This window comes from Ictalurus punctatus, unplaced genomic scaffold, assembly GCF_001660625.3.
Source record: "Ictalurus punctatus breed USDA103 unplaced genomic scaffold, Coco_2.0 Super-Scaffold_100058, whole genome shotgun sequence".
NCBI lineage: Eukaryota > Metazoa > Chordata > Actinopteri > Siluriformes > Ictaluridae > Ictalurus > Ictalurus punctatus.
This window is the reverse complement of record NW_026521089.1, coordinates 107,841-174,816: the sequence shown is the minus strand read 5'-3', so window position 1 is coordinate 174,816 and position 66,976 is coordinate 107,841. Positions and strand designations below refer to the sequence as shown.

Genomic DNA, 66,976 nt, shown 5'->3' with positions numbered 1-66,976 from the left:
CACACACACACACACACACACACACACACACACACACACACACACCAGAATATATATTATTAATTTAGGACTATAGTTTAATTCGGTGCTTTTTGTGCATCTATAAAAAAAAAAATAATGCATAAATACTATATATATATATATATATATATATATATATATATATATATATATATATATATATATATATATATATATATATATATATAGTCCTAAATTAATAATAAAAACTCACTTTCACTGCACCTTGTGGTTTCTGTATCTCGGTGTCTTTAGACATTATTTTACTTTTGATCATAATGTTTGAATTAGACATTACAGATCTTACTCGCGCTACACTCTGTATCAGCGCGTCACACCGCGCGTGACCAGCAACGTGTCCTCGTTACTAACATGTCACTTCCGACAGAATTTACACTGCAAGCGCGCAGGTACAGCATATAATGACAAACTTAAATTAAACTAAACCTTTTGAACAGCTTGCACCAGTTTCCCCTGCCCCTTACACACAGTGGAGCATTTTGGCTATAAACATAAGTTCAATTCAATTCAATTTTATTTGTATAGCGCTTTTTACAATAGACATTGTCTCAAAGCAGCTTTACAGAATATCAACACGGTATACAGATATTAAAGGTGTGAATTTATCCCAACTGAGCAAGACACTGAGTGGCGACGGTGGCAAGGAAAAACTCCCTAAGATGTTTTAAGAGGAAGAAACCTTGAGAGGAACCCGACTCAGAAGGGAACCCATCCTCATCTGGCTAACAACAGATAGTGTGAAAAAGTTCATTATGGATTCATATGAAGTCTGTATGGCCTTAGGAGCAGCCGTAATCACACGAGTTGAAATTCATGTTAGATGCTCTGTTGTCATCGATAGCAAAGTAAGCAGGATAATTGTTAGTGTAAAGAAGATTGTACTGCTATTCCTCCTAAGGCCACATCGACTGGAGGGGAGAAGAGAACATATTTATTCATTCATTTATCTTACACAAAATTTTATTTTCATTAATAGTTTGTTTACGTACACACACACACACGCACACACACACACACACACACACACACACACACACACACACACACACAGTCGGGGCCAAAAGTCTGAGAGCACTAGTGGAAAATGTTTCTATTTTGCATTTTTTTATTATTTAATTTTAGAATTTTCATTCGAAATTGTATTATTGACTACAACTTCAATACAAAATTAATAAATAAAAAAGTACAATCTTTAAAATATTTACAAGAGATTCAGAGTTTCTTAATGTTTACAGTTGCAGAATTTAAAAGAAAAAAAATATATATATATCCAAAATATTAAACATTTACTTTCTTTGTTTAAAATATGAATAAATTCTAAAACCAATTTATTTCAAAATGTAAGAGAAAAAAAAAAACAGATTTTCAATGTGGTCTCAGACATTTGCGTGTGTGTGTGTGTGTGTGTGTGTGTGTGTGTGTGTGTGTATTTCTGTATTCTACTATACTGTATTCTTACCTTGCTGATGGGTCAGAATCGACTGCAATGAGAAAGTGCATATCCCTGCGCAAAAAATATACATTATAGGAACATTTGATAGGTTGTGTTTTTAATCTATAGAAGGTATTGTCTTTTTAAATGATGACAATTTACAAGTGATATTAAATCAATCATAGTGTACTGTAAAACGAGATTTTTAAAAATACTTGAAATCTGTTTGATACTTGAAATCAGAATTTCTTACCTTCTTCGACATAGATCAGAAAGTCATTTCTTTGACCCTTTAAACTCTGAGCTGTCCACTTGGTGTATCACTAAATGGTTATTTAGTTTATTTAAAAGGCAAATGCACTTTGTGTTCTTCAAATGCAAATAAGTTTGACTCAAACGACAGTCTACAGAAAAGTTTAAAAAAAAAAACATGAAGCAAAAAGCTTCCATTTACATTTTATACATACATAAATATATACATATATAATATAGGTATAGGTTTTATCCAGCCAGATAACTGATTTATGAATCAATGTCTGATTCATCAAAACTGTTGTACAAATGTGTGACGCAAAAGCAAAAATGTCAGGCTAAAACTGATGTGACGGATCATCCAGCATTCCCTTTAGTCATCTGATGATGCATTTATTATAGATTCTCCTTCAAACATTGTTTAATTGACTTTCAGAGTTAAGAGGTTTTCATTTTTGGCAATGAGACACAGAATCATTACTGTGACAAAACATTAATAACTTCTCCATCTGAACTGTTAAAATGTGCAGATTCATTGTATTTTAATATGAAACTGTTCTCAAAAAATAATATTAGACACCAGGATAATATTCATTAATAACAGCACATAATATTCATTAGCATTGAATTTATTAAAACACTGTGCTATTCTATCACACACCTTTGAATCATGTTAATTTAAATACTATAGTTATAGTACCTGTCAGTGCCAACATCCCCACAAGATTTCATAATGTAATGGGTTTACATTAATACTACATGAATCGATCACGCTCACTTTATATAATTCAATCTTGTAATTAGAAACTTGTGTAAATTAAGCTTAGCATAAGCAGTGAAATCGTGTTTTGATGAGAAATTTAATATTTCTTTGTAAACTATAAATCATATTTTTTCTCAAATCTAGTCTACCGCATGTTCCATGTTTTGTTGAAACATTGTAATTGTAAAGCGACACTGGTTATGAGTAAGGAGCTATATAAATTACACATATTATTATTATTATTAATATTATTATTATTATTATTATTATTATTATTATTATTAATAATAATAATAATAATAATAATAATAATAATAATAACAATAATAATGATGTATTTATTTATTTATGATATATTTTAACTGTTGAAGCATGTGTAATTAAATGGTGATTTCAGTGGTGGTAACACTGTATACAGTGCCTTGAATCCAATTTCAGGTGTTTTGGAGTTCTTAATGATCTGTTTTAGGAAAAATAATATATTGAATACATTTTGCATTAGGCTACTCAAAGCAGCTGGAGTGCCGATCTTATTTGCTTCTGCAGGATGTGTTTGAAAAAGAACTTAACGAATTCGTGTGGCAGCTGCGCAATGCATAAAATCATGCAGATACAGGTAAGTATTTCAGTAAGCTTCAGTTAACATTCACACCAAACATCAGAATCTCAGTGATCTCAGTGATGATGGTATGAATGTTGGTGCCAGACGAGCTGGTTTGAGAATTTTAGCGGCTGATCTGGGATTTTCACAGACAGCAATCTCTTGAGTTTACACAGAATGGTGGAGAAAAACAAACACCTTGTTGATGACAGAGGACAGAGGAGAATGGACAGACTGGTTCGAGCTGACAGAAAGGCTATGGTAATGATAATTCTTTACAAGTGTGGAGAGCAGAAAACCCTCTTGCAACATACAATATGTCTAACCAAATGAGGTGGATAAGTTACAACCATATTAGGTTCCACTCCTGTCTGTGAGCCAAGAACAGGAACCTGAGGCTAGAGTGGGCGTGGACTCACTGGAACTGGACAGTTGAAGCATGGAAAAACATTGCCTGATTTGATGAATCATGATTTCTGTTGTGACATGTAGATGATAGGGTCAGACATTGGCATCAGCAGCATGAACCTGCATTGTGTCAACAGTCCAGACTGCTGCTGGTGGTATAACGGTGTGTAGAATGTTTTCTTTCTATTATGTGATCCTATGTGAACCTTTGCTTTCAGCATATGGTGTGAACCCCTTGGTCAGAAATAACCGAAACTAAACATTTTCCCTGTTTTTACTGTTGATCAGTCCTGCACATCGGCTTGTAAGAATTTTAGCTCGTTTCTCAGTACAGAGCAGCTTCAGCTCTGGAATGCTGGTGATTTTCCTGACATGAACTGCTTGCTTGAGGTCCTTCCACAACATTTCTATTGGATTAAGGTCAGGACATTGACTTGGCAAATTCTGAAACATGAATTTTATTCTCTTTTAACCAGACTTTGGTGGACCCTTGTGTGCTTGTGTGCTTAGGGTTGTTGGCCTGCTGCATGACCCACTTTCTCTTGAGATTCAGTTCACAGACAGATGTCCTGAAACTTTCCTTTAGAATTCACTGTTATAATTCAGAATTCATTGTTCCATCAATTATTGAAAGGTTCTCATAAGTAAGGTTCTTATGCTGGAATGTAGTGTTTGCTTTCTCCAAACATAACACTTCTTATTTAAACCAAAAGGTTATATTTTTCCACAAAAAAACATTTTTCCACGTAATCATTAGCAAACTGCAGATGGGCTGTAATGTTCTTTTTGGAGAGCAGTGGTTTTCCTCCTTGTAACACTGTAATTCACTCCATTGTTGTTCAGTGTTCTCCCGATGGTGAACTCATGAACATTAACATTAGCCAATGTGAGATAGGCCTTTGTTTGCTTAGAAGTTACCCTGGGTTCCTTTGTAACCTCAGGACTTTTACGTCTCAATTTTGAAATGATTTTGGTTGGTCAAATGTTAACCCCATCCCCCACTCCCATCCATTTAATAGTTATAGTTGAAATGAAGCGATCTGGCAGCCCGATATTCAGGTCTCGCCCTCAGCACTTACTGTAGAACAGCGGTGCTACAGAGACGCAGACCACATGCCAACTCTCTCTCTCTCTCTCTCTCTCTCTCTCTCTCTCTCTCTCTCTCTCTCTCTCTCTCTCTCTCTCTCTCTCTCTCTCTCTCTCTCTCTCTCTCTCTCTCTCTCTCTCTCTCTCTCTCTCTCTCTCTCTCTCTCTCTCTCTCTCTCTCTCTCTCTCTCTCTCTCTCTTCCCTAGTTTATAACTTATAACCTTGGTACCCAAAGTTTCCCCCTTTTTAATGTAACTTAGTTCCATTTAATTTTGTGCCAGATCAACAAAAAATCCTCCAGTATGTTTATCCATGAAAAGAAAATGAAACAGAACACACACGCTGCTTGTATAATAGAAAACAGTTGACCTGTATTAAATGACTCAATGTTTTTAAGTCTGTTTTTACATCTGTTACGCTTCCGCCGGTGGATGGCGCTGCGGCGTCGAAGCACAAAGACTGCTGCAGAGCGCGCGTGCACGAGACTCTGACATATGGACACGCGCGGCTCGTTTGTTTTGATTTACTTCCTGTCCAGGTATTGGCTTATGTTCGAGGGTGTGTCTTTATTTCTCGAGGTGTCTATGCTTTAGTTTAATTATGTTGGTTATTTAAACCCCTCGTGTGGCTGCGCACTTCGCGCAGTATTATAGTTTGTAACGTTAGTAGTGTTTAAGGAGTATAGCTTTAGCACTGTGTTAGAATGCGTGTAGCATGCTAGCGGTCTCACTTCCATGTTCTGTTTTCGAGTAATGCCTAGACTGTAGTTCCATGGTTGATCCAGCTAGTCCTGTTCAGCATAGACCGCGTTTCTTGTGTTTTGTTAGTTTGTTTATCAATAAAGACGGCGCTCCTGCGCTTACTTCCTGCTAACTGTCCTGTGTCGTTACATCATCACATTCCTGTCCAGTGAAGTGATTATTTGGTGATAATAATAATAATAAATTTTATTATTATTATTATTGCAACATAGTACATGCGGTCATACACATTAGGGTTAGTGTGCTACATGGGATACACAGTGGTCATTACTAAAGCCATTAATGTACTTTTATGAGTTCTAAATGAATAGTTCGATTCATATCTTGCAGAAACTTAATTTATCTAATTCTAAAGCATCATTGTTATATTTTTTTTCTGTCAAACAGTGAGATGGCAATATTTTGATGGGTGTGGAAGGCCTCACTGGGACATTTTGTATTAGTAGTGTAAAACATATGCATTGGCTTACATATTGGTAGACATGCAAATTAAAAAATATATATACATGTAGGAAACACTTAAGAGACTTAATCTATATGTAACAAGAAAATGTAGGAATGGGATAAGCTGACTTAAACATCTAGTTATCTAGTTGGTGGCTGTGCTCAGGTGGTAGAGCAGGTTGTCTAATCGTAGGGTTGGAGGTTCGATTCCTGGCCCACATGACTCGAAGTGTCCTTGGGCAAGACACTGAACCCCAAGCTGCTCCTGATGTCAAGTTAGCACCTTGCATGGCAGCTCTGCTACCATTGGTGTGAGAATGGGTGAATGGGAAACACTGCTAAGGTTAAAAAGCACTATATAAGTGCAGACCATTAGTTATGTCAATATTCGTGTAGGAAAGTTCCTCATATTCAGAGTTGGGCTAGGCAGGTGCTCAAGTTGCTATGATTTAATAAAGCAGCATGTCAGTTACATTTATGTGTTTAAATAAGAAATCATTCACAGTGCATATACACTATAAGAAAACAGTCACCCACTATTTATTTGATAGCACATTGTGCTATTCTGTGTGTCACATTTTTATTAAATTAAAGAGACCAGAGTGGGGCGCACGGTGGCTTAGTTCTCAGCACGTTCGTCTCCCACCTCCAGGGTTGGGGGTTTGATTCCCACCACAACCCTGTGTGTGCGTAGTTTGCGTGTTCTCCCTGTGCTGCTCCCCCTGTCCAGGGACATGCATGGTAGGCTGATTGGCATGTCCAAAGTGTCTGTAGTGTATGAATGGGTGTGTGAATGTATATGTGAGTGTGCCTTGCAATGGACTGGTACCCTGTCCAGGGTGTACCCTGTCCTGTGCCCTATGATCTCTGGGATAGGCTCAAGGTTCCTGTATGATAGGAGATGTAGAAAATGGGGATGGATGGAAACGAGAGTGAAATTTTATTATCCTGAGTATCCAGTTACACAAATGGAGAAGTGAGTTTAGATTTGGCTAAATAAATCATACAATCTAGAAACCAACAAGTGGGATATAATCAGTGGTTGATTTTAGACACAATCATTCCTGATATTATTAATAATACTGCTGTTGGTTTGATTTGAGCACTGACAATCAAGTTAAAAGAAGATGAAGCCAGCATTTAGTGGTTTGGGTTTTTTTTGTTTTGTTTCTACGGTGGAGTGATAAGAAGTTCACATATTAAACAAATTAGAAAATCCCATAATTGTCACAAATAAATAAATTTAAAGCCCATTAATACTTGGCAATGTGCTGTACTGAGAATCATCATTCTACAAACATTGGAAATTCTCAAGCAGGTAAATGTTTAAGGGAAGGAACAAAGTTTAAAGTGAACACATTTATGCCAGTGAGTAAAACCTCATTCTTACATGATCACAGCACTTTGTGTTTTAAACATGCTTCCAACCATACAAAAATTCATCATGACTGTGATGACTGATTGGCTGGGAGGTGTCAAGGATTCTGAGTCTTGTTCAATAAAGCTGATGATATATCTGCAGTGAAAACTGTAAAGGTGTACAGATGAATGAGCAGTTCTTACAACCAGGATAATCTGAGTGTTTTGTTTTCTACTATATTAACCTAAATTCTCACTATCCCAGAAAAGCTACTGAATATACTTTATCTACTCAATAATATCTGTGAGAGAAACTTAACTAGCAATATTCTACCAGAAAATCTAGCAATTGTTTTAAACTCAAACCGAGGTATAACTATGCTAAACCCAGAAATCAAGAGGCATGTTTAATACATCAATCGCATAGTACATATAACAGGTACAGTACAGATGTACTGTACAGATGCTTCATAATGAAATTCCAGGACTTTCAAGGACTTTGAGCACTTTTTTTTCTTTCAAGGACTATACAAGAGATGTCATTCAAACATATCCTTCATTTCCAAAAAAATATTAATAACAATAATAATAATAATAATAATAATAATAATAATAATAATAATAAATATATATATTTTTTTAAACAACCATTTTAATATAGCCCCTTTTCCCAGCCGTGATGGACTAAATTTGTATTTTCCCAGTCATTGCTTCATTTTCACCATAATTTCACCATTGCATCGTATTTTCACTCTGCCTAGAGTCAGCCCTTTATAATACATCCTACTCTCTGTGCTCACATGCTGAATTTTAATACAGCCGAATTCCCAATAAAGCTGTTCTCATTTACATATTTTTTCTGTTTCTGAAAGCAGGACCTCGCACTCACCAGGCAGTACTGGCCATTCTCTTCTACGGAAAGTAGCTAAGGTTTGTCTGAAAAGTCTCTAGATATGTCGCTAAAGGTTGCTAAAGGGGTCTGAGAAGTGGTCCGAAGCCTGTTAAAATGAATGAGTGAACAGCAGGAGGAGGAGGGGCTGCAGCGGGGAGTCATATTTTGAGTGAAAGGGTTGTATTCGTGTTCTTTTGAAAATAAACCCTTTAAAGTGATTGATAAAAAGTCAATAAATAAATAACATTCAAGCACTTTTTAACCACTGTTACATAAAAAAGGCTATTTAAGGTCTTCCAGTACTTATATTTCCAAATGCCAAATTCAAGCACCTTGTACAAACCCTGTGGTAATTTTTCATAGATACATTTCCCAAACAAATAAACTAAAAAACTTCTAGTACTTCTAATTAATAAACCTATAACATCAGTTAGCTAGTATTTTCAAGTGCTACACCCAAACCTCACACATTTGATGTTTTTTCTTTTTGTTCTTTGAACACTTCTTCTTCTTCTTCCACTTCATCTTTTTCTTGTTGTTTCAGATATATTTCTGCCACCTGTAAGTCAGAATGACAAAATTCTTGACAGTGATATCACTCAGGTAAAAGAAATAAATCAATGAATTAATAAATAAGTAACAGTAAACTGATGTTCTGCAAATTTCATATAACTATCAAGAGAGATTTTAGTGTATTTAATACAAATTATATCACACTGCTGTTGCACTCTGGAATCTGATAGGTCAGAAGGTCTGAAGGCTGCAATTCATATCTCAGGTTTATATTAACGTGCTCATTGTAATAAGTTATCCTTTCTATGATAGCAAATCATTCACAGAGACTTCTCTGGCAAACATTCCACATAATCAAAGTCTAATAATAAACAGATTTGTTGCTGTACTACTTTAATAAAAACTTTTAGTCATTGATATGGTGAAGCTATCTATAAGGAGGTGTTTATTTAAGATTTATGGAAAGAGACTTGGGCCACAGATTTCTCCAGATTCTGAATTTTTTCATGATATGATGTGCTGTAGATGAGATAGTCATAGCCTTCACAATTTTACATCGAGGAGCATTATTCTGAAATTGTTCCACAAATTGTAGATGTAGTTTTTCGCAGATTGGTGTACAGAGGCCCATCTTTACTTCTGAAAGACTCTGCCTCTCCAAGATGCTCTTTTTATACCCAATCATGTTACTGACCTGTTGCCAGTTAACATAATTAGTAGCACAATGTTCCTCCAGCTGTTTCTTTTTAGTAACACTTACTGTTCCAGCCTTCTGTTGCCCCGCCCAAATTATTTTGAGACGTGTTGCGCCCATAAATTCAAAGTTACCTATTTTTTTTCCTTTAAATGCTACATTTCCTCAGTTTACACATTTGATTTGTTTTTTATGTTCTATCATGAATAACATGGGTTTATGAGATTGCAAATCATTGCATTCTGTTTTTATTTACATTTTTCATAACATCCCAACTTTTTTGGAATTGGGGTTGTAGTACTCCCTCCCATTACCCAGGAAAGTGAGATGTTGCTGTTTACAAATGTCAACATGTTTTTGATAATTAGTGAGCATCACACCAAAAATTAATTATTGAGGACTGTCACCAAATTTCTGAAGCTAGGCCAAACATCCTAGCACTAGTTGGCAAAAGTTAGTTTAGCATTTTTTGCTATGTGCCAAATTTGGTCATACAAAGGGAGCAGAGCTAAGATCAGATAGCTGTTTATGAGGAACTGTATGTCTGATCAAGCTGAAATTTGGTATGGTAGATATACAGTATGTGTTAATCTATAATAGATTCTCATAATGACTTAATTACTGAAAAAAAACATGCCTGTCATTGGCCTATCAGATAATTGAAAAGTTTCCCATTAAGCTATTGCCACAAAACTTGAATATAAAGTTCAGGGAAGGACCCCACAGTATCTGATGCAATCTCACTCAAATTGGCTACCTGGGGCGTGCTGTTCATGTTCATAAGGGTCAGCGTTAAGTTCAAATAGCTGTTTCTCAGGAACCAAAATTCCAATTGAGCAGAATTTGCTGTGCGCTTTCTGCTAATCTGTAACTGAATTACATTAAAAAAAAAAAGTCTGCCTTCTGCCAGTCGGCTTTCAGTAGGTAGGTTACACAACTAGCGTTGAGTTATCATCACAAAATGTGATGTGTAAGAAAGTTCACATATGGTCTCTATTGTTCTATGAATCTTGACAAGAACTGGCCACTGGGGGTGCTATACGCAGGGAGTGTTTGGACCCCACAGATTGCCTCTTATGGCTATATTACTATTATTAGCAGTAGAAGTAGTTGTATTATTATTATTATTGCAGTAGTAGTAGTGATATTTCCTACCGTTTTTTAAGTTTCTTTTTCCACCTCTGGTTCCTTAGTCCAACGGATCTGACGCACTGAAGGCTGGACATTGGCAGATATCATCTATGATGAAAAAGTACTATTATTTATTTATTTATTTGTGTATGTATGAATCTACCATACATGTCATAAACACAAACCTTTTGAAGAATTTTGTCCCTCACAGTAGGGTTCATAAGATCCTCACTGCTGTTAAACTTCAATCTCAGAAATGCCCTCTTAGTAACAGGCACTAAAAAAAATTAACAGTATTGACATTTAGCAGCTGTTGTAAAACTTAATTTGACTTCAAACGTATATGAAATTGTGAACTGGATGCAAAAGTGTAACCTGGAACCCCATAGACTTCCACTTCACAGAGCGTGAGAGCCTGGATAACATCGGGAATGATGTTCACATGACGACCCCTCATGTTGCAGGTGTAATTTGTAGAGGCACCAGCAGGGATGCTACAGATAACGACACATCTATGGGGAGAGAGAGAAGAGAGAGAGACTTTGACTTTTAAAATATAATTTATTCTACAATTTAAAAAAACCTTAACATACAGAACACATTGTTTTAACTACCATTACCAATTGAAAAAGAGATTCTCGCCTCTTATAAGTCACCCCTTTGTTTACACACCATTTCTTCTCAAACATCGGAAGATCACCATTCATTTGGTAAAATTTGTACTTTAATCTAATCCTAGACTCAACCAAGGCCTTAGATAATTTAACCATGTTTACTTCTTTCCCTTCCAATCCCATTTTGTAAGCCTTCTAAATGGCTAATTTTGCTTGACGACCAAAAAATCCGAATAGGTACAGATTTCCTGCCTGTAGCGAGAATATCTACCCCATAAATAAACCCTGTTTTAGAGAAAATGATCCCCAAACTACGAAACATTGTATACAATAGATTAAAGAGCGGAGATAATTTACAATATTCACAAAAGACATGAAGCACAGTATCGAGTTCATCACACAAAGTACACAGTGGAGACGGTGCAAATTTACATTTAAACAAAAACACTTTTGTTGGTAATGCACAACGTAAAATCCGCCACTGTAAGTCAACAGAACTTTTTGGTAGAGGGTTTTTATACAATAACTGCCATGAAGGTTCATTATCTCCCGGTCAAGAAATGAGTCCTCCATTCTGTATGCCTCCTCCCCCTTAGATGTCCGACAAAGTAGGACTTTACACAGGAAATATATGCATTTTGTTTGTTCACCATGGAAAACGGTAGACTTTGCAAGCCTTTAAAAGATAACAAAATGTTTACATTGTCTCCATTTTTTATTTGAGCTACCTCTGGAGTTAAGTACACTTCTGGAAAAAAGACCTGTGTGTTACTGCCGGACTTAAAGTCGGTTATATAATCCCACAAAGATGTAGGAAAAGATGTTTTCAAATCCTTTTATATGTTCCCGACTATTCTCTCTGATCTACCAGTAATCTTTCTAGTTAGATTCTGTACTGAAAAGCACTCTATTCGACAAGTCAAATAGGTTTCAAACATCTTATTCAGCAGGTGTACCAACCTGGCCAGTTGAGTAAAATGGTCAATTCTTGCTGCTGGACTCAGACATCATGACCCCCACTGTATCAACAAACACTAAGGCTACATTTTACTGCAGCTCATGGATGGTTTTCCTGCCAAAGTGGAGAGAAGAGAAGACGCTCTTCCTCAACTTCTTCAGACTTGAGAGACTCTTCTTCAGCTTTGTAGCAATCTTCCTCACCTTCCTTGGTCTTGAGAGACTCTTCCTTTTCTTCCCCAGGCTTGAAAGGGTCTTCTTGAACTTCCTCAGTTTTGAGAACCACTTCATCCAGTTCCTTATTTTTTAAACCTCTCCTTCAACTTCTTCATACCTGAGACACTTCCTTTCAGTTCAACTTCTTAAGTCTTGAGAAAGTCTTCCTCACCTTCTTTGTGTCACGTATCGTGACGGAGCGGAGATAGGACGGATGCAAGTGCAGGATGAACAGTTGTTTATTTGAAAGAGAGACAGGCAGACAAATCCAAAACGTGATCCAAAACGTAATCCGCAAACATGCAAGAGGTCAGGCGATTGGAAAACAGGCATACACGGGGCAAGGCTGGAATCTAGGTCATGGTCACGGAAAACAGGGTCGATAAACAAAACGAGAAACGAACTATGACGAGGAACTGGGAGCGGATAATCCAGCGCGAACTAACTCTAAAAATGGACCGTGACTATGACTACGACTACGACTACGATACGATACGATACGATACGAACTAAACTAACTCTACGATAATGTTCCACGTTGTGTGCTGGGAGGCGCGCGGTATATATGTGGACATGATCAGCGTCTAAACCGCTAGCAGCTGAGAGCAATACAGACCCACGTGAAATCCCAGCTAATGACAGAACAGGGAGGAGACATGACAGAAACATAAACAAAACACACGTGTCCAGATGTCACTACGGTCAACAACGGAAAAGCAGGTGCTCACGCATTCGCGCTTAGAGCACGCTGCTTCAAGGGGGAATCATGACACTTTGGTCTTGAGAGACTCTTCCTAAACTTCTTCAGGCTTGAAAGGCTCTTCCTAAACTTCCTAAGTTTTGAGAAAATCTTCCTCAACTTCTTTATTTTTGAGAACCTCGTCCTCAACTTCTTTATTTTGGAGAAACTCTCCCTCAACTTCCTTATTTTTGAGAACTTCTTCCGTACCTTCCTCAGGCTTGAGAGGCTCCTCAACATCCTTGGTCTTAAAAGACTCTTTCTCAGCGTTGCCAGGCTAGATCAGCTCTTCCTCATGTTCCTCTTGAAAGGCACATTCTTAATCATGATGCGCTTCTTTGAATTCCTCGTTCTCAATTTGGATCTTTCTCAATTTCACCAGACTTGATGAAAGACACGTCTCAACTCATCTTTGTGATGCTGTTCCCCAAGTTTCATAATATTGAGAGGGTTTTCTTTTCCCCAGTTTTAGGAGACTCTTCTCCTCTCTTTTCAGTCTCAAAGTTCTTCCATGATTTCCATTAACATTTCAGGGCTCTTTTTCAATTTCCTTAGTATTTAGAAGCTCTCTCTCTCTCTCTCTCTCTCTCTCTCTCTCTCTCTATATATATATATATATACAGTGAGGGAAAAAAGTATTTGATCCCCTGCTGATTTTGTACGTTTGCCCACTGACAAAGAAATGATCATTCTATAATTTTAATGGTAGTTGTATTTGAACAGTGAGAGACAGAATAACAACAAAAAAATCCAGAAAAACGCACGTCAAAAATGTTATAAATTGATTTGCATTTTAATGAGGGAAATAAGTATTTGACCCCTCTGCAAAACATGACTTAGTACTTGGTTTAAAAACCCTTGTTGGCAATCACAGAGGTCAGACGTTTCTTGTAGTTGGCCACCAGGTTTGCACACATCTCAGGAGGGATTTTGTCCCACTCCTCTTTGCACATCTTCTCCAAATCATTAAGGTTTCGAGGCTGACGTTTGGCAACTCGAACCGTCAGCTCTCTCCACAGATTTTCTATGGGATTTAGGTCTGGAGACTGCCTAGGTCACTCCAGGACCTTAATGTGCTTCTTCTTGAGCCACTCCTTTGTTGCCTTGGCCGTGTGTTTTGGGTCATTGTCATGCTGGAATATCCATCCACGACCCATTTTCAATGCCCTGTCTGAGGGAAGGAGGTTTTCACCCAAGATTTGACAGTACATGGCCCCGTCCATCGTCCCTTTGATGCGGTGAAGTTGTCCTGTCCCCTTAGCAGAAAAAAAACCCCAGAGCATAATGTTTCCACCTCCATGTTTGACGGTGAGGATGGTGTTCCAGGGGTCATAGGCAGCATTCCTCCTCCGCCAAACACGGCGAGTTGAGTTGATGCCAAAGAGCTCCATTTTGGTCTCATCTGACCTCAACACTTTCACCCAGTTGTCCTCTGAATCATTCAGATGTTCATTGGCAAACTTCAGATGGGCATGTATATGTGCTTTCTTGAACAGCGGACCTTGCGCGCGCTGCAGGATTTCAGTCCTTCACGGCGTAGTGTGTTACCAATTGTTTTCTTGGTGACTATGGTCCCAGCTGCCTTGAGATCATTGACAAGATCCTCCTGTGTAGTTCTGGGCTGATTCCTCACTGTTCTCATGATCAATGCAACTCCACGAGGTGAGATCTTGCATGGAGCCCCAGGCCGAGGGAGATCGACAGTTCTTTTGTGCTTCTTCCATTTGCGAATAATCGCACCAACTGTTGTCCCCTTCTCACCAAGCTGCTTGGCAATGGTCTTGTAGCCCATTCCACACTTGTGTAGGTCTACAGTCTTGTCCCTGACATCCTTGGAGAGCTCTTTGGTCTTGGCCATGGTGGAGAGTTTGGAATCTGATTGATTGATTGCTTCTGTGGACAGGTGTCTTTTATACAGGTAACAAACTGATATTAGGAGCACTCCCTTTAAGAGTGTGCTCCTAATCTCAGCTCGTTACCTGTATAAAAGACACCTGGGAGCCAGAAATCTTTCTGATTGAGAGGGGGTCAAATACTTTTTTCCCTCATTAAAATGCAAATTAATTTATAAAATTTTTGTCATGCGTTTTTCTGGATTTGTTTGTTGTTATTCTGTCTCTCACTGTTCAAATACAACTACCATTAAAATTATAGACTGATCATTTCTTTGTCAGTGGGCAAACGTACAAAATCAGCAGGGGATCAAATACTTTTTTCCCTCACTGTATATATATATATATATATATATATATATATATATATATATATATATATATATATATATATATATAAAATTCTTCTGAAAAACTTGTATGAAGAGAGAGATCAAGGTGCCATGGTGCGGGCCAAGGTTACACAATATACTAAAATGGACTCATCTACATCTTTCTTCTTTGCACTGGAGAAAAAAAACAGAGAGAAGAAGTCCATCAGCCACTTGAAACTACCCAATGGACAAGAAACTACCGACAAAGATGACATCATTCTACAAGCGCTATCTTTTTATGAGGAACTGTACAATAGTCAACCATGTGATCCTGAAGCAACTGATGAACTTCTGAATGGACTACCACAGCTGAGCGAGGGTGAGAGAAACGAACTTGAAAAATCACTGTCCTTAGAAGAGCTCAGTACAGCTGCTCAACAACTGTCAAACGGAAAGTCACCGGGGCTGGATGGATTGACCTCCGAATTTTATAAAACATTCTGGTCCTTGATTGGCCCAGACCTGCACTTTGTCATACTCAGATGTATGGAAACAAAAGTCTTACCCCTTAGCTGTAGGAGAGCTGTAATTACCCTGTTACCCAAAAAAAGGAGACCTTGGTAGCTTAAAGAACTGGCGTCCTGTCTCCCTCCTTGGGACAGATTATAAAATCTTTTCAAAGGCATTAACAAACCGCCTTAAAAGATTTTTAGCCACAATACTACATGATGACCAGTCATACTGCATCCCAGAACGCTCAATCTTCAGCAACCTTTTTCTGGTGCGAGACCTGTTGCACCTCACAGAGCTATATAAGGTAGAGATGGGACTAGTGTCACTAGGTCAAGAGAAGGCTTTTGACAGATTGGATCATGGTTATCTTTTTAAGACCCTAACAGCTTTGGGCATTGGTGGACGCTTCATCTCATGGATTAGGCTGCTGTACACTGATGTGTACAGTATGCTGAAAATAAACGGAACACTAACAAGAACTTTTCCATGCACAGAGGTGTTCCACAAGGCTGTAGCCTGTCCGGTCTGCTGTACACTCATCCCATTGAGCCCCTGCTAAGACACCTGCGAGAAAATCTGCAAGGGTTTTCAGTGTTAAGCCCTGACTTATCTGATGTGACCACAGTCAAGCTCACAGCATATGCTGATGATCTGACGGTGATAATCAGGTCCGAGGATGACATCAGTCACGTGTTTTCTGGCCTGGATGTCTTTCAGAGCGCATCATCTGCACGTGTAAACTGGAACAAAACTGATGCCTTGCTTCTAGGTCAATGGCAGGAGGAAAATATACCTCACCTCCCATAGGAGTGTTCATGGAGGGACTGAGAATACTTGGGATCTTCTTTGGCACAGATCGATATATGCAGAAGAACTGGGATGGATTGACCAATAAGGTTCTAGAAAATCTAAATAGATGGAGATGGATTCAATCATAGCTGTCCTATAGGAGCAGGGTCCTAGTGATAAACAACTTGGCTGCCTCGATGCTGTTGGCTCAAATTTAGCCTATTACCCCAAAACACTTAAAATTCAACTTAGAAGCCAATACTCACATCTACCTCAGAGCCCAGTTGGAGATAGAAAAAAATACACCAGCCGTGAGTGAGAAGAAGCAAGGGTCCAGATTTATTGTTCTGTTCCACCACACGAGATCCACACCGATGAGAATTCTCAGAGGTGATCCCAATACCCTGAGGTTAAGCTCCAGTATTTATACTGTATTTACACACTAAATAGCCCATATGTTTCAAGAAGACTATGATCTCACTACCAATAGGGTGAAAAAAGAGCTCATTTACCTTACTCTTATGTTCCAGAAAAGGCCTATTTCACTTACACATAGAATTGAAACCAGGGGTTTTAATTTACACATAAAATCAGAACCCAGGCATTTCTAATAACCCAGAAAATAAAAACCCAGAGTTTCCAGTTACTCAGAGGATCAGAAACCAGAGTTTTCAGTCACCCAGAGAATCAGAAACCAGAGTTTTCAGTTACCCAGCGCATCAGAATCTTCAGTTTTGATTTACCTAGAGAATAGAAAGTGGAGGAGACTAAACAATCTAATGGGACCTTGGTCTTATTGTTATCTCGAGGGGGGGGCAGTTTGACCCAGCCACCCTTATAACTGGCTCTCTTCATGGTTCTCTTAAAATTTAGGCCTCCCTTGCGAGACGAGAATCTTCACCATCTGAATCATGAGTAAGTTATATTTTCCTGTATATCTAGTTTATATTTTATTTTCAGATTTACTCTATATCTCTTATTATATATACTGCTTGAAAAAGCAGTTTACTGTACTTCCTACTTCTTATCATTTTTATAAAGAGTATATATATATATATATATATATATATATATATATATATATATATATATATATATATATATATATATATATATATATATATATATATGTTATTATTATAAGACATTACCCTTATAATATCTTAATATTCCTTTTTATTATTCTTATAAAGTTATAATAGTATGTGTGTGTGAGAGAGATTGTGTGTGTGTGTTATGTCTACTTGCCCGCCCTTGACTGTACGAGGGTGTGTGTGTGTGTGTGTGTTTTAGCACTCCTCAGCTCGTACACTTCTTTCGACTTTTTGACTAACAACCCATAGTGTATTACTCTTAAAGATCTTTAAAGTGTTTTTCCAATTTATCCACATCTGACTAATACCGCTTCTGTATGTCTAGGTGCCGGTGCCCGTCGTCAGTCCCCTCTCTCTCCGTTACTGGACCTGGATCTGGATCTCGATCTGGACACTCATTACCAGCTTGTGCATCTCACTGCTGATATCATGATGCTACTTAACTATCTTCGCAGCACCCGCTCTAGGAATGGAGATCCGGGGTTCCCCCCTCTTCTTCGATACAGAATCTGCCTACAGCATCTACAGCAATCTACAGCAAATGTGAGTATTTGCTTCTATGTTGAATTTTAAGTGTCTTTGGGTAATTGGCTAAATTTAGGCCAGCAACTTTCAGCTTTAATTCAAGGGGTTGAACAAAAATATCATATGAAACGTTTAGGAATTGCAACAATTTTTATACACAGTTCCCTTATTTAAGGGGCTCATATGTAATTGGACAGATGAACATAATCATAAATAAAATGTTCATTTTTAATACTTAGGTCAAGAATACTTTGCAGGCAATGACTGCTTGAAGTCTGGAACCCACAGACATCACCAAATGCTGGGTTTCCTCCTTTGTGATGCTTTGCTAGGCCTTTACTGCAGCTGTCTTCAGGTGTTGTATGTTCGTGGTTCTTTCTGCCTTGAATTTTGTCTTCAGCATGTGAAATGCATGCTCGACCGGGTTGAGATCAGGTGACTGACTTGTCCATTGCAGAATGTTCCACTTCTTTGTTTTAAAAAAACTCCTGGGTTGCTTTTGCAGTATGTTTTGAGTCATTGTCCATGTGTAAAGTGAAGCGCCGTCCAATTAACTTCACTGAATTTGGCTGAATCTGAGCAGACAATATATTCACATACAATTCATCTGATTGCATCTTCTGTCACATCACCAATAACTACTAGTGACCCAGTGCCATTGGAAGCCATGCATGCCCATGCCATCACACTCCCTCCACCGTGTTTTACAGATGATGAGGTATGCTTTGGATCACGAGCTGTTCCAATCATTCTGGTACAGTTTGATCTTAGTTTCATCTGCCCAAAGAATGCTTGGTCTGGCTTGTTTAGATGTTTTTTTTTGGCAAAATCTAATCTGGCCATTCTGTTCTTGAGGCATATGAATGGTTTGCACCTTGTGGTGAACTTGTGTATTTGTTCTTGTGAAGTCGTCTCTTCATGGGAGACTTGGATAATGATACGCCTGCCTCCTGGCGAGTGTTCTTCACTTGGCTGGTGTTGTGAAGGGGTTTTTCTTTACCATGGAAAGGATCCTACGATCATCCACCACTTTTGTTTTCTGTGGACATCCAGGCCTTTTTGCTGCAGAGCTCACCAGTGTGTTCTTTTTTTCTCAGACTGTACCAAACTGTTGATTTGGTCACTCCTAATGTTCCTGCTATCTCTCTGATGGATCTTTTTTTACAGCCTAAGGATGGCCTGTTTCACTTGCATTGAGAGCTCCTTTGACCGCATGCTGTGCGTTCACAACAACAGCTTCCAAATGTGAATGCCACACCTGGAATCAACTCCAGACCTTTTACCTGCTTACAGGCTGTCTGCAGGTCCTTAAAGTCTTATCTCTCTAGTTTTTTCCTTTCCTGGAAAGTCATGGGAAGGAAATACTGGATTTTTCTTTCACTGTTGGAGCAAATGGTAATGCAAACAGTCTCCCATCTACCTCTATAGAAGTTTACCCTGCTGTAGTTTACTTAAACCCAGGAATGGATGTATATGCATGAACACAATCCATTATAGCTGATGCATCGTGTAGCATGACTGAAGTGATGTGCAGGTCTTCAAATCTAATACTTTTTAATATCATAGTCAAGAAATTTCCAAAAATGTAAGTGCTGTTACCTGCAGCTACCCTGTGCTTAACTGATGAAATAGCGAAGGAACAGCCCACACCTGTCCATGAAACAGCTTTTGAGTAAAATGGCCAATTACTTTTGGTCCCTTGAAAAAGAGGGGGCTACATATTAAAGAGCTGTAATTCCTAAACCCTTCCTCCAATGTGGATGTGAATACATTTAAATTAAAGATGAGGGACTGCACTTTAAGCCCATATTCATTATTTAACTGTAACTTGAATAAGTGTGTAATAAGCCTCAGCACTTTTATTATAAGCTACAAGTAATCTGCTTCATTACATTTATTCTCAGTGAATATGAAATTACTTCAGATATATTTATCATCCTGGGGAGGGTCTCTGTTTGCACAAATGACCAATCACAACTGTTGTCTGCATACACACGACGCATTATTACAGTTTTCTTTAGAAGTGCACATCAGGCAACGCAAAGGTCTGACGTAGAAGTATAAATAGCCTTTTTAGCGTGTCTCGAATTGCAGAAGTTGTCAACTGTTTTGCCTCATGTTCATTAGATGCTGTCTGAAAGAACCCGTTAATATCAAGGGCAACAAGTGCTGAGATTGTGACGGTGATGAAAAGGTGGCTGCAGCTGGCTTCAGACCGTGGAGGAGGATGGAAGAGGTGCAACAAACAGTAGCTTGCCCTGACTAGGAACGCATAAACCATTGAAATCAACGAGGAAAAAATTCAGCTAATTGACGCTCTCTCCCTGGGCAAAGCCTGCGAACTTCGCCCGGAGCTCAGTCCATGTACTTTCGGAAATTTCGGTTGTGTGGTCTCGCCATGAGTGATGCTACTGTACTTTTGACAAGGGGAATTCAGTTCAAACATTTTAATGAAATATTTACACACACACACACACACACACACAGGGCCATTAGCCAAAAACAACCGGCCTATGTAGCACCTATGCCCGCAGCGGACTCTAGCGCAGACTGGGCGGAGTGCGCCTCGCTGACCGACAGCTCCACGACTCAGCTAATTGCTGTAGCACATCGTCTTGGTCACGAGCATGCGTTGTTCGTCTTTTGCGTTCGCACTGTGAACAGGAGACATTTCTCTATCACTTTAACGTTTAACACATTGGAATGAATTTGTTAAAAAACATTTTAATCATGCTTACGTAGGTTGCTAGAGCTGTGCGGATGTCCGACACAGTGATGTCCCTTCCCACGAGTGCCCGCAGGGCAAGCTTGACATGCGCAGAAATCCTGGCCTGTGTGCCAGAAAAGAAAAGCCACCCCACAGAAGTCTCATATCCCGGCATATGCTTCCTCAGGCGGCAGAAAGCTTTCAGCCACTTCAGCTCCAGCTTGGTGATGGCTAGCTTAGCGAGTCCAAAAGCAGAGGCAGGTTTGTGCTGCTTCACCTGGGAGAAAAGGACAATGAATGAAAGAAAAATATTAAACACCCCCATGTACAACACAGCAGCCCCTGGAAATAAAAGTGAAATACACAGAAGTTACTTACATTGATCAGAAAGAGTCAGCCTTCTCGAGGTTCTCAAACTCCTCAGTCGTGAGGTTCTGCAGGACTCCGGTCCTGTGTCCGCTGACCGAAAAGAAGTGAGCACACAGCAGCCCGATGCAATGGTTGAGCATGTCCGGGTCTGCTGGACAAGTTCAGATCAGCCAGTGAAACAGGGACAGCGTCCAACAGTTTGCCGTGCAGGAGCTGTAAGTACTCTTCTCCGCTCGCACGCCTTGCCTGTGGAGCACGACTCGACCGGACAGATGTCTGCACTCCCACTGCAGCAGTCTCTGGAGACTCCACAGCCTCGTGGAGCCAACTCAGCCCTTGGACAGTTACTCATCGAGTTAATGGAGGAACTTGGAAACACGCGTCAGAAATAACTTGGCCGGAGTGACCTTGTACCGCTGGCACAGTGATTTCATCCATTCAAGGACTCTCAAGACATTGTCGATGTACTTCAAGTGGGCTGGGTTGTGGATAAAAATGACATGAAATAAACATGAGGGACACTTAGTATGAGTAATATGTAGTTTTATTGATAATTCACAGGACTGGTGGGTGCGTAATCTTGAGGAGAGTGGTGGGGGGAAGAAAATGGTGTGCATCCTGGGGACATGGGAAAGTCAGCAAAGGTGAAGTGAGAGGACCACTGAGAGTGGGGCGGACTGGCAGGTGAGAAGTGGGAAGAATGGTCGGGGACCAGGTCAGAGAAGGTGACATCTTCCTCAGACTGAAAGCTGGAGGGGGGTTTTGGCTGCGCATTTCCATTTCCAGAGGGGGTGCTGCGAAGATAGTTAAGTAGCACCATGATAACAGCAGTTAGATGCGCAAGCTGATAATCAGTGTCCAGATCCAGAAAAGGGGAGAAGAAGGAATGACGATGGGCACCTAGACACACAGAAGAGGTATTTGGCGGATATTGACAAATTGGATTTACACTTTAAAGATCTTTAAGAGTACTACACTATGGTTTAATAGTCACACACACACACACACTCTCGTACAGTCAAGGGCGGGCATGTAGACATAATACACACACATACACACACACACACACACACACATAACATTATAACTTTATAAGAATAATAAAAAGGAGTATTAAGATATTATAAGGGTAATATCTTATAATAATAGAAAACTCTATAAAAAACAGAATAATAGGATATGTAGGACAGTAGAAGGGTAATATAATGATATTATGAAGTAGGAAGTACAGTAAATCGTTTTTCAAGCAGTATAACTATATATAAAATAGAGATATAGAGCAAATATGAAAATAAATTATAAACTAGAAATACAGGAAAATGTAACTTACTCATAATTCAGATGGTGAAGATTCTTGTCTCGCAAGGAAGGCCTTAATTTTAAGAGAAAACCATGAGGAGCCATTTATAAGGGTAGCTGAGTCAAGCTACTGGTTTTGATTATATTTGTAAGTTGAAAAGCCCTGTTTTTTGAGCTAATGGTAAGTTGAATAGCTCTTTTTTAACCCTATTGGTATTGAGATCATAGTTTCTTGAAACATATGGGTTATTTACTGTGTAATTACAGTATAAATACTGGAGCTTAAGCTCAGGGTATCAGATCACTTCTGAGAATTCTCATCGGTGTGGATCTCGTGTGGTGGAACGGAACAATAAATCTGGACCCTTGCTTCTCACTCACGGCTGGTGTCTTTTTTTCTATCTCCAACTGGGTTCAGAGGTTGATGTGAGTATTGGCTTCTATGTTAAATTTTAAGTGTTTTTGGGTAATGAGCCAGCAGCTGCCAGGGGACTGTCTGCGTTGGCCCACATAAAGTGAAGGAAGCGCTCGACGTGTCTCCTCTCCTGCTTGCCGTTGGCCGCGGCTTTGGGGACATATCTGAGGCTTGTCAGCCAAGCCGTGTACACTTAACATTGGCTCTGGAAAAGAGAAAAAAAAGGGGGGGGGGGATCAGTGAAAGAAAAACAAATTTCATCCTGGGACGTCCACCCCGGGCGACCACCTGGAGTCCGCCGCCCACACACAATAAAAATAGGCCTAGAGATAGTTTAGGTACTCACCCACAGAGCCACTACTCTTTCCGGGCTACTATCGCTTGCAGCCGCTCAAATTCTGCGGAGAGTTTTGCTACTTTTCGATCAGTTCAGAACATTTGCAACTTTTAGATTTCTTCGCCTCACCGAAAGCTTGCAGTTGTTGTTGAGCAGCTTTATTTTGGCGCTGAGCAGTAGCTTCCTGACCGTGTCCCCGGCGAGCTGGTGAAGGTGGAACAGGTGGCTGTCTAGCCGGCGGAAACCTTTCTTGCCACATGCAGACACCGGGCAGTCCAGAGCACCCGCATATCACACGCTCGCTCGCTGCCGCCAGGTGAAGCCAGCGTTCCTCTGGACCCTGCTGATGAATCTGGGCGAGATGAGCCTGCACGTTGGTGTAGAAACGCCGACAAACTGGACACACTCTTCTCCGTGACATCTCGCTGCTCAGCACCGCTGGAGCGGGTGACTTTATTGGCAGCCAGTCAGGAGGGCGGTCCCATTAGCAGACCTAGTAGGAACCATCCTGCAGCAAAAAAAACGGCATGCTCTGCCTATTAGGGACATTTAAACGCTTAAAAATGTGCCCTTAATAGCTACTATGGTGGAATAAATTACATACTTAAAAATTACAATGTTTCAGCTGTGTTCTCTTGCTATTTAAGGACGTTCTGATACTTTCGCATGCTTACAAATGTGCTCTGAACAACTGCCACGGTGGAATAAATAACATGTTAAAATAGTACATGTTTCAGCTATGTGCACTTGCTATTAGGGATGTGCCGATGTTTCCGCACACTACCAAGTGTGCTCCGAAAAATTGCCACGTTGTCATAAACAGGGTTCCATTCTTTCCTCACACAGTTCTTTGACTATCTGCACAGGCAAGTTACCAGACATCGCAGGCTTCGAACAGCCAGTGTGCAGGGAGTCAGTGTTTTTAATTCAGCACTTGAGCACCATTGGGCTGTTCATTTCAGGCTCTCCATCACATTTTATGTGAATGTGGCCATGACATTCCTCACAGTTGCCTCTGATTTCTATGAATTTCTCTGTGGCTGATGGATAGACCTGGGCTCTTTTAAAGACAAATGTGCAGGGGCTTTTCGCTTCTTCCCAAATGTGATGATTTATCACGTTTCCAGATGCTACACTTCAGAATTGTGTATTCCCTTTTTTTGTGTTTTAGAGAACTTGTTTTTGTATGAACTGTTACACGCATGAATTCAATCCATTTCTGAAATGAAACTTCAAGATAAAAAGTCCACAATCTTTTGGTCTTGGGGAAAGGGACCTGGCTCAAAATGAGTGTCATCACTACTGCCACTTGTTTCATGATCACCTTCATAAATAAACCCTAAAGCAGTCCAGATGTTGTCTGTTCAATTTAACAAAAGTATATAGAGCCTTTGCAGTGATCTTGTTTTCTAGCTGCTCACTAAGCTCTGTCCAGATGCTCTGATTAGGAGTAGCTATGTTGACATTTTGGATTATGGCCTCTTTTGATGAAGGGAGGACTGTGAAAATGGAATCCCTGTCCACTGCTGGTTTCTTGGGCATCTGGCATAAGCAAAACATAATTACCCACTGAAATAATCCTGATGCAAAAAATGTCATGTACAGTATAAACATGTTTATGTATTACTGTATTTGCCAAAATACAAGGAAAATATAATCTAGTAATAATGTATAAGGATATTATATCTTATATTAGGACCAATATGGTAATGTGGACCCTTAGATGCACAATGTATTAAAAAAACTAACATGGGTACCATGTGCAGCGGTAATTAGCATTTCATAGCTACATTAGCCATATTAGTATTAGCAGTGAGATTTCTGTTCAATAAACATTGACAATCTTAGCTCTCTTGAATGTTTTACCATTATGATTGAAGTTAACTAATATTATTGTAACTGACAGTGTTAAAACATTGTACTTACACTGGCCAGAATTTTGATTTAGTAACTATATCGACTTTCCCTATACTAACACTAATTTCCACTAGAGCATCGAGAACAGAAGTGTCCCTGACACCTAGTGGTGGGAGTGAAGTGTAACATGATTCTCCTTGTAAATAAATGAAAAGTTCAATCATGAGAGACCAGTGAATGAAGTAAAGAGAATTGTTTATTGAACAAATGATGATATGAATTGTCTTGAAAAAGTCTTCGGCACTTCGACTCAAAGTGTGCTCACACCAAGGAGATTTGTGCATATAAGTCAATGTCTAATATTTTAAAAACAAAAGCAGCACAAACGATTGAGAATATTTGTGGTGAATTAAGAGCATATGGGGAGTCTGAGAGACCTCAGAATGACCTATGAATATTCTTTTAAATATCTTCAAAATCGAAGCAGCACAAACGAATTTTTTTTGGGCACAAACGGAGCACAAACGATTGAGACAATTTTGCCGAAATTTTGGGTGAGGGTGGCAACTTCATGCAGGTCCAAACCCAAGTTATCAGAATAAGTTTTACTGGCCAAGTATGCTGGAGTATACAAGGAATTTGTTGCTTGAATAGCGATCCTACAGTGCACACTTACACACACAGTTCTGGATGTAAACAAGACACCGAGTAATACAAAAGAGACCAATGACAGATACCACAGGACAGTTTACAGTGAAAACAATCTTAAAAACCACTCACAAAGAACAGTTAAGAGTAAAGTGATATTACTTTAAATGACTAAAAGCTTGTATGAGCCCTGATGAGCCTCATAAATAGGAGTTTGAGACTCTTTAGATTTTATTCACAGGAACTGTAAGAGAATTGTTTCCCATTGTCATAAAGAGTCAATTTAAGGCAAGCTGAGGGATCCATCCTGTCATATCCATGTTTAAAACGCAATAATGGAGATTGTTTAACGTGTAAGAAGTATAAACGCTACACTGAAGGAGCGAACTAGAGGAATAATAATTACTACTACTACTAATATTAATAATAATAATAATAATAATAATAATAATAATGCACCTGTAGTAAATCTACGCTAATCAGAATCGTGATGTGTTTTATTCATACAACCAACAGAAGTACCTCAATTTACCTGAAAGGAGCTGTCTCGCGCTGATTCTCAACGGTCATCTCGCTCGGTTTGAATGACGCACCTGCGCACTCAACCACGCCCACCAGATGACTAAATCATAGAAATGAATGGAATAGGGATATAAACAAATAGATCAATAAAGAAGATTGCACTTTGCATTCCATATTTTCTCCATCACAGTGATTGCAAATGTTATATTATATTTAGAGCTGCAACAACTAATCGATAATAATCGATTATGAAAATCGTTGGAAACGAATCTCATTTTCGATTAGTTGGTCTGCACGGTGCGTTTACTCATTACATTACTTCTGTACTGAAAACACACTTCGGAGAGTAAATATTAAAGTAGTGTCCTTAATGAAGTACTGTACACTTACACTATGTACTTACACTACGCACTACTCTACCGTCTAGTGCAATAAAGTCTAAAACCATCTAAGCCTAATCCGTTTGCAAAAGAAATCTGTGATCTTCAAAATACCTTCATTTTTATATATCCTAAATACTGAAAACATTTGTTAAGTTGCTAGACATGACTGAATGCATTGCTGTCCAACTAAAATGAAGACAATATTATTTGTATATTGTAATATAGTACATAGAATAACACAAGCAGTTTGTGCTTGGATCCCGATAATCACCGCTTGCGGCTATATCTGTATGTTGTCTTTCTTATAAGGTATCCTTGAGTGTTATGAAAGGCGGCAACAAATAAAATGTATTATTGCATAGTTCTCCCATCTGACCATGCAGAGTCCATCGGTGGTGTTGTCCCAGTAATAGCAGCTGGCTGTGTGTAGTGCCGTGTCACTCTTCTGCATTATAGCCCAACTACCAACGTACTTAATACTTAATGCTTTTCCATGTCTGTTTTTTTTAAATGAGAGTACGCGCTGTGATACTCTCTGTCCACTGGTTCAGTTTGTTCCGACTTTAGTCCAACCCTGACACCTTCACATTCATCAGGCACTTACGTAAAGAGACGTTTTAGGCTGAGCTGGTGCTTTGGGAAATAGTATACTGGCCTGTGTGCTGTTTCTGTGAGCAAGGGGTCTCACTATTTGGAATGCTATTGTGCAGCTGTGCCTTTCCCATTTTGACTCCTGTCCTGGAGTCAGGATCACACTGCTGGTACTGGCAGTGTCCGGCTCTTTTAAGAACTCACTTACACATGATGTGTCACTCACTGTAGGCCAATCAGCTACCCATTACCATTCTGTTTCTTTCCAACAAAAAGGGCTTTTTAATGCATTAAAACTTGTGTTGTGTTTCACTAAAAGAGAATGCTGCATCCATGGAATTGTCATTGCCATATCATGACACATAGGATTAAAACAAATGCTTAATTTCTCCATATGTTGCTTGTAGCATTTTAAGACGTATTAAGGCACAAGTGAGTTGTAAGAGGCTGTGCTACACCTCGCACAGTCAGCAGAGGACAGCAGCAGTGCACCGCAAGAGTTGCCGTGTGGGGGAACTCAGTTACCCAGAACACTCCAGGCTGATTAACTGGGATTGCCTGCACTTGCGAGGCCGGATGCTTAAACCCAGACTTTGAGGCCACTCTGTCATACCTTTGTAGAGGGGAGAAAAATTGCCTGATGTGGGAACTACTGGGGAAGGGAAGTTGGGTCAGAGCCACTCAAATGGCTCAATGCCAGGTGCCCCCTCAGGAAATTCTTTGAGGAGGGGGCTCACAACCTAGGTAAAATCATCTCCCACCCTCCCTGCTCCACTTTGGTTGCTCTGCTTCCTTACTCAGCTGAGGTCATTACTCCACTGCGTGGTTGCACTGAGGACATCCCCTACTCCTCTGCTCTGCAGAAGATACCATTACAGCTCATGGCCTCACCACTCTGTCTCTCTGCTCTGCCTCCAATGTCACTACACCACCGTGTAAGGCCTGACATTCAGTGTATTCTACGTTACATCCATACTGTTCCTCATTATCTCAATATCATTCAAAAATGGACTGTTCTGTCTCAGATGAGTGATGAACTTGATTTTGAAGCTGTGTTTCCTGATGTTGGTGTTGCACTTCCACCAAAAAGTGTTAGTGAACCTAGTAATCATTTCTACATTTGAATATGATCATGAGGCACATGGCACTCACTTCACTTATTCTACAGGGTTCGGCAGGGATTTGGTTCAACCTACTAAAGAGTGGAGAAGCGGATACCAGAACTTTGCATGCTGCATGCCCAGTTTTTGTAGGCAGTACGTGGGGTAAGTTTCCAGTAAGCACCTCTGCAGAAAATGCTTGGCGTATTTGGTTATTTTTATTAATGTACTCAATTTTACTGAAAATTGGAAACAAAATCAGTGCTCACTGATATCCAAGCAACTTCATAAATCTTTTGTAAATATTTCTTTTAGTCTTTGATTTAGTTGCCAATAAGTGGCTCTGCTGTCGGGGACAAGAGTTCAGGAGAAGGTGCACTCTGTCCAGGTCCGACTGAGACTGAAAATTGAAACTCTACCTAAAGCAAGCTGAAAAGATTTTCAGAACTAAGATATTTGGCATAGATCAAAGGGGCTGATTAGATTTGTACTATTTTTTGTAATGTGTATATGAAGAATAAAATACAGAATTGATATGAAAGATAAATATATCAGTTTACTATTTTACAATATTGTGTAATCTCTAGATAAAGGTGATTACTGCACTTCCCTGTTTATTGTTTTATCAAAGGCTTGACACAGTGGATCATGAAATATTGCTGCATAGATTAAATAATGTTGGTCTATTAAATCATTGAAAAATTACTGAAGTAATCTCAGAGAGGCTATTCGGGTTAAATAAAGGTTAAATAAATAAAGAGAGAAATAAAATGGCTCTTTCCACAGGTGATGGCTAATTCCCTGCTTTTCTTGTAATACTTGATTTAATCTCCCATCCCTTCAGTTCTCTCATCTTCGTGTAATCTCTAATCAAATATCATTTGTTGGAATACCCCCTCTCATAAAGGGGTCTTCTACTCTCATGTTTAGTTAATCTGTCAAAGAGTTCTAGTCTGTTGTCTGCAAAAATACAACAAAATACAACAAAGATTAATTCTTCTCCCTTCCTGAATTCCTTTCTTAATATCCTTCTGGTGAATGAAAAAACTAAATCCTTTAGTCTAGGACTATTTGTGATGTACATTAATCTAACATGTTAATATCCCATCTGTGCTAACGAGTGATAATCCCAATAATACAGAACGAAAAAAATAGAGTAAATGAGGTTGAGATCTAGACATGTATTTACAGTTCTCTAGTCTCTTTTATCCCACTAATTTTTATTCAAAACATCCTACTGAATTTGTTTTTACTGTGTACAACAATAGTGTTTAGTTTAAAGGGTAGACGTGCATGCACCCCTTTGTCCCTTATTAACTTACAACTGTACCACACTCAAAATATCACTCAGACCCTTCATACATGACATTTAAACTTTCTTCACTTTCTGTAAATCTCTCTAATCAGGAGTAATGCGTATGTGTATTTAACTAGTCTAACAAAATTTATCATCTATGAGCTTGGTTTCAATTTAATACAAATTTGTTTCCTTCACTGAGCGCCATTGTGAAAGGCGTAAAAAAGTTCCATTATAAATGTATCCATTTCATTTAAACTGTATTTGATCCTATTAAGTTGGTGTTAAGTCTACTCATGTCACGAACTACATTTCCCATCCTGCACTGCGGCCCACAAACATCTCTGCCATGTACTGCAAATCCCAGATCACACACCTGCATTAAATTCACAGCACAGTCACAGCCACAGTATAAAGACTTTCAATTCACTCACAGATTGTGCAGTATACGCTCCATTCCTCGTGTTTGTGACCATTGCACTGTCTTATTTAAATATTGAGACTTGTGTTTCGTATATATTGTATTGCATGTCCATAGCACACCGCATATAATATATATTTGTATATTCACACATTACTTTATTCTATTCAACAGTCTACGGTTCAGTAAAGAAACAAGTCTCTCAAACTACACTGCTGCAAAGAGACTGTAACTGAACTAAACTAACAAACATGTCACTGCAGTGAGACCCACATCAGCACAACAACAGGTCACATCAACAGCAAAAGAAACCACCACGTAACATGCAACACTGTCCGATCCAGACACATGTAATCCATGCAAATCCTAATTCAACATTAACTATTCATCTTATTCTAATGTGAAGGACTCCACACATCTGGAATAGACAGAAAATGTGTTACAAAAAGTTTGAAAATAAGTGTAGACTAATATTACCATCAAATCTTACTAATTATTCATCACTGGACATAGGCAATGTTTAAAGAGAAATATACAGCAAATTATTCATCATTGTGCAACACAAATACCTCACGCCAAAAGAACTCACACTTACACTGCTCAACTTAGAAAACAGCAGTTACATTATTATTATTATTGTTTATTTATTTATTTTTTGCTTTGAGTTCATTGCAATCGTGACGCAAGTGACCAGTTGGCATGGGAACATCGGGGCACATAAAGATTTATAGACACATACAGGAATCAAAGATACACAAATTATTTATGGTTATTCCAGCTCTTTTCAGTGAGTCAGTTCATTTGGCTCAGCAATAAACTCCCAAACGACTCTTCATTCAGTACGACTAATGGCTTTTATAATTCAGCCAAATTTAGCAATATTTGGACCCATGATTAGTATGTGTGCACATATATCACTTAACTTGTTCAGTGTAGGATAATTATACTAACCTTTAATTGTACATCATTTTGGATTATGTTTTGCATCAAACCTTAAATAATATAAAAACAGACATTATTACCCATGTGTATTAAGTGTTTTATTTAGCTTGATCTATCCAAAACTCAAACCATTCCAAACAAACCACACTCACTACACTGCTGGAGTACAGGTAACAGCAGCGCACCCCTCACTCACGTACTCCAGTTTTAATCGAAGGTTCACATTTCAAATTCCTGTTGGAATCTTTCTGACCATGTTCATGTACAGTTTGTATAAGATTTAGTTCCACTTATTCCTACTGATTATTGTGAAATGTTTAACAGAGGTACAGTATATTTTGAGATGTTTACATAACCTTTGAAAATAAATTATTGGTTTTAACTTTGCTTTCTGTTTCTGTTGTAGATTTTTAGCTTATTTATTAAATGATCTGGCAGAGAGAAAATGGGAGTGAGAAACTTTTGGTAGGTTTAGTATTGAGCCATAAGTTTAAAAAAAATAATAATGTTGCAGTGGCACGAAGCTCAGTAGAATTTTCTGCCATAAGTTTAATTACCCCAAAGTTCTATGATTTTGCTGTAGCAGTGACATTGATTTGGGACATCCATCCATCCAGCCATCCATTTTCTGTACTGCGTATCCTACACAGGGTCGTGGGGGAGCGTGGAGCCTATCCCAAGGGACTTGGGGCACAAGACAGGGGACAGCCCTGGATAGGGTGCCAACCTGTTGCAGGGCACAATTGCACACACACTCACACACACTCACACACTACGGATCATTTGGAAATGCCAATCATCCTACAACACATGTCTTTGAGTTGGGGAGGAAACCAGATCACCTGAAGGAAACCCCCGAAGCATGGGGAGAGCATGCAAACTCCATGCATATGATAGTTGTTGTTATTGTTATTATTGTTGTTATTATTATTATTATTATTATTATTATTATTATTATTATTATTATTATTATGAGGATCCCGTTGTGTGCTGGAGAGGCTTTTCCAGCCTGTCTCTCTACCACACCTTAAAGCATCTTAACATCACAGGACAACAAATGAAAAGAACTATCAGGAACACCACAGAGGCTGCTGAGAGAGCTTCAAGAAGGCTCTGGAGGGTTATCAGCAATTTGGACATAGGCCAGGTCCAGGGAGTCTTAGGATTAAAGACCTGAAACACCCAGTGGCTCCAGGTTCCATCAATAATGTGTCCAAAAGCACATTGCAAGATGTATGAAAAAAACATGAAAATATTAATAATAAAAATTCATTCATTAATTCCATAAAAATCAGAAAAGTTGGCTGGACTAGAAAAAAACATGCACAATGACCATCCAAGCTGATTTTTATTTTATTAATTACATTATTTTTGCAGACCCAGCAGATACAGTCAGGTTCATAAATATTTGGAAATTGGCAAAGTTATAGTTTTTAAAAATATATTTTTTTTACCACAGTATATTGGAGTGGAAATAAAATAATATCCATATTCATTCTTTCATTCCAACTCCAGTATACTGTGTTCGACAGCTAAAATAATAACTTTGTCAAGTAACGAAGAGGAAACATTAGCATTGTCTGTACACCAAAAAAAAAGAGAACCTCTATGTTATGTTAGTATCAGGGTACTGGTATTGCACCTCCCCATAGTCCACCTCCTCTGTATTAAAGGTCATTTTAGATAGCAACTATAGAAAATATAGTAGTTTAAAAAAACAACACCCTACTACACACTCGTCTCCTCATGCTGCAAGTGCACACTGGTTTTGGCCTAGTAGGGCGAGTAAGGGGAATTGAACACAAGATTAAATAATAATACTTTACTGCTGAGACAATAGCTCCACCTACAGGAAGATGTCTGCAAATAACTCTACAGTACATGTCTATTTTAATTTTAAAATAGGAATTCCATCCATCTTCCCCTGCTTACTCCTTTTCAGGGCGCGGGGGAACCTGGAGCCTATCCCAGGGAGCATCGGGCACAAGCCAGAGTACACCCTGGACAGGGTGCCAGTCCATCGCAGGGCACATTCACACACCCATTTATACACTACAGACACTTTAGACACGCCAATCAGCCTACCATGCGTGTCTTTGAACTGGGGAAGGAAATGGGAGTACCCGGTTGCCAAAAACATTTTCAGTACACCTTGGTGTAGATTTTACAAGTCTCTAGAACTGTACTGAAGCATTATTCTTATAGAAGAGATTTACTTCATTTGTTTTGATGATGGTAGCAAGCAGTGTCTAACACTGGCAGTTGCATTGCGATTTGATTACTGTGAAGATTATAGCATATGATTTACATTTTAATACTTAAAACACCAAGGTGTACTGAAAATGTTTTTGGCAATGTTCTACTAAGACACTTTATATCGGCTTTTGATTTAATTTGCCAGCCAACTGTGAATAAATATTCACAACAGTCAGATTTCAAAGCAAGGCAATTGTTATCAATGCTGTCTTTGCTTAATAGGTCATACTTGCTTGTAGTGCAACCATTAGCATCCTTTTAAGCTGCCTCCACTTGTCTTGCAGTGCTTCCTTAAAGCTGTCTGTCATGAGGAAGTAAAATACTGGGAAGATGACACTGAGCCTATGCAATTAGCCGTGTCACTGCGAAAACCGAATCGATGTAGTCTACGATGCACGGTGACAAATTTAATTCAGGAAGCCGAGAGGCAATGCGCACAATCCTCATTATATGGATGGGTGTGTAGAGCACCAGAAACATGATTGCCACAGTCCCACGATTCTTACTGGCCTTTGGAAGGATGTCACATGCATTTCCTCTCTTTTCATGAGAACAGAAACCATGCTTTGCGATGATAGAAACAAACCCACCAGGGGCATCACATGTCCAGTTATTTTGAGCACTATGCTGTAAATCAGAATAACTCTGGCCACTCTGACACTTGCAAAATCACAACACACTGTCCAGCCATTTTCCTCCAAGTCCTGGATAATGAAGTCTATGAGGGGAGCAATTTGAGCATTTACCAAGATCCAGTTCAGTATGGTGATGCACAATGAGGCCTTGAGTGTCAACAGGATGTGTTCTCGCTGTGGGTGACATGCAACAAGAACCGGTCCACACTTACAGGCATCATGAAAAGGATGCTAGAGTACAAGTTCACATGGAGGATGTAGCGATTGACCATGCATAGTGAAGTACTGAATTTCTTCTGGTTGTAAGCGTAGTTATAGGACAGCTCAGGTAAAGTACACAGGTAGATGAGAAGAGACACAGACAGGTTAAACAGGTACAAGTTTGTGGACTTCCAAGCAGGGAGGCAAAATATATAGCCTAGGACCTGCACTAGGTTTCCGATGAAGCCAATAGTGAAATTCCAGGCCATACACTGGCGAGAGGTAATATCTTTCTAATAATGGAGCGATGACACTGCAGCAGTTGTCCTACAGCCATAAAAAAAATAGTGTATATATAATTACTGTACATAAAGGGTTCTATTTTCATGTTATTGCAGGTATAATTTGCTGGTTAACACTAGAATGATGCTTTTTTGTTGGGCAGATTAAAGTAGTGTCACATGTGCTTCCACATTCCACATTTCTTGACCTCCCTTAGATGCCTTAGTTTTAATTTGATCTGCTCTGAAATTATGTTCTCAAAACAATAAAAAATAATTATAGTTTGTATGAAGCAGATTATTTATTATTCTCAGGTGTGGGGCTTTAATTCTTTTTAAGCTTTCAACCCTATTTTGATTCATAAATTGTTTTAATTTATTAGCAAAACTGCGCAATTTAGAATGAATGTTGTATTTGACAGTGTTGAAAGAGTTGCTGTGAACTTAAGTTCAGAGGCATCAAGATTAAAAATGTGCACTTGTCCAAATGTTCTACATAAACATATACAGTGGGGTCAAAAAGTCTGACCATTTTTTCTGATGTTTTTTCATTTAAAATTTGAAATCAACAGAAGGTCATGAAAATTCACAATGAGTCACAACTAGTGATTGGGATGAATAGGTTGTACAGTATCGTCCCATTAGCTCAGGTATTCCAGGTATGTCAAGTATGTAATACTGTTCATTACTGTAGCAGGTGGGGAGTCGGTTTAGCGGAAGTCTGCAGAGGGTCTGTGCTTATTTTCGTTTTCTTATATGAACAAGCTGTTCTCTCTCGTGTGTGTGTGTGTGTGTGTGTGTGTGTGTGTGTGTGTGTGTGTGTGTGTGTGTGTGTGTGTGTGTGTGTGTGTGTGTGTGTGTGTGTGTGTGTGTGTGTGTGTGTGTGTGTGTGTGTGTGTGTGTGTGTGTGTAAAATGTGTCATTTAGAGGTGAAGAGACAGGACACAATCGCATGAGATCAGCATGTTTATTAGGGCATATACAAAAAACATAGTCATGAATCAAAGTATAGTCAGTTAAAAAGATTAAACTATTGAACTGGTAAAGAAGAACCCAAATTTCTATAAAACACTAGTTTAACCTCCTGGGAAATTGCTCTACCCTGGAAATAATCTAAATTTAATCCGTAGCAATAAATAATTTCAAGACATGTGGTCATGATTCTTACAGAACAGTGAGAAATAGTTCCTTTCTACACCTCTCTTTGGATCAAATATTTATTCTTGTTACAAATATAACGTTAGAAATCTTCATCCTTAATTCTCTAGCAGGAAAAAAAAGTGTTATTTAGAGTGTGTAGTGTAATGATATAAAATATCATATGACACTTTTTGTAATAAAATAATATCTGTAATAAAACCTACGTAGGCCACACTAAGTAAAGAACATAATTAGCATTTCATTTAAAATGTCATGGTGTCAAAACTTATAGCAGCGGTCATCAGTTCAGAATTTATTTCTGGTGTAAAACAGCTAAATGTTTTAAAAGGTTACTTAAAGTGGACAAGTTTAATTACTTTTCTCACCAAAAAGCTGGAAAGGTAATGTTTATCTGTATAAACATACATCTCTCTCTCTCTCTCTCTATCTATCTATCTATCTATAAAGCTATTAAACAAACAAATAAATAAAAAATACAGCCATTATTAACTATTTCATCATCAATATTTAATCATTTTAATATAGGATTAATTCTACTTGGGAAATTCACCCTGGGAGGTGTTTTTTTTTTTAACAGGAAAATAAACGGTTCTTTACACCAGACCTGTGCATTTTGGACATGCGCAGGATTTAAAGCTGTTTTTAAAGCATTTCACAGAGACTGATCCTGTACTGCAGGTGTCTGTCAGGTTCACTGCATCCTGTATGTATCCGTGGTCACAAAATTAGAATTGGAAGCTTGGAATCATGAGCTGTTATTATTCTGAAATGTGGAATCAGAACATTCCGAGTTGAAAGGCTGATCTGCATCAACACAATCCACATTCAGATGAATGTTGTACATTCAGTAGCTCTGACCTGCACAGAAAATGAGTAAACAGGAAGAAGAGAAGGGAATGGAGAGGAAGGTAGATGGGATGTCCTGCAACATCATCAATGAGCTGCGGTTAGAGAAGCAGCTCTGTGACGCAGTCATCGTGGTGGACGGCGCCGAATTCCACGTGCACAAGATCATCCTGTGCGGCTGCAGCCAATACTTCATGACTCTCTTCACCAACGGCGGGTACCCTCCTGATAAGCCCAGGTACAGCATCCCTAACGTTTCCGCCGAGATAATGGAGCTGATCGTGGAGTACGCGTATATAAGACGTGTTAACATCACGGAGAAAAACGTGTTTAAGCTGCTGATCGCTGCTGATTGTCTGTTGGTGAACAGCCTGCTGAACGACTGCTGCATGTTCCTGAAGGCTCAGCTGTGTCCCGAGAACTGCATTAACATCTGTCGTTTAGCTCACTCCTACTTCTGCGAGAAGTTGAAGCAGCAGGCCTTCCGGTTTATCTTGCACAACTTTGAGGAGATGGTGCGGCTCTCTGAGGAGTTCCTGGACCTGACGGTCGAGCAGCTGAGCGAGATAATCGAGAAGGACGAACTGAACGTGAAACAGGAGAGTGTGGTGTTTGAAGCCATCTTACAGTGGATCAAACATGCGCCATGGAAACGGAAAGCGCACATAGGAGTGTTACTGCCCAGGGTGCGTCTGGGGCTATTGACACACGATTACCTTATGAACAATGTGAGCAACAACGTTTTAGTGATGGACGACATGACATGTAAGCTGATCGTCACCAGAGTTCTGATGGGCATCGATGACCTCAACCCGAGCCTTCCTCTCAGCTCTGATCTCCAGAGACTCCGCCTGCCCAGCGCCGTTCTGCTGGCCATCGGTGGCTATGGCCACAAGAATCTCAATACAACTCAATACAACTGTACAAATGTTTGTACAAGAAACATAGAAGCGTATGATACGCGAGCAGCACGCTGGGTCAACGTCACACGACGAGAGTCCACGAGCCTATCACGGGACGGTGTATCTGAATGGCTTCGTGTACTGCATCGGAGGATTCAACAGTGAGGGTTTCCTCAACAGTGTGAGAAGGTTTGACCCCATCACCAGAACCTGGGCTCAGGTGAACCCCATGCACTCTTGCCGGTGTGACGTGAGCGTGTGTGTGCTGGACAGTCGTATCTATGCGATGGGAGGATTTGAAGGCTTCTATCATCTAAATACAGTAGAGCGATATGAACCTGAGAATGATCGGTGGTGCATGATCGCGCCGATGCACGAACCAAGGAGTGACTCTAGCGCTACAGTACTGAACGGCAAAGTGTACATATGTGGAGGGTTTGACGGGAACGGGTGTTTGTTCACGGGGGAGTATTACAGTCCTCAGACGGGAGCGTGGACCCTCATCACCCCCATGATGATCAGAAGGCGTGGACTGGGCGTGGTTGCGTACGGAGGATGGGTTTACGCTGTCGGGGGAAATGATGGTGTTAATCAAATAAGCAATGTAGAGGTGTATAATCCTCAGACCAACGTGTGGACACAAGGTCCAGCCATGAACAACAAGCGCAGCAACTTTGGCATTGAGGTGCTGGACGATCTCCTGTTCGTTGCTGGAGGAGATAACGGCTCTACCTCCATGGATGAAGCGGAGTGTTATGATAAGCAGACTTCTGAATGGCATGCAATCGAAAACATGGGGATTTCTCGCCGTGGTCTGAGCTGCTGTGTGCTGTCTGGTTTACCCAACATGGCAGATTACGCTGCTCCCCGAGACGATCCCTACAGAGTCCCTCAGAGCTCACAGAGCACCAGAGGCTACCTCACACCTCCTGCCAACGTCTGAGACGTACAAATAAACCTCTCCCTTCATCAGCATCCTTTTGTTCTCAAGAATCAAATTAACCACTCTGAAGCAGTCAAACTACTGAATTTGCCTTTTGTTTCCCCTCTTATGCTGCAAGCCGTTGTACTGAAACTCGTAAAACCACAACGTCCCTCGTGGAGACGTGTGATAGAACAGTCCTGAGAGCTCTCACACACACACGTACACATACCTGAGATCACAATGACATGGCGGCACTCATGTGGTCAACGCTAAACAGAATTCCCTTCACGTTATTTTCTATGTGATGAAACTCGACTTTGATGACTTGTAGCTTTTATGTCATAAGTTTAAGTTTGTGACGTAATTCTGCTGATTTTAGCCCAAATTCACTAATGTGATCAAATCACTGTAACGGATCATTTTTACGAGCAAAGATGAAGACAGGGGACGACGATTATACATCATTTCTCTCTGTACATCACAGGAATAATTCATGTAGGTCTTATTAATATGTTTATCAAACTCAAATATGACCTTGCTCAGAGTATCCACCAGTATTTCTGAGCCGGAACGCCTTTAGATCGGAACGCCGGAAAACTGGTTCTGTACTTTCAGAGCTCAAGTACAACAGAGTGCAGCATTAATACCAGCAGATCCACAGCAAGAGACTCTCGGATAATACTATATACACACCAGGTTCAATTACACTACAATCAAACAAGAAAAAAACATGGATTAGGAAAAAAGGACATAAAATAATGACAAAGAGTAAAGGAAAAGGAGAGACAGAATGTGTGTGTGTGAGAGAGAGGATGAGAGAGAGAGAATGATAGAGAGAGAATATGTGTGTCTGTGAGTGAGAGATAGAGAGAGATGATGAGAGAGAATGATACAGAGAGAGAGGATGAGAGAGAGAATGAGAGAGATATGAATGAAAATTAAATAGAAAGAATGAAAAGCAGAAATCAAGAGGGAAAACAAAAAGTGAAAGACAAACACACTACATGAGGGACTGACAGAAAAAGTTTGAAACAAACAAGTGAGAAGAAAAGAAATGTAAAAAATAATGAAGAGAAAGAAAGAGCAAAAAAGGAACAATAAAAATGATAAATATGAAAGAGAAAGAAATCATGGTAGGGGAATAAAAAGGTAGGACACAATTACTAAAAAGCAGGAGAAACCGTGGAAGAGGAAGAGAGACAGATAAAGAAAAAAGGAAAGAGAGGAAGGAGAAAAGAGTGAGAGAGGGATGAAAGAAATGAAGAGAGATTAACGTTTCACCTTGAAGAAGTCGGTTTTGTCAGCAATGTGCTTTAACATCCCCTGTGTGAGCGGCGGCCTGATCACCACGGCAACACGACCCTGGCTCGGGCTCATCAGCTGGGCGGACTCGGCCACGCCCACCCGTTCTGCTGTCACCATGGCGACGAACTGCGTCAGACCCACCAGGTCCATGAGGAGGGAGACAGTGACGGCGCGGATGCTGAAGTCCAGCTTAGAGAAACAGATGTTCATCAGAGACTCGAGCCACCGAGGAGGCGGAGTCACACCGCCGCTGTCTGACATCATCACCACACACACGTCATTTATAATCATATTAATATTAACTATTATTATTGTTGATGTTGATATTAATTTATAAGTAATCATACACCGTAATTAGTAATAATAAACAGCAAATAATAAATAAATCAGTAATATTTCATAAAAAAGTAAAAAAAATGCAAATGTGAGAGTATGTTCTGTTTAATATGCGCTGGTTAAATAAAATCATTTTGGCAGCCGTGAACACAGACACACACTCCTTCTGTTCAAATACACATAGCCTCTCTGTTAACTCCGCCTCCTCCTGGTTAGCCCCGTCCCCGGTGGGTGATGTAAAGCTCCAGCAGTCTGCACAGAAAGTGCTGGAAGTGCCCGAGGCAGTGCTGCATCACAGGAGCACCAGAGAACCAGGCTGGAGTTTAGGATCGGACTGGAGAGGGGCATGGTCATCAGACTCCGCCTCCTCGTACTGAACAAAATCTGTAAAGCTGCTCTCTGGAGAACGAACTGCGGAGGGACTTTCCCTGTCCTCAAACACGTCCTCGCTGACCGGGACATCCAGACATGACCGGCCTGGGGAGTGGGGGGGTTATAGAGAGAGAGAGAGTGTGACTCATACGGTGGGACTGAAAATTTCCAGCGTCTCGTTAGTGCGTGATGACTTCACTCAGACTGTGTATGTGTGATGTGTGTGAGTGTGTGATGTGTGTGTGTGGTGCACTGACCTGGAGTGTGTCCTGCTCTTGGGCGGGGCCACTGGACAGGAGGACGAGGGGGGGGATGAGCGGAGGTTGGACTTTGGAGCAGAGGCACAGACAGTGTTGCAGTCCGAGCTGCAGCGTAACGGCCGACACCATCCTCAACAACTGGGGCAAGTGTTCTGTCTGGATCTCTATATACACACATCTCCTACACACACTTACAGACAGACAGACAGACAGAGAGAGAGAGAGAGAATGAGAGAGAGAAAATGTAAGACAGTTGATCTGCTGAAAGTCATGAAACTGTTACACAGTCAGTGTGTAAAATATAAAGTCTTGATACCGTGTATTTGGTGTACGATAGTGTAGGATGGTGTTTTTGGTGTAGGATGGTGTAGGATGGTGTTTTTGGTGTACGATGGTGTTTTTGGTGTAGGATGGTGTAGGATGGTGTTTTTGATGTAGGATGGTGTACGATGGTGTTTTTAGTGTAGGATGGTGTAGGATGGTGTTTTTGGTGTACGATGGTGTTTTTGGTGTAGGATGGTGTTTTTGGTGTAGGATGGTGTAGGATGGTGTTTTTAGTGTAGGACGGTGTTTTTGGTGTAGGACGGTGTTTTTGGTGTAGGATGGTGTTTTTGGTGTAGGATGGTGTAGGATGGTGTTTTTAGTGTAGGACGGTGTTTTTGGTGTAGGACGGTGTTTTTGGTGTAGGACGGTGTTTTTGGTGTAGGATGGTGTTTTTGGTGTAGGATGGTGTAGGATGGTGTTTTTAGTGTAGGACGGTGTTTTTGGTGTAGGATGGTGTAGGATGGTGTTTTTGGTGTAGGATGGTGTAGGATGGTGTTTTTAGTGTAGGACGGTGTTTTTGGTGTAGGACGGTGTTTTTGGTGTACGATGGTGTTTTTGGTGTAGGATGGTGTAGGATGGTGTTTTTAGTGTAGGACGGTGTTTTTGGTGTACGATGGTGTTTTTGGCTGACATGTAAAGAGAAACTGTGACAATAAGCCTAGTGAAGTTGACTCAGCCCTCAGGGGTTTAATAAGATCACCACTAAGAACTGAATACTTACTTCAAGTTAATGTTAATGACCTTGAAACATTTAAACAGAAATGGTGTGTAAATCAATGTATTTGTGATGTTGATTATAACGGAAATAGTTACATATTTATTTGAGGTTTTTTTTAGTGATAATATGATGTGCTGAAAGATGATGCTTAATTGATTCGTCTATGAGGGGGAAACAATGTAATCTTTGGTATTAAAGGATATTTTAAAGTCCAGTCCATCCAAGGGTTTTCTCGCTCTCTCCCTCTGTCTCACCTAGGATTCTCTCTCTCTCCCTCTCTCCAAGGGTTTTCTCTCTATAACCTAGGGTTCTCTCTCACTCTCTGTCTCACCTAGGATTCTTTCACTCTCCGTCTCAACTAGGATTCTCTCTCTTTCTCTCTCTGTCTCATCTAGGATTCTCTCTCTCTCTCTCTCTCTCTCTCCAAAGTTTTTCTCTCCCTCATCTAGGGTTCTCTCTCTCTCTCTCTCTCTCTCTCTCTCTCTCTCTCTCTCTCTCTCTCTCTCTCTCCAAAGGTTTTCTCTCCCTCACCTAGGGTTCTCTCTCTCTCTCTCTCTCTCTCTCACTCTATCTCTCTCTCTCACTCTCTCTATCTCTCTCACTCACTCTCTGTCTCACCTAGGAGTCTCTCTCTCTCCAAGGGTTCTCTCACTCTCTCTCCTTCGCATGCCCCCTCACACTCTTGCCCTCTCTGGATTTCTGTAAAGCTGCTTTCTAGCAATGTTTATTGTTAGAAGTGATTTATAGAAATGAAACTGATGTGAATTAATGTTTTATTATTATCATGAAATAGAATGTTATTGATATTCTACTGACTGTTGTAATTTCAGAGATGCATGATGCCAAATCTGAGACATTTATAAAGCAAGTTTTTTTGTGAATAAAATCACAATCAAAATCTCATAAAATATCCTGTTTCTCAAAAAGTAGTGTGATTAATTGCTTTTAAATGAGCTATAACAGTCTGGAACAAAGTCTAACTTAAAAACTGTGAGGTCAGTGTGAAAACTGTGATATTTAGGAACAACTTGCCTGATCTGATTGTTCAGGTAGTTAACCATCTCCTCCACCTGATCAGAACGATCCTTTAACACCAAATGCTTCATGAGGGGCCGAAAGTTCTCACTCTGCATCAAGCTCTGGTATATTATAATAATATATAACAATAATAATATATATTAATATTATACTTGCTCAGTTATTTATTGAGAAAAATGATCCAGTATTACATATCTGTGAGGGGTAAAAGTATGTGCACCTGTGCTTTCAGTAAGCGGTGTGATCTCCTTGTGCAGTAATAACTGCAGATAAACGTTTGAGGTAACTGTTGATCAGTCCTGCACATCGACTTGGTGGATTTTTATCCCGTTTGTCAGTCCAGAACAGCTTCAACTCTGGGATGTTGGTGGGTTTCCTCACATGAACTGCTTGCTTCAGGGTCTTCCACAACATTTCTACTGTATTAAGGTCAGGACTTTGACTTGGCCATTCCAGAACATTAACTTTATTCTTCTTTAATCATTCTTTGGAATGACATGTGTGCTCAGGGTGACCCACTTTCTCTTGAGATTCAGTTCACAGACAGATATCCTGATATTTGCCTTTAGAAATCGCCGTCCTGGTCCAGATGCAGCAAAACAGGCCCAAACCATGATACTACCACCAGCATGTTTCACAGATGGGGTGGGGTTCTTGTGCTGGAATTCAGTGTTTTCCTTTCTCCAATCATAACGCTTCTTATTTAAACCAAAAATTCTATTTTTGTCTCATCCATCCACAAAACATTTTTCCAACATCCTTCTGTTTTGTCCACATGATTTTTAGCACGCTGCGGAAGGTCAGCACTGTTCTTTTTGAGACCAGTGGCTTTCTCCTTGCAATCCTGCCATGTACACCATTGATGTTCAGTGTTCTCCTGATGGTAGACTCATGAATATTAGCCAATGTGAGAGGGACTTTAGCTGCTTAGAAATTACCCTGGGTTCCTTTGTGACCTAGCAGTCTATTACATATCTTCAATTTTGGGGAGATCTTTATTGGACCCTACAGCAGGGGAGGGTAACAATGGCCATGAATTTCCTCCGTTTGTACACAAACTAACTGTCTGTGTATTGGTGGAGTCCAGACTCTTTAGAGATGGTTTTGTAACCTTTTCCAGACTGATCAGCATTAACAACCCTTTTTCTGAGGTCCTCAGAAATCTCCTTTGTTCATGCCATGATACACTTCCACAAATATGTTGTGAAGATCAGACTCTTACAGATCCCTGTTCTTCGTCATCCCATTGATTGAAGACACCTGACTCTAATTTCACTTTAAGATTAACTGCTAATCCTAGATGTTCACATACTTTTGCCACTATCAGATTTGTAATATTGGATCATTTTCCTTTATAAATAAATGACCAAGTACAATCTTTTTGTCTCATTTGTTTAACTGGGTTCTCTTTATCTACTTTTAGGACTTGTGTGAAAATCTGATGATGTTTTAGGTCATATTTCTGCAGATATAAATAAAAGTCTGTTTGCTGTACACATATTACCAGTATCCAGTGTTTTTCAAAATAAAATCTTATCGCTTGATAGCGTAGAACCTCGTACTTCAAACACAAATCTGCTACTAGACGCGCAGCATACACACATACAGTAGAGACAAATATTGATTATAAAATAACAAGGTGTCTACAAGGTGAATGAGGCAGAGCAGCGCACAGCTGCGGTGTTCAAAGGTCAGTCTGAGACCGGATCTTCCCAACAGCTGAGAAAAGAACAACAACAACAACAAAAAAAGACAGACTAATGTGCTCATTCTGAACATTATCGTTTTTATTGTAATAACTTCTACAGGGACTTCTACAGGAAGTGTACTGATTATTCAGACTAGTCGCTGCAGCCCAAACATAAATTATATGAAGTGTAACTATATACAGATAACGTTATTTAGTATTAATGTAATAAATCATTGTGTGCTTTGTTTTTCTTTAAAAAAAAGTTAGTGTTAGGTTTTACACACCAGTATAATGTGTCAAGTCTGATAAGTAATGCTTAGTTTTCCAGATATACTTTCCTCATATGGGACGAGGCGTATGAATGAATGCTGACGTTCATTCATCCAGTAAATGAAAGGTTTGTTGCAAATGAACATGACGATAAACTGATGTCCATCAGAAATTGTAGGAGGCAGGTATACATGTATATGGGCTTGGAGGGAAGGTAGGATGAAGGAGTTATAAATAATAATTACAGTGTTAATGTACATGTAAACTTTAGAGCTTTGATTTTACCCACTGGCCCTTTAAATTATACTAATACTGTATAAAATGGGAAGAAATCATATACATGCTGAAGAAACAGCTATATAATTTACCTTTGTCTTTGCACTCAGGATGGGACTGAGCAGACATACCTCATATCCATGGAGTGCATCTGCAGCAAATACACCACTCTGAAAAACAGAAGAAAAGAAATGTGCATAGAAAACACTTTTCTCTGATGGGAAAAAGAGCTGTGAAGTATAATGGAGGAGTTTTTAGTTCACCTCATGAGATCAGGATCCTCAGTAAGATCAGTCACAGAGTCCTGGTCCTGTAGTGACAAACACTGGTACTAATAATCGCTCAATAATCTGTGCCTTTATGGGGGTTTTAAATTTAAATTTAGTTGCTTTGTTTGATAAGATGCTTTGAGAATTATTCCTCAGTTTTCAGCCAGTTTTCCTGCGTGTGTTTGAAAACCTCTTACCTTGCCATTTGTCTGCCCTGGTGTGCAAAGCCACTTCTCTAGAAGGATATTACTGATATTGAGAAGGTCAACACCGTTAATGGGTACAATCTCTTTAGCCACTGCGTGAATGTCTGGTCAGGCAAACAAAAGTGGCACAGAAAACACGTGATGAGTAAATGCTGTTGTTAAAAACTGTTTAAAGCAGCCTTTTGTTATGCACCCTAGGGCTAGGGGTCGACCGATAGTGGATTTTACTGATACCAGTAACCAAGTCGGGCAGAAGTTTTAAACTGATACTGAATGAAAACACTCGAAGTAAAATATTCCTGAACTTTATTACAAAAATAAAGTACTGAAGGACCATGAAAATGTACTGCACATTTTAAAATGAAATATAATATATTAACTATTAATAAACGTTAATTTAATGTAGCACTCTGTTAGATTTCCAAGTATCTCAGGAATCTCATATTTATGTCTTCAGATCTCCATCAGCCCTATCAGCCTGTTCTACCATTACTTCTATTAACTTTTAGTTCTGTGCTGCTATGAGCTAGAAAGTGTGGTTTACCGCAGAGTTCAGGCCTGGAGAGTCCAAATGAACACACACACACAAACACTGACACACATGAATGTTCACAGAGACTTCTGGTTTATTTCATGCAAAACAAAAGTATTTATACACATTGATAAGAAGCAGTGCGTTTCTACTGGTCCAGGTGTCAGACAGATTTAAACAAAACACACAGCACATAGTCATAATACAAAATAAGTCCTGTGTCATGTTGACATGGAAATACATAATATAACCAAGGATAGCAGTTGATCAGCTTATTTAAAGAGGTTATTAAATGAATACAAGGTAATTAAACGAATACATTCATCATAGGTATTTGATAGCAGTTCATAATATAAGAGTACATGATAAGAGAATTTCCCTTCACACTCCAAATAACAAATAAAAATAGAGATGTCCAAAATGAATTAAAAAACACTTCAAATAACAAGAATGAGTGTTTATTTCTCCTCTAGAGGTCACTCTCGTGCTGCATAATGACATCGGACAGTTCTCAGCTGCTCCTGCAAGGGACGCAGTCGAGCTCTACCAAGGGCTGCATGGTTCTCAATGAAATAGGAAACTTTTTTTTTTGGCTTGAGCAATTATTCGATTCTTAGATTACTTACGGAGGCTGTATTTGAACAGACAATAAGGAAATGTAAAGCTTCAGTGCTCCGAGTTTGACAGCAAAAAATTCACATCTTGATCTACACCATGAAAAAAATTCCGTACATTCTCCAGACTTTCCAGAACCGTGCCTCGCTTGCTGACATTTAGGCACATCATGATTCTAAATGACCAGCAACATCAGTACATCAACCCTAACCTTTCATGAGTCCACACTTTCATGAGTATAACCATTAAAAAAAGAGGCTATTGTACATCTTAATAAATATTCAAGTTGCAATCAAAATGGTGCGTGATTGCTTGAGTATTGGTGCTTAGGGTCTGCATGGTCAGATTTACTCTCACCAGGGGAGGTCTGTCCAGCAGGACTCTTCACGTGCTCCACCACTGAGCTGTGCTCGAACAGAGCCACGATGAGACGGCCGGGCAGTCCCGTGAGCTTCAGCAGCTTGGGGCAGTCCAGCTGAAAAGTCATGAACACGTTCTCTGTGGCTGACCGCTGATACTGCAGCTTCGAGGTGAAGCTCTCTCCCCTCGTCTGTAGCTCCTCCCACACACACACACACACACACGAAACAAATGCATAAACAAGTGCATTCAATAGATCATGAAGTTAGTAGAGTCATTTATGCTGTATTAAATATATACACTGCATAGAAAATATAAAATAATGCCTAATATTTTTGTAATAGTCAACAAAAGAGCCTCTCTGTAAATGCAACAGGACTGCAAAAGAAAAAACAAAGCAGTGACCAGTTATATTAAAGTGCAGAATAAAACTAAGACAAACCTGTATTCATGGAAATGACATGACTTTAAGGCTTAACCAAGATAAGTGGAAAAACAGTTTGGTCAATAGCGATGGGAAGGAAAGACATCATTGTAAAATTTGTTTATAAACAAAACAACTAAAGATTCATCTATAAAAGAATTAAAATAAAAACTCATACATATATAGATTTATTTTATAAAGCATCTTATTCCTGTGGTAACAAACCTGTAGCGTATCAGACTTCAGCAATGTGTGTACGAGGTCCAAGCTGAATTTCAAACACATGGTTCTCTCTGCACCTGTAAGCAAAGCAGCGGGGCAAATTTCTATATTTATAATAAATAAATCTATTCATGATACATTAATATAATCAGTGATTAGACAAGGTTTAGAGAGGCCAATCGTAACAAAACTCAGTGGACCGATTTGACTCTTGACCCCAGAGGTCTGTGCTCAATTTGAACCCAAACAGCCACTGGGAGGCACCATCACATTTTGTTTTGTGTGTAGATTTTATATCATGTGATGTTTCCCACAAACACAAATTCTTTACATCAAATTGTAGATCTCCTTATTTTGAACAACTGTGCCTCAAGAACCACTGCTGTCAATCAAATTGCTGTCAACTCATACATACATGTACACACATTATGCACACACACATGAACTGGTGACTAACAGACCAGATCTTGTGCGATTTGTAAAAATAAATAAATAAAATTATTATATGGGCACAGTGACAGGGGCACCTTCATAAAGTTTTGCATAAGGTCCCCAGATGTTTAGGACAGTCACTGGATTTAGTTTTACACATTAATTTATAAATATCTATTGAATAAAAATGAAGCCATGTTTTTCATAATTGATGTACAGATAGGTGGCAAATTAAAGGACCACCCTTAAGAAAGGAGTTAGGGGTGAGGGCATTTTTCTGGCATGGTTTGGGTCCACTTATCCCTTTAAAGGAAATGGTCACTGCACATCAATATAAAGTGGTTTTGAATGATCACCTTTTTTCCTATGATGAAGCATTTCTATCCTGTTACAAACGGACAATGCACCATCCATAGGGCACAAGGGGTCAATGAATGGTTAATGATGTGAAGGATATGTCATGGCCTAACCTGACCTCAACCCAGTTGAACATCTATGGGAGATTTTAGACCAATGTGTTATGTCTATGTGATGTCTTCATCATTATCAAGACAGCAAATGATGATCTTTTGGAACAATAGTGTACCATTCCAGCAGTACAATTCCAGAGACTTCTAGAATCAATGCCAAGGCACATTGAAGCTGTCCTGGGAACACATGGTGGCTTAACACTGTTTATTAAGACACTGTTAATTTTCCCTTTAATTTCTCACCCATCTGTATAATGTCACTGTCACATGGAAACCTAGAATCTCCAGATTGGGTCATTTTTCCTTCTTTAAGTTCTTTATAAAACAATGCTATTGGTCACCCTTTACATTTAACTGTGGGTTTCACAAATATTTAACCAATGAAAAGTATTAAAAAGTGTTTGTGACTAAATCTCAATCTCTAAAACTTTTGGTAAAGCCTCATAACTCCACTGCACCTACATGTTGAAGGATTGATGTGCCACACAGCAGAGCTGAACGTAAACAGTGATCTCGAAGGTACATAAAGAACTGGTTGCTTTGAATAAATACAGCGTTTTCTTTCATCAGTAAACACCAAGTCTGTAAAGGCTTTTTTAAGCTAACATTAATGTCATTTAAAAAAATTTTTATGTACAGCCACACTTCCAACTGTAACAGTTCACTGCACAACATACAGGTTTTTTTCCTGAAAAGTAACAGTTTCCATGTGTTTCCATATGAGGTTTCCACCCGAGAGTGACAACATGTACAGTGTCCTCCACTAATATTGGCACCCTTGGTAAATATGAGCAAAGAACAAAACCTTTTGTTCAAAAAATTCACAAAATGCTCTGCTCTCATGGATAAACAATTGCAAACAGGTTTATTTTAAAAAATGCTACATGGGTACACAAGAATTATTGGCACCCCTATGAATCCATGAGAAATACAGTATCTCACAAAAGTGAGTACACCCCTCACATTTTTGTAAATATTTGATCATATCTTTTCATGTTACAACACTGAAGAAATGACACTTTGCTACAACATAAAGTAGTGAGTGTACAGCTTGTGTAACAGTGTAAATTTGCTGTCCCCTCAAACTCAACACACAGCCATTAATTCCTAAACTGCTGGCAACAAAAGTGAGTACACCACTAAGTGTAAATGTCCAAATTGGGCCCAAAGTGTCAATATTTTGTGTGGCCACCATTAAGTTCCACTGCAGTGGCTTAGTAGGTGGCTTTGTACTCAACCTATTTGCATTAAAGGAATTAGATATCATTTTATGTTAACAATATTTTCCCCTTCACATATTGAAGCCATAGATTTCTAATAATTTGACAATTATATGAGTGTATGATATTGACCCATAGAGTAGATACAAGTAAAAAGCAGATGCAGTTTGTCAACTTTGCTCATTTATTTATCATCAGTAACCACTTCATCCTGCTCAGGGTCGAGGAGGATCCAGAGTTTATCCAGGATTAATGGGCAAGAGGCAAGAATATATCTTACATCAGTCCATCACAGGAGACCACGGACACACACACAGACACAGAATCACAGACTCATTCACACCCTGGGGCAAGATAGCATAGGAGATCCACCAACCAGTAGGTCTGTGTGTGGTGGGAGAAAACCTGGAGGAATCCTGCACAGACGCAGGGAGAAACTGCAGTTCCACATAAACAGTATCCTGAGCTCAGGATCGAATCAGGGAACATGGAGCTGTGAGGTAAACTGGTCTACATGAACCATACTCATACACAATATATGGTAAATCCACTTGGAGGAAGGAGTGGGGATGATTCATTCATTAATAATTATTAGGGCTGCAACTAACCATTATTTTCATAATTGATTAGTTGGCCGATTATTTTTTCGATTAATGAGATGGGGCGGGGCAAACTTTCAGTACCATTTCTTCTTATTTGAAATAAAATCCACAAACAGAGTGTTACTTCTGTCACATATCAGGAAACTCTGGACTCCACTTCCCATCAGCCACTGCACTGCTCTAGTTGTCACATGACCACCTGCACCTGATTCATGTTTTGGTTAATGAGCCCTCATGTGTATATATAGTCCTTGTTGGCACCATTAGCTTGTCTTTCGTTGTCTTAGACGCCTGTGTTCCATGTTTCTTGATCTTGTTAGTTTATGTTTAGTTTTGCCACAGTATTCTGCCAAGTAGTCTTAGATTCATGTTGTTTATGTCTCAGTGTTTGTTTCTTGCCACAGTGTGTTTCCCAGTTGTCATAGTGTATTCGTTTCTTAGTACGTTTCCTTCAATAAATGTCATTTTCTGCACCTGCTTCTGGCTCAACCTCGAATTGTGACAACTTCAGACTAAAACTTTACACAAGTGTTTGTCCAAAACAGAAAAGAACCCAATTCAAACACACACACACACACACACACACACACACACACACACACACACACAGAGAAGAATATATATTATTAATTAGGACTGTAGTTCAATTCAGTGCTTTTTGTGCAGCCATGAAAATAATGCATAAATACTATAAAATAAATTATATAAAATTTTGTTTGAATTAGACATTACAGATCTTAATCGTGCTACACTCTGTATCAGCGCGTCTACACCGCACGTGATCGCAACGCGGCCTCGTTAACACATCACTTCCGTTATAATAAACAACAGAATTTACACTGCAAGCGTGCAGATACAGCATATAATGACAATAAACTTACATTAAACTAAACCTTTTAAGCAGCGTGCACCAGTTTCCCCTGCCCCTTACACACAGTGGATATAAACATAACTTTGTGCTCCACTGTGTTTAATATAAAATGCTCCCTGCATTTCTGATTTTCTTCCTCAGTCACGTGATGATTTCTCCTCCATCTGATGGAGACTGACGTCATGTTGGGAATAGTAGGTAACGCTGACAGAGAGTAAACTGGAGAAAGTCAGTGTCGGTGACTCTGAGTGTCTGCTAATGCTTGCGTACGTATGACGTCATGCGTCATCGTGACTTATACTACAGTTAGTAAAAATATCGCTAGTGATACATTTGAGATGATATTACCTTTCTAAAATCCACACAGTAGAGTATACAGACAGTAGAGTATACAGTGCATAGTGTAAGTGTACAGTACTTAATTTGGGACACAACTTTAGTATTTACTCTCCGAAGCATGTTTTCTGAACAGAAGTAATGTAATGCAGCCATCTAATCCATAATGAGATTCATTACAATAATTTTCATCATAGATTATTATCCATTTTATCGATTAGTTGTTGCAGCTCTAGTGCAAATATATAAATATAAATGATTTGACTTTTTTTTGACCCAGTGTAAAATGTTAAAGAGCTATCTCTATATCTCTAGATATAACCATGCGGTATGTTAGATGGTGGTATGCTGTGTTCAATAGGACTATGTGAGCACAAACAAACACTGAAATCTAAGAATGTTTTTTTTAATAGATATAAAAATAATAAAAATGTGTCCACACAGGTCTGTTAAATCTTTAACATATAACAGGTAGTGCAATAATGGAAAAATGGTATAAATGTAAACATAACACACTATGACTGAGTATTCAGCAAATTAGCTTATACCAAATACGATCATAGCAGTTATAGTGATAGCAGCCAGGTAAAGTGCATTTAAAGTCTATATAGTGACAGTAAATTAGATCCTATGTTTTTTTTAATAATACAGTACAGTATAATTCAGTTGTTCTATTAGTGCAATTTCAACCAAAATACAGTTGAGTGTAAAAGTTTGTACCCCCTTGTGGTTTTTTTTGGACGGAAGGGTGTTAAATGTCCTAAACACTACAAAATTTGACTGTAAGTAGAAGTTAATTTTATTATCAGACTCAGATATCCATGTTAATATTTTTAATACTGCTCATTAGTGTTAAATGACTTGAAAGAGTCAACACATTGGATGGTCATGGCAGGATCTTGATTTTGTGGTCAGTAAACCAAATGTGTTGATTTTGATGTGTGTTTTGGATCACTGTCCTGCTGGAAGATCCAACCACGGCACATTTTAATCTTTCCGGCAGAGGCAGTCAGGTTTTTATTAAATATCTGTTGATATGATGCCATGTATCCTAACAATATGTCCTGGTCCTCTGGCAGAAAAACAGCCCCAAAACATTAAAGATCCACCACCATAGTTAACTGTGTACATGAGGTACTTTTCCATATGGCTAGGGTGAAGAGAGAGAGAGATACTTTGTATATATTGTAACCGTAGTTTTGACAGGTATAGGTCAAAGGTCAAAAAGATACACATTCTAACTCTCTATATCTAGATCAAAGGTCATGATCATAAAAAGATGAATAGTTATGTTAAATCTGGATCACATCCATTCGTTACCATACATGGTGCGGCCATGTGTGTTTTTCCGCCCCACACACGTTGCACACATGGTACATCTAACTCTCTGTGGTAGGTCATAAAAATATATATAATTATGTTAAATCTGGTTCACATCCAAATCGTGACCATACCTGGTACGGCCATGTGTCCCCCCCCCCCCCACCCCACACACACACACACACACACACACATGTTGCACACTCATGTTTTTTCTAACACTCTGTGGTAGGTCATAAAAATATATATAGTTATGTTAAATCTGGTTCACATCCAAATCGTGACCATACCTGGTACGGCCATGTGTCCCCCCCCCCCCCCCACCCCACACACACACACACACACACAAGTTGCACACTCATGTTTTTTTTTCTAACACTCTCTGTGGTAGGTCATAAAAATATGTATAGTCATGTTAAATCTGGATCACATCCATTCGTGACAGAAACGTTACCATACATGGTACGGCCATGTGTATCCCACATCCAAACAAAAATATCACACACACACACACACACACACACACACACGTGCATGTACAGACAAACGCATGCATACGAACCAGCTTATAAAAGTCGAGCATCCCTCTAGGTTTTATAATACTCTGTACTTAGAACAACGTGTGCGATCTTACAACATGGCTGATGTTTGTCCTAACGCGCCGAAAAAAGCTCACCCTTTTTTGGGAAGAATAGAAAAATGTTAGAACATGAAAAGATTCAATATTGGGTAATGTCAAACGGATGTACAGCCGGGTTTTTTTTTTCGATGCAGAAAAAGGAACCGTTTTGCTTTTCAAGTTCTCGGTCCCGGGAACACACGATCTTTTCCTTTCACGTAGAATATGAAGCACTCCGAGTCAGGCCTAGGTCAAAAGGTCAACAACGTAAAACCCCCGTTCTGATGCATTCCCGAGCACAAACACACCCCCCCACACACACACACACACTCGAATGCATACGAACCTGTTTATAAAGTCGAGCACTTCGAAAGTTTTAACATCGGAAAAGGTTCGACCGAATTTCCAGAGTCAGTTCTTCACTACTTCGAAAGTTTGAACATCGGCAAAGTTCAACAGAATTTCCAGACCCCATGGATTTCTCGGCAGGTAAAAATTTGTATTTTAATCAATTAATAGTTAAATATAAATTGAAATACAATGTTTATGTAATTATCCAGTAGGCAATGATATTGATATAAACTTAGAACTAATCATTCTGAGTACAAAAATCATCATACTTATCTGGTCATTATGTAATCTGGTACAATACTTTATCTAAATTGTAAATATTCATTACATTTATATTACAGTGCAAGACCGAGTTAAGCTCACCTGTTTCTAGTGTATAGGTAATTAAAATTTGTCTCTTAGATCTATGTAGTGGTCTAAAATGAGAATGTTAAGTTATTAAAAGTATGTTTTACTGTTTTATAGACAGCTTGGTGATTATTTCTGATGATGAGATTCCCGAAACAACCACTCAGGACCTTTTGAATCTGAGTTCCACACATAAGTCACAACATAAAATTGTGAATGTTTCATGCTGTAAAAGTCTTTCATACGTGAATATAACATTGTTTGTATCATATTCAGAATTTGAGGGAAACGTGTCTAACAGTGATTACGACGGAGATATTTCAGGTGAGTTGTAGTATATTTACCTTCTATTTACACAGCACAAAAAAATAAATAAATAAATAAATAAAATAAATAAAAGCTCTTTCACATGTTCTGTGACTTATAGATACGAGTGCTGCAATAGAAGACCCAGAGGAAATCATCTCAAAGATTGTGAGATTGTGAAAGACATGGTCTTTTCCTTACCAGCCTTGAAAGTGTTTTTGGTGTGTCTGGGACAGTTTTAAACTGGTTTAAATCCTATTTTACTGACCATTGCCAGTTTGTTTCTGTGCATGGCTACAGGTCTGACACTAGCTCTGTGCTCACTGGTTCCTCAGGGTTCAGTTTTAGGCCCTCTACTTTTCAATATTTATCTATCTCCACTTAGGCATCTGCTGCATTCGCTCGGCCTCACTTTTTATCACAATTATCACTTTTATGCTGATGATACCTAAATCTCCATTCACTCAAAATCTGGTGAAAACCTTGATGTTTGTTATCTTTCTGATTGTATTTCTGAAATAAAAACATGGATGAATAATAAATTTCTGTGCCTGAACAGCAGGAAAACTGAAGTTGTGCTTATAGTTTCCCTGTCATCAAATTCGCAAAGCGGCTCCACTGTCTTTGTTTGTTGATAGCTCTGTTCTAGAGACCCAAAGTAAAATGAGGAACCTTGGAGTGATTTTTGATACCAGCCTCACATTTGATTTTTTTGTTCAGAGCACTGTGAAGACATCCTTTTTTCACCTCAGAAATACAGCTAGACTGTGCCCAATGCTAAACTTCTCTGCAGCTGAAAATCTGATTAACTCATTTGTTGTCACCTGGCTGGATTACTGTAATGCCGTTTTAGCCGGAGTGTCTAAATCCACAATCAATAAATTGCAATATGTTCAAAACTCTGCTGCCCGCATCCTGACGGGAACCAGGAAATGTGACCATATTACTCCTGTTTTGATGACCTTACACTGGCTCCCAGTCAGGTTCCGTGTCGATTTTAAGATCATGTTGTTGACATACAAGGCACTACATTTATTGTTCTGTGTACTGCTTATTTTGTGTACAGCACTTTGAGAAGCTGCTTTTAAAGGCACTTTATAAAACAAAGTATTATTATTATTATGTACATATACATAGACATCTACATACACATATCATTCAGCCACCGGATAATGTCACGATCACTGAACACGAACTCCGGCGCCAACTCACCACAATGCACGGACCACCAGTGCTGCTCTAATACTATAAATCAACAAATTAGCCTTGAGATGTTCACCTCATTACAGCGTGAGCAAAGCCTGAACGTACCTGAACGTTCCAGGAACTGGAAATGCCAGGGGAGTGATGAACTGCGAATCAGGAAGGCACTTAAGTCATGTATACACTGCAGTTGTGGAACAAACATGATAAATTCATTAGGTACTCCACTGGGCAAGTAAAATTATTTACGCTTTTATTTTGATCAGAGTTTCCCACATAACTGCATGTTCCTGATTCTTCTGTTTGGCAAAATGTGCCATGTGCAATGCAGCAGGCTGAGACTCAGAACCAGCGTTCACACACACATACAATTATAAGGTTTGTGAATGTGTGTGTGTGTGTGTGTGTGTGTGTGTGTGTGTGTGTGTGTGTGAGAAAGAGAGAGAGAGAGAGAGAGAGAGACCTTGACAGCTGTTGCTCTCGGTGTTGATGGTGAATCCTGATGGACAGCTGCAGCTAAGCCCTCCATGATGTTAATGCAGGACTGAGAACATAGAGAATCTGACACACACACTCATCCTCGTCTGAAACGCAACATCATATAAAAACACATCAACACACAAACTAACACCCTAATTATACTCGATTTTAACTGTACATAGGCTTTTGGCAGATATCTGCTGTGCGTATCCTACAGTTATTTTGAGAGTCGTATCTGCACGTAGCTTGGAAATAATTGAGATGCTCCTGCATGGTGCAGTGCCAACGTATGAGGGGATGACTGTATATAGTTGCTATAACGTGAGTGAGAACAGGAACTAACTTCTTTCACTGCTGTTCCACATGTAACTATAAACAAGGAGGATCTGCAAATCCTAGACAATTATCATACCCTACTTACCTAATCCCAATCCTAAACCTTAATCGTACGCCCTGAACATTAATCCCAATTCTAAACCCTAATCCCAATCTTAAACCTTAATCGTCCGCCCTGAACATTAATCCCAATTCTAAACCCTAATCCCAAGCCCTGAACATTAATCCCAATCCTAAACCTTAATCCCAATTCTAAACCCTAATCCCAATCCTAAACCTTAATCCCAATTCTAAACCCTAATCCCAATCCTGAACCTTAATCACATTCCTAAACACTAAACTGTTATCCCAATCCTAAACCCTAACTCTCCTACACTACAATATGAGCTACTTTAGTTGTAGTTTAAAATACATGACATGACAACATAATTTAATTTATTTGATCAGAAATCATTAAAAAGTATTTACCAGCACAGTAAAATGCTTCATCCAGAATCCTTCTGGGCATTTCTCTCCCTCATCATCTACACAAAATAAAACACGCATGCCCTGATCTATTTTATAATTATGTGGCAAAACTGAAGCTTTTTTACAGAATTATTTTGGACTTTTACTGACGTTCCAGACATGGTGTATGTCGTTCCTCCTGCTCAGCCCTGAACATGACCATGATGAAATTGATGGACTTTGTGAGTATAGTCATTAGTATTGTTGTATGGTTGTGATGTGAGTATTGTCATTAGTATTGTTGTATGGTTGTGATGACCTGACAGTGATAATGTGGCTGTGATGTGAAAGTACAGCCTGAAGTTGAGCATGTTGTAGGAGCTGCTGATGTCTGACAGATTTGCTTCAGTAGTGGAGCGAAACATTTCACTGATCCATCAAACTCCAGCGAGTGATTACAGCGCAGAGTCAGCACCGAGCTGACACCCTGCTGAAAAGAATTCTGGGTAGACCAGGAGTAAATCTGACCAGAGCCAACTTGCACATACGTCTCATCAAACTCCTAGAAACAAGGAGTTTTACCCAAGATGATCTTTATTCCACACATCTGATTAATGTTATTAATGCATCGATGATTAATGTGAAGTTCTAATGAAGCGTAAATTAAGACCTGCTGATGTAGCACTGGGGATAAAAACACTGCAGGAATAAATGCATTAATGACCACATCGACTAGCAAAACTCCCTCTGCATCCACACCTCTCACCACATGGGTTATTCTTAAGATCTCTCCTACACACACACACACACACACACACACACACACACACACACACACACACACAGAGACAGCTTTAGTCCTATTACAGTTTATTTATTTTTATGTCTCTGGTGTATGTAAATACATTCTGACCCTGTCTGGAAAAATTACCTGTGTGAAACTCCAGTTAGGATTCTTGTCTGAAATTCCTGCGGCTGATGGTGAAGCCGTTCATCATTCCTGCTGATACATGAACAGCCGTCCAGTACACCGGAGTCAAAGCAGATACAACAACTTTCAGCAAAGGACCTGCATGCACATTAACACACACACGCACACACACATAGAGGAACTCATTAACCCTTACTTGTTAATTCTCCTTCGTCCTCCTGAGCTCTTCTACTCTCTTTGAATTATCTTTCATAGCATCGTTTTCTCAGATTCACACATCAGTGGCTCAGGTACCAGATTCCTGAGGCTGTGTGAGTACGACTCAACCTCAGTAGAGGATTAGACTTCACTGATCTGATCTCAGCAAGTCTCGCCACTTTTACCTGCCAATTTTCCCTAATCTTTATACTGTACATTTATACCTCTGTGTGTGTGTGTGAGTGCGTGTGTGTGTGTGTGCGCGTGTGTGTGTGTGTGTGTATGTGTGTGTGTGTGTGAAACCACATGGTGTCAGAGAGGCAGGCAAACCTTGAAAGAATCTGTTTCTCTATACCATCTCACACACACACACAAACCTGTTATAACTGCCAGTGTCTCACGCGTCTCTCATGTGTGTCTCACGCATCTGCTATCAGCTGTTAAAACAGTGTAAACAAAGCATTATCTTGCAGGCAACTTTACAAACCGCTGTGGTGTGTCCCAAGTAGTGTAAGGGAGTGTTTATGCTGGAGGTTTGTTGTTATTTTTACCTGACTAACTGATAGCAGGGGTTCACCTGTCAACTGTAGTGTTCATATTTGGAAAAAAAAACCCTGCTGTAAATGTATATTAATCGAAATGTACTATGAAAATAACAGGTATTTTCTGTAAAGATATTACTTCAGTACTTCAGTGTGAATATGTTGTACACTTCCATCCATCCATCTTCTACCGCTTACTCCTTATCAGGGTCACGGGGAACCTGGAACCTATCCCAGGAAGCATCGGGCACAAGGCGGGGTACACCCTGGACAGGGTGCCAGTCCATCGCAGGGCACAATCACACACACCCATTCATACTCAACATGCCAATCAGCCTACCATGCATGTACCAAGCACAGGGAGAACATGCAAACTCCGTACACACATGGCCCCGGCGGGAATCGAACCCCGGACCTGAAGGACCTGACACCCTGGAGGTGTGAGACGAAAGTGCTAACCACTAATGTGTATATATATATATATGTATATATATATATATATATATATATATATATATATATATATATATATATATATATATATATATATATATATATATATATATATATGTGTGTGTATATATATATATATATATACACACACATATATATATATATATATGTGTGTGTATATATATATATATATATATATATATATATATATATATATATATATATGTGTGTGTGTATATATATATATATATATATATATATATATATATATATATCATCAGTGACTAGAAGTCTTTACATTTGGAGAAAAAGGTGTTTTGTTTATACATAAGCTGGTGATTAACAATGATGACATGGACATTTATTTGTCCATGTCAGAGAGTGATACAATGAAACAAGAGAGAGAGACACACACACACACACAGATAGAGTGAAAGAGAGAGTGTAAAACAGACCTGTATTTAAAACTCACCTGTGATATGGATGAATGCTAAAGCTCGAACAGAGCCGACGGTGTGTGTGTGTGCACTGACATATGTGTATGTACACCCTTTAAGCCTATCTGTATAGGGACGATTGTTAACATTCCAGGTGATGACAGGGGGAGGGGTTGAGTGGGCGTGGCAGGTGAGGGTCAGATTTTGCCCCACCCTCAGTGTCATGTCGCTCAGTGACTCCTTAAACTCCGGCCTCATGTTAACAGACAGATGGACTTTGTGATGTGCAGAACCTGCTGCATTCATGGCCACACAGGTGAGCACACCTGCATCAGAGGGCTGATAAAGGGGAGCCTGAAGAGTTACAGCTTAGTATCACAAATTCACTCAAGAGTCAAACATTTTTTGTGTGTGTGTGTGTGTGTGTGTGTGTGTGTGTGTGTGTGTGTGTGTGTGTGTGTGTGTGTGTGTGTGTGTGTGTGTGTGTGTGTGTGTGTGTGTGTGTGTGTGTGTGTGTGTGTGTGTGTGTGTGTGTGTGTGTGTGTGTGTGTGTGTGCGCTGAAATGGGTTCTCTCAATGATTAGCTCTCCTGTACTCAGGACAGTAAATTTTCCCCGCAGGTTCTGGTCTCCATTTTTCTCCCTGTCAATTTTGGGTTCTGGAACTCCTTGAGCTGATCAAAGCAGCAGACTCTGGAAGCCCTAGATGACGGACACTTCAAATTGACCAACAGGAATTGTGGGCGGGACTTAAAAAGTCAAAACATAGCAACATTTACCACCAAAATATCTCAGCAGTTTTACAGAGAAACACACTGTGTGTGTGTGTGTGTGTGTGTGTGTGTGTGTGTGTGGGTGTGTGTTCTGACCATGCAGAATCACTGTGATGTCATGGCTCGCTCTCCCTTCGCTGTTCAGGGCTGTGCACGTGAAAATCAGGGCATGTTCAAGTTGTGCATTTTTAATGTGCAGTGTTCCATTCTTGAAGGTCAGGAGGTTGACTCCGCCCCTCACAGAACCACCCAATTTGTGCCATTACAGCTCGGGCTCCGGCAGTCCAATCGCTGAATATGGCACACTGACAGACTCGCCAACACCGAGTGTGTATTCATCATGAGGTACAGAAATGACAGGAGGAACTGTAGAGAAACACAAATACACAAACAAACACACTTTAGTGCACAGTGAGACCTGCGAGAGGGGGAGGACCCATGCACAGGCTTTTATATACAAATAGAAAAACTATTAAATTCAATCAAATTTTATTTATACATCCCTTTAACACTGGACATAGTCAAAAAGCAGCTTTAAATAAATCTGCATAGAGATTTAACCACAACATAATTTATACATAGTACACTACATTTACATATTACATTTATGAGGTACCTTGGGTAAATAAGTTATGAGAGAGAGATAGTTTGTATATAATGTACCCTTAGTTTTGACAGGTATAGGTCAAAGGTCAAAAAGATACACATTCTAACTCTCTATATCTAGATCAAAGGTCATGATCATAAAAATATATATAGTTTGTTAAATCTGGATCACATCCATTCGTGACACAAACGTTACCATACCTGGTACGGCCATGTGTTTTCCACCCCACACACGTTGCACACATGGTCTTTCTAACACTCTGTGGTAGGTCATAAAATATATATAGTTATGTTAAATCTGGATCACATCCATTCCTGACACAAACATTACTAGTTATGTTAAATCGGGATCCCATCCATTCGTGACAGAAACGTTACCATACATGGAATGGCCATGTGTATCACACATCCAAACAAAATATGACACACACAAACACACTTTATTTTCACATTATTTAAAAGGAATTTAAGTGTTATGTACTAAATGACCATAATTATGAACACAAGTTGTTAAGTTGACAATCATTTTTAAAATTACGTTTTTCCATTTAGATTGTCTGCAGTAGAATGCAGTCTTTTAATCCAGGAAAAATGACTGCCTTTAAGTTGTATAACAATAGTAAGTAAAATCCAGTGATTTACATTACAAATCTCATACGTAACATCTCTGCAGGATTTATAGACGTTAAAGCACTGAATGAAATGAGCAATATAGACAAAAAATAAACACTCTGTGTCTACTACTTTTATCTCATAGAACTATCCACAGTCCAAAGCCTGTGGAGCTGGAAGGCTACGTGTGCGAATGACAAAAGATTTTAAAAAATAAAATAAAAAATATATCAATACATGAAATTAGATTACACAATGTATTTGAGGTTTACATGAATAAGCAGGAATTTAATCATGCTTATCTTTCCTATAGCACAAATGAAAAGCCCTCTCTAGATGAGCACATTTGTCAAATGAAACTTTTTCCTTCTTTTCCACTGCTACGGTAAACTAAAGAGTAGATATTCAAATGACACTGCTAAATATGACTAGCATTAGCTACGTGTACTAGTGCAAAATAGTCCATCAAATGTATTAGCAGGTGTAGCCTATACACGAGTCCACTATTGGTCATATCACAATTGAGAACATGCCCCAAATTCATTGCTTTAGTAGAATTTAATGGTAAGTGAAATGATAATCACATTGTAATGTCCTTAGTATTTGTTCAGTCTACAGGTCCTCTAACACTCTGTTAAATGAATAAATGTAAATGTACTACAACGTAAATTTTGTTTTAAATCAATTAACACAGAAATTACACACAATATTAAGATGATGTAATTATCCACATTATTATGTCAACACAACTCATCAAAATAATGTGTACAACTTTAAATATTTAATTAATTCAATAAATTAGAATTTTTATCTTGCAACCACACATTAAATTTAGATTGTGGGGGTTTGTTTTGTATAGCTCCGCTGTTAGAAAATACATGATGGTTGAATGTGAACATAAAATGAGCAGAATGTAAGCTTGTGAAATAAATTAAACTTTATTGATTGTACTTTTGAGAAAATGGCATGACTTTGAATAAAAATTTACTGAAATAAATACTCTTGAACATTGATATACCCGAAGAAAAAAAAAATTAAATAAATAATAATAATAATTTTTTACATACTTTCTAAATAGGTCCCTTTAGGAGGTAAACTTTTTAAAGACGGTGTTTTATAAGAAATGCGCGTATTACATGTCTTCTAAACCTAACCCTTTAGGATGTAAAATGTTTAAAGTGCTGCTTAAAAGAATCGAGAGTTTTGTTTAAACTAGAAGACACATTTTCCGGGCGATGTCTTGTAGACCTATACACACTGTCCTACATGTGTTTTCCCGGGGTGACAGTGCTGTAGATGGTATAAATTTTACATTTATGAGCTCTGGTGACAGTGTCTGAAGTGTGTGTGTATGTGGGTGTGTGGGTGTGCGTGCGTGTGTGTGTGGGGTGTGTTAGAGAGAGAGAGAGAGAGAGAGAGAGAGAGTCATGTGTTTCCTGGGGGTTTGCTGACCAGACTGCTTACAGTGTGTATATGTTAATAAATTAAGGGGTGAGTCGTGTGTTTTAGGGTTTAACGATCCCTACCAATGTGTACATTTGTGGTTTAAGTGAATCTTTGTTGTGAAATTACTTCTGTGGTAAATATCAGTTTGTGTAACTAATCTATCAGAAAATACTAGACCTGGTGACTGAATGTGGTAGATGTATTAGAATTTTGGACATGTTATGCATGTGTAGCTCCCTATGTGTATGATCTATGTGTAATCCTTCTGTCAAGAAATGAACAGACTGAGGTTTGTGAAATAATTGAACTATTTATTGGCTACGTTGTTGAGAAAAACACTGTGTTGTGTAAAACATTTCTACAGTCCTTCAAGGCTGTATGATGTTGTTCTCTTTTACTGAAAGAAAGCTCAAAACCATCGGTGTTATTTGTTGTGGAGACTGAAGTGACAATATGTCTGAAGAAAATGAAAATATGTATTACATATCCTACCTTCTAACCAGGTTAATTTAAGGGTGAAAAAACCTTTTTTAAAGATGGTGTTTTAAAAGAGTCGTGCATTTTGTTTAAACTATAAACAAGATTTCAGAAAATGGTTCGCCAACGAGGATACTTACACAGAACTTTCGCTAAATACATAAGCTTTTGTCTATGCTTTGACATCCCATGTCCCAGCAGTACATTTATGACCTCTGATGACCATGTGGGTGTGCGGGGGTGGGTGTGAGAGAGAGAGAGAGAGAGAGAGAGAGAGAGAGAGAGAGAGAGAGAGAGAGAGACACACACAGGTGTTCTTTTGATGGTTTTGCTGACCAGAATTCTTACAAATGTGTTTGTTAACGAATTAAAGGGAGTCGTGTGTCTCAGTGTTAAAATAATGGTTAAGATGTTGTAGTTAAAACACAGAAGAAACTCTGCAACTATCTGTTACAATGTCTGCTCCGAGAAATCCTAATACCCTTAGAAGATTGCTGTGTATTCACCAACAAGAGGACCTGTTGAAATGAGAGAGGACCTGACTTTTGCTCCAAAAAAAAATAAAAAAAAACCAAGAGGTTAGATTGACAAATTATTAATGAAGGTAATGTAAAGACGACGTTGTTTAACCCTGAGCAGGGCATCAACAACTCCAAAGATCGTGTCTTAAGTCCGAGGGTTTAGTTAGGAGGTAGAAAAACATTTAAAGATGATGTTTTAAAAGAAACAAGTGTTTCATCCTTAATGGTAAAAAAGAAAATGTCTGTACTCCAATATGAAATAAAACGGCGGAAACACACTGAGTACATTTCTGTTCCACAGTCTATAAGGATCCCAAAACTTCATGTAGTGTGGAAAAATATATACAACCTCCATGACTACGTTACTTAAGGTTTAAACATTATTATTTGTGATGGCAGCAAGACAAAACGGTTGTGCATTTGGTATGTGGTGATTTTAGAATTAGGACCCAAATATCAAATATGTTCGTGTATGGTTTCGTCAGGCAAAGATCACGATGGTATGGAAAGAGCATACAAGAGTAATTGGGGTGATCTAATGCTTAGGACTTGTACAGTACTTCAGCTCGGGAACGTCCCACCATGGCGTTCAGAGAGGCGTTATCTATGGTACACGTATAGATCAGATCACCAGTCTGTCTTTACCCACTCCCGATCTGAAATGATTAACGTTTATTTCCATGTAGGGGTTTATGACCGAGAGCAGTCATATACACTACAAGCCAAAGTTATAGAAGCAGTCGAGTTATTTTAAAAGGTTCCAATAGACAATTAGTGTAAAAAAAAAAATCTCTGAAATATTTCAGTGAAAATAGTGGTCCATATTTAATGCATTATATTAGAAATGATAGTACAGTCTTTGTTGATCAGTTACCAACTCATACTTTATAATAATTTGTTTAGGAGCATCTGAATCTGGCAAATAACTTTTATTGCATTTAGGCATACAATAAAAGTTAATAATCAAATTAGGAAGAAATGACTTGTGCACTACTGCTGCGGATATTAAGTCAAACCATTTTGTTCAAACTCAGCATGACCCATAGAGAAGCAGAAACTTATGGCACCTTATGAATACCATGTGAAGGATTAAATTGACTCGTCACTTACAGTTACAAAGACGTGTCCTTGTGCAGGATCACCTTCACACCAGCATCGATCCCCTCTTCTCCCATTTCAATGTATAAGAAAAGGCAAAAAGTAATATAAGATATATAAGAATATATTTATAAAATATAAAACATTATGAGGAAGAAACATAAAATATTATTTAACAAGGTCTACCGTTCAGCCCTCTTAACTGTAAGAGCATCATCAGTATTGTACGGCAGTTGGGGACAGTAGTTAGCTTTCAGATGTCAGATATAAAACAACTTTTTGAGTCACAGTGCCAAACTACTGGTATTATATTCGGATCCTTCTTTTTCAGCATGAAGGACTGGCATTTATTTAATAGACAGATGGTACAGCCATATACTTGGTCAGAGGATTTAGGAATTTCTTTGAGAAAGGTTCATTGTTTTTGTTCTTTTATCATAGCTTCAGTTTGTATACTTACTTTGGTTAGTGACTTAAACTGTTTTATTAGGTACTGACAGATTTCATTAACAGGGAGCGATGATAGGTGAAGATTAAGTTGGTATGCGTGTACAAAATAAAACTGTCTATATGTATATTTGTCTGCTATGTATCTCTTTAAACACTGCTGTAATGGCGATATAAAGAGAGAGAGATACCCATTTACTAATTCATAGAACCCTTTCCACCTTTTCAAGTTCGTTATACATTTTTCTTTTCAAGCATTGTGTTCAGACATTGCAAATCATCAGTCTGAAGGTTAAGGGTTACTTAGATTTTTGCTTCTTCAGCATAAAAAAAGTCTAAACATTAATCTTATTATTAAACGTGAAAGGTGACTTAATTCCCAATGAGATTTCTCTATGTTCAGATGTGTGATGTATGTCTAGACAATCTGATAACAAACTACACACAACATTTATGTTGAGAAAATTCAGATTGATCTTTGTTCCCAAATAACATTGGATCAGATCCATAGTTTACAGCATCTGTCCCACATGTATTTAATCTGTATTACGAGTACTGAACAAGTTAGAGGAGGAGAAAATGTAGATTTACTGTTCATTGGAACTTTATGAAAATTAATCAAGACAGATCTAAATAAACAATATTCATTTAAAAAAAATACATTTTATTATTAAAATGTATTTTGTAAACTATCTTATTAAAATGTATTTTGTAAATGTATTCTGTAAACTATCTCTCTCTCCTGGGGAATGACTGGTTCAACCAATCAGGGCATGCATGCATGCATACATACATACATACATACAAAAAATAAAAAGCATGGAATTAAACTACAGTTAAAATTGAATAATATATATTCTGGTCTGTGTATTAGGTTCTTTTCAGAGTTGTATAATTGTACAAATAATTGTGTAAAGTTTCAGTCTTAAGTTAATATTTGTAACACTTAAATGGAAAAAAAAAAACGGTACCGGAAGTTTGCCTCGCCTCATCCGATTAATCGAAAGTAAATCGGCCAACTTATCGATTATGAAAATAATCGTTAGTTGCAGCCCTAGTGTACATCTATGTGTATATGCCTCCTCTTCTGGATCTTCCCCTCTGAATCTTGCTACTTGCACATTGCTATTTATTTATTTATCTATTTATTTCCATGTCCATTCGCACAGGAAAGGCTTAAATTAGTCGTTGTTGGAGAGCTGCAATCGCTTCTGTGTAGGCTGCATTGCCATCCTGGGTTCAGTCAGCCATTGCCCAGGGCCGGTGAACGAGCACTGCCCCATCAGGCCCTACCATGTCCACCATAGGGACTGTTATTATCTCATGTACAGATCCCTGTGCCTTTAGGGAGGTGTGGGCATGTGCTTCAGATAGTTGTTTTGTCCCCCTGAACTTGAGTCCTAAGTGGTGAGAAGTCCTGCTTTGCATTTTCAGAGGAATCAGGTAGGGCTTCCAGCACAGTGAGGGCTGGACAGAAATGTGGATCTGATGATGGTGCTGAGGGACCCACTTCTGCTGCTACTTGTGTTTGCCGTGGAGGGGCGGAGTCCAGGTCAGGATCAGCTTTCTGTAACTTAGCACACTAAGAAACAGATGAAGGCCCTGCCTGACATTTTTCTCTCTTTTATGTACCTCACGCTGACATTCACCAAATGCCTTCCAGTCTGCTAAAAACTGTGCTTCTTTTTTTTTTACTTTTAGGAATCTCTCTCTCTTTTGCTTCCAAATTGAGTTTTAACTGTTCTAACTGC

At 39.0% G+C, this 66,976-nt stretch overlaps 2 long non-coding RNA genes and 2 pseudogenes across 3 annotated transcripts; 1 reads left to right on the top strand and 3 right to left on the bottom strand.

Moving 5' to 3' along the window:
• Positions 1-8,123: 8,123 nt before the first annotated feature.
• Positions 8,124-12,066, bottom strand: LOC128630606 (uncharacterized). The gene is made up of 5 exons (XR_008394869.1): positions 11,954-12,066; positions 10,755-10,891; positions 10,565-10,656; positions 10,404-10,487; positions 8,124-8,600 (listed from the first exon to the last, which is right to left on the bottom strand). It is a non-coding gene; the product is annotated as an uncharacterized LOC128630606 (long non-coding RNA).
• A 20,688-nt stretch (positions 12,067-32,754) lies between these two features.
• On the bottom strand, positions 32,755-34,494 carry LOC128630651 (succinate receptor 1-like; annotated as a pseudogene).
• A 1,435-nt stretch (positions 34,495-35,929) lies between these two features.
• LOC128630605 (kelch-like protein 10) lies at positions 35,930-40,119 on the top strand (annotated as a pseudogene).
• A 6,867-nt stretch (positions 40,120-46,986) lies between these two features.
• On the bottom strand, positions 46,987-58,734 carry LOC128630604 (uncharacterized). 2 transcript variants are annotated; one of them, XR_008394868.1, is made up of 5 exons: positions 57,617-58,734; positions 56,707-57,477; positions 55,886-56,006; positions 55,531-55,606; positions 46,987-47,421 (listed from the first exon to the last, which is right to left on the bottom strand). It is a non-coding gene; the product is annotated as an uncharacterized LOC128630604 (long non-coding RNA). The 2 variants fall into 2 exon arrangements; XR_008394867.1 differs by having other exon boundaries at positions 55,886-57,477.
• Positions 58,735-66,976: the final 8,242 nt, after the last annotated feature.